Genomic DNA, 72,089 nt, shown 5'->3' on the forward strand with positions numbered 1-72,089 from the left:
TACAGGTGCGTTCCAGGAACCGCAGAGACTGATTGTTCCAATTCTGTTTATTTTGCCTTTGAATTGGTAGGGCGGAGGTTCTCGAGAAGCCGCAAGCAGCTCCGCGCCAGAGCTGGGAACCTCGCTCTCTTTGTAGGCAGCGGCGGGCACTACAATGTGGCCTTTCTTGTCCCAGGCGCGCTCCCGCGCAGCAGCCTCGCGCCCCCTTTGATGTCCGGGCGGCCCCTGCCTGTGGTTCATAAACTACTTCCTGCCGGCGTATGGGAAGGTGAAAGGCTTGGTTTGAGAACCCTGTGCGCCGGTCTACCCAGGCCACCACCGCTTATGACCATGCAGGCCATGCCTAGAGCAAAAGACATGGCCGACTAGCAGTGCTTAATTTGTGCTAGCTGTTTCCGGTGCAGAGCACCGGCACTTATTTTTGAGGGCCGGCACTAATTTTTCTGCCTTAAGAATTTTATGCGAGCAAAAGACACACATGGGAAAGACAGAGGAAGAGAAAAACGAAAAAGCGTCACAATGGGAGAAAGCAGAAAGCTGTAAGAGTGAGATGAAGGGGCAGGGAGTTGCTGTAAATAGATAGAAGAGGACCCAGGCGCTTCCGGATTAATAGTCCATGCTCGAACATTGAATTGCAGCAGCCACTTGTTTAAAAGGAGGGCTATGGGCACCAGCACGGTTTTATTTACAAATTAAGCACTGCCGACTAGGGTACCCAATAATCATGGCACGTAACCGTGTTGGAGCGTCGTGGTGGGCCTTGCGTTTTATCGTGGTGATTACGGAGAGATCTATACATGTAAAGCAGATGTTTTATGGTTGGTATTTTCTGCTTCCCCAAGGTGTTTATGTATACCTTTGCTCAAGAAAAAGGTATATATGGTTCCGGAGGTATTTCAAGGGAGCAGCATAATTACACTTTGGCCCCTATTACAAGTTGTGTGGGGCAAGCCTCCTGCGTGCACTTTTGCTCTGCACAATTATCAGTTGGCTGGTACACCTGATTCTGGATTTACTGCTGAACAGCTGACCTGATTTTACAGACTGGAAAGGCACTTTGCCCTGGCCAACGCCTGACCCTCTGCCAAAGTGCATTGGGACTATATAATGCTCACCCTTTCATGGGAACCTTCCCCCCATCCTCTGCACTCCCATCACCTCTATGTCAGCGATGGGGCAGCAGTGCTTAACTTGTAAATAACAGCATGCCGGTGCCCAAAGCCCTCCTCTGAAGCACACAGCTGCTGTATTTAAATGTGCGAGCACGAAATACTGAGGCAGTGTAATCCTGAAGCCATCTCGGGCCTCTTCAATCCATTTACAGCCACTCCATGCCCCTTCAGCTCACTCTTGCAGCTTTCTACTTTCTCCCATTGTGACACTTTTTCGTTTTTGTCTTCCTCCGTCTTTCCCATGTGTGTCTTTTGCTCGCAGTGAATGCTTGAGGCAGAAGAATAAGCGCCGGCCCTCGAAAACAAGTACCGGTGCTCAGCACCGGAAACAACAAGCACAAATTAGGCACTGTGGGGCAGGAACCTTCACATACATTTACTACCTGCTCAGAAAAGGACGTAAACGTGTGTTACAACTCATCCAGAGACACCTCATTCATGCACTTACATGCACAATTCCGCCCAGTAAATCTGAAGTTGAAAAGTTATTCCCCATTCCGAGAGGTGTAATTGCAGAATCTGTATGCACAGGTTCTGGCGAATATTGGATGTTCCTGTCGCCCGGACTCTCCGCACAGAATTCTGCATACACCTTCATTCCTCTGTCTACAACTCCAGTGTGGACTTGCATATAGCTGTAACCTGCAAACGAATGGGTATTCTATTGAATGGGGTATATTATTACATAAAGAGTCTGTGGGTGAGACGAACTCGGCGGCTATGTATGTCTGTGAAAATCCGCGTTACTGCTGGTAGCAAGAATAATGCCGCTCATTGCTAATGACCTCATAATTCCAACGCCGAGACTAAAAAATGACTGATAATGAAGTGGAGAATAACAAAGGTACTAGTGTTCGTAATGGATATTCAAGGACACGGGTGACACAGATAGTGGCATCAGTAATGGACGCATCAGGTACTCCAATAGCAGCACTGGTGATGATGTCAACATAGATGCTAACTTTTGTGCTAATAATGAAGCAAATAATCACATCAATGATGACTCCAATAACGTTGGGGACATTTATACCAACAATGAGATCACAAATGATTAACCAACAGTCACAGTACCAATAATGCCGAAAATCATGCCAGAAGAAATGGCGAAATCAATTCAAGTTTGGAGCAGTGACTCCAAAAATGATCATGTCAATAATGGTCTTCCTGGTGCCTGTAAAACCAACATTAATGGTGACAGCAACAACCGTAATAACCATGCCAGAAATGTTTCAGTATATGACGTCAATAACTATACCGATAACAATTACATTTTTATGGTCAGTGACAAATAGAAATCCAAAATCTTGACGTTGTTTATTTACAATGAGAACATTTACTAACTTGTTAAAAAATAGATCTTCTTTTTAGGATATTAGAAAGGATACTTGTTAAAATCTGAGTGGGAGCGGACCCCCTTTGTGTACGAACGCATTGTGACTAATAAGACGTGCCTTTTTATTCATCTACTCTCAATATTTTGTCATGGCTCACACAAATATTGTACAAGATGTTGTCCACTCCCTTTGGACTAAACATTGCATCCAAAATTTAGTGTAGATGTAGAACATTTAAAGGCAGTGTAACCCAAGCAGCAAAATTCATGTGTCCAGTAATAAGCCCTGGAGAAACAGGGTGCACTAAAATGAGAAACTGTGTGATGGGAAGGAGTGGAGGGAAATATAACAGGGTTGCAGTTGAAGCCCTAAGATCCAGCGTTCTTTATAGTGGCATGGTTCTCTACATTGGGAAAGGAGGAGCGAAAGCCGATCATGGTGTGCACAGGTCTGTGGGAAACTGTTAAGTTTATGCGAGTGGACGTCTCGGTCCTTTCTTGGTGTTTCCATAAGTCACTAAGGAAGTACACTGATTTATGCCTTCTGGGTAAATGGGTGTTTGTCTTCCACATTTGTTGTCTCTACCGTTCCATCTGGATGGCTCTGATGAGGTTTGTTGTCTAAGACGGGGGTTTTATCATACAAGAGGATCCCTTGAGTCAGACATAATGGTAGGGTCTGACTTTTCCGGATGAGAAGGTAAGGAGAGGTGAGCAGTGGCAATGTAGTGTGTCGTCTCAGACCTGACTAGAGACAACCTCAGTTTCCCTCACCCTGAGTATTCCATGCGGCCCACCCGATAGTCACTATCACCACCCAGGGTCCTGTCATGCCTGGAGCATGTTGAATTGTTGCCCTCACTGGGGGTCTGGATTTTCTCTTCTATGACTAACGGGGAATTATCCTTCATCTAACGTCTCCTTTCTACCCCTCCGATAGTGCATGCACTATTGACCCACTTAATGGATGTAAGATCCTATGGTGTTGTGGTGTCCAGAGAATCGGGCAGATTTGATGGCATTGGTGGTCTTTATCTGATGTCCCTATGTTAAGATCTGTCCCTTCTCTTCCACAGTGTGACATGAAAGTTCTATCCTGAGCATCCATCCCAACCCTTCATATAACTTTATCAGGCAATGGAGTCCTCTCTGCCCTCCGATGCATGTCAAGATTAAGCAACATTGAAAAGTACCTATAGTAGGCCTCTTGTCTGGCCCATAAAATCCAAGAGTGGGATCTGTCGGCTTCTCTCTGATCCACCCCTGGGTTTGAAGATCACTTAAATACTATTCACTCTACAAAATAAAGCTCTTTTTTTTGCAGTTTTTCCCCAATCCCACCCTCAAGTAACGGCCAGGGTATAGTTTGCAGAAACATTGCCCAGGCTTCCCTTGGCTAGGGTTGGGCATTACTTCATTGTCGGACAGGTGCCACTGAGAGCCAGGATTCTCGCTCAGTCTCATCCTGCTCTCCATTGGTCATGTGTTGGAGCACAAAGTGGTTCATTGGTCCCCACTTCCACTGTCGCCACCTTCCCCAAAGAGGGCCGGGTTCTCAGCCAGTGTGGCCCGGACCTTCTTCTTCTCCTTGAAACGTCCTGAGTTTGACACCTTGACGTGCTTCCCTTTGGTGTTTTTGTCCACAATTTTCTCCAGCCGGGCGTTGAACTCGCTGTCGCTAGGACCTTCTGGCCGTGTAGCCCCTGCAGTCTGTGCCGTCTCCTGCCTGTCGTTGCTAGAGTAGTCGGCTGGGATCTCGTACAGCACTTTGGGTGTGGATTTCTTTTTGCGCATGAAGGTCAGCTTCCACCAGCTGTAAGAGTTGTCTGCCATGACAATTTCAGCCAAGCAAGGGTATGGGGAAAAGGAGGAATGTCCAACCGCTCTAAGGAAAGAAAGAGAAAAATTGTCAAACTCTTTGATGATACACAAACAAAAAGATTAACCAAAGAAGCAGTTGTTAGCAGAGCAGACACCTGGCTTCCAGAGATAGGCATCACCATGCCCATCAAATCTTCTGATTTCCATACTGTTTGCAGCTCATATAGCCCCTACTTAGTCACTGATTGACATTACCCTTCCCCAACTCTCTTTGCCTTCTGTGTGGTAGATTTTGTTTTTAAATTGTTTTTGCTTATACCTACCTACACCTCAATATATATATTTTTTATTTTACACTTTCTAGCTAAATGTAGCAATTTCTCAAAGTAAAGCTCTCCTTTTACTGGAAATAGATCCTAATTTGCCACCAAGAGCACCATTTATGCCTGACTAATGCAGACCGAGACTACATAACTCTATAGAGGGTGCGGAACCCTCCTAATGAATGTAGTGGGTAATGCAGGCTGCCTCTTTCGGGCAACCAGTGTCTCTTCTCAGAAAAATTGGGAATCTGTGGATTTTAAAAATCGTTTTTATGTGTTACCAATTAACTTTTTTTTTTTTATAAAACTCACAATAAAAACAATAAAACCTTACAAGAAAGAAATAAAACGCTGTAACAGGTTTCAAGATCAATAAAAAACTCTGTGAATTTGTTTTAAAACTATCTCAATATACACGAATTCACAGGACCCATTCGTGGTTTATGGGAATGGAGGTGTCTCTGCCAAATCACTAGAAATTCCATAAATGTGTTAGGTCATCTTTTGTTTTGCAGTGGAAACTTGCTATTACTTAAAAGAGGCTACAAGGTACAGTATTTATAGAGGTAAAGTCTTTAGGAAAATGTTTCTGTTCATGGTTTCAATCGTGAACTAGAGATGAAATGCACCAACGCATTACATACATAGACATATCTCCCCTCAGTGTACAAGGCGCCAAGATGGCTCAGTGCTTTCAGTGCTCTCTGCTGACATCTTGTCTGACCTGCAGCTCTCAGATCCTGGCTGGATCCCGAACTGGCCAGCAGTCTTGCATATTTACAACATTTCCAACTGGTGAAACTGTGGGAATAAGCCGTCAACTAAAGCAATTTCTTAATAATGCCGTAGATTACTAACTGCAGACAACTGAAAACAGCTCTACACCTTTGTAGAGAAAAACAAATTGACATGTTTCGGTTGCTATAATGGAAATGATGATATAAGTCGGTATGTTGTCTGCCAGACAGAGAACAAGCACGCTTCAAGGTTTCTGATAATCCGTCTGAAGTGGCCATGGCAACTCCATTGAAGAGGCTGCAGTGAAACCAGAGTTATACATAGTAGGATGTCACTTTCTTGTGACTCGGTGGATTTTCCAGTTACCTAACACAATGTAGAACAATATAAATACACAGTTGGTATGTATCTTGACATGGAGCCATTATCACCAATAAACCTGTTTGCCATGACTGACATTTGTCAACCTTCTTTCTTTCAGTCCTTTAAATACATAGCAAGCTACACCGCCTTTGATTGCCAGAAGAAGGCCACTTTCTTAACAGTATACCAAATGAAACATACCAATTACTTTTGTCTACAAATGTGGTGTGTACTACATTCTGTACAAGTTTTGCCAAGATGAAGGTATTTTTCCAAATTTATATGTATGAAGATAGTATTTTTAATTCTATATTTTTAGGACATCTTATATTTAGAGATACATGATTTATTCTCTAATTTTGAATTAATCATTTAACAAAACAAATCTGTATGTAAATGCATGCTTTTGTGTCCTTTCTTTGCTTTTAAATGCTTTTAAATACATTGTGAAATAATTGCCCGATTGGAAAATGAAAATGAGGAGAGACTTTTCTCTAACACTAGGTTTAATCCTTGCTAAGTCGCCAAATGGTGTTCTTGAGTTAGGAATTTAAAGTCATTTAAATGAGGAGTCAAATCTTAACGATCATGAGTACAACTAGTTAAGATGATGATTTTATTGTATATTGTTTACATGTATTTTGTTTTTATTTGTTTTTATTTGTACAGTTTGTACTGGCCAGAAAGTAAACTGAAACTTCTCTCTGTTCCGCTGACCCTTTTCGACCCTCTCTTCCAGAGCAGCATGCAGAGGCATACTCTCCTCTCTTGCTTGAGATCATAAATGCCTCCCTAAAATAATGCATTTTCCTGGTGCAGTAACTAGCTTGTGACAAATTTGAATACATCTGTTCCTTTGTTACTTCCCTGTCTACCATTGGTGCCTGGGTGGACCAAATATAACTCAAACTCAGTCGTCAAAAACCTGAATTTCTCCTCCTCTCAACGAACAAATTTAAAGATATCTCTCAAAAGTGAACAGGGAAACTCGAAGACCCACACTTCTTCTTAAGATCGGGATATCGGCCCAATTCATTTGTTTCACTCTTTAAAAATCTGTAAATCTCAATATACATGTCAGAGAAAAAAACAGAAGCATGCCAGTTACCAACTGAACTTATAGAAAAATATTAAACCGTTCCTCCTCTTACAGATGTGAAAACATCTATGATTTTCCCTATATCATAATGAGTGGATGCATACAATCTGTTTTCACGTTGCCGCCATGAGTATATTAATAATTGCTCTGAAACTATTCATATAAAAATTTACTATTTTTATGTTTTGCCACATTAATCTGTCGGCAATGTGATCTTTATCATGAAAATGATTAGCTGATAACGTGTTCCAGGTTAGGCTTCTACTTATAAAGCGGTATAACTAACACCCTTTGTGGTTAATTGCCCTCTATCAAAAACTATAAATAAATGGGTTAGCTTTAACCAAAGGAAATCTTTATAGATACAATAAAAATGGTTGTCCTGAAGCAGACGTTGATTGAAATTATAATTGTTTGAACCTTATGAAGAACCCGACCATTCATTGACTCAGGGAATGGAGATAGTTAATTCAAGTAGATTGTATTGAGTGTTTCATAAACAAATTGCTTGAGATTACAAATTCACTCTCCTGTATAATTTTGCAACATTGAGAGCCAAATTGTTTTCTAATGCACAAAAGTGGTTAAGATAGCTAGCTAGATAGACAGATAACTTTATTGTATGATTCTTTAAAATAGTTACAATTCATATAAAATCAAGATTTATTAAAAGTAGAGCTCATAAGAACAGTTAATATTAACAATTTAAAAACAGGATGGGCCGCAGTGAAAGAATGGGCTAGTTAAACACAAATGTTCAGGCATTGATTGATTCCGCACTGGCAAAAACGTTATCAGAGTGCCAATGGCTGCTGTCTTTCCAAGAGGGGCTCAAAATGCCCGCCAGGCCAGGCCCAAGTTGTGAGTAAAAGAAGTCATGCTTCCCTCTCACATCACTGAGGTCAAATAGATTTTTAGTGTGGTCATGCCATTGACTGCTTCCTTACCAGGGCGGAAAACTAAAGTGCTGTACGCAAGCCGTGATTGGTGGGGGAGAAGTTTGATTCAGAGGTTCTGTTAAAGACATGTACATAATGATTTTAAAAGGTGTGTGTTGGAAGTTGTCTCTGCATATACTATCTCAAAGTGAGAGATAGCTTGCACAGAGTCCAAGGGTTCTCCTGAGAGGATGATAGTGGCAAAAGTAGATAATACTAATGCTCTATTTTGTGCTAGTGTGGTCGAGCACTAGGCTTATCAGAGGGTAGTGTTAAGCAGTTGTTGTATACACACACAGGCAATAAATGACAACACACACTCAAAGACTTAACTCCAGGCCAATAGCCCAAACTGTGTGGGGCGCCCCTGGCTAGTTTTGATGGCGCACCGGGGAGCCGTGGCTCCCAGTTTGGGAACCACTGCCTTAGGGGCTGTCCTGACAGGAGGGTGACTCCTCCTTGTTTTTCTCATTATCTCCTCCGGACTTGCTGCCAAAAGTGGGGGCTGTGGCCGGGGGACGGGAATCTCCCCTAGCTGGAGTGCCCTGGGGCATTTTAACACTAAGCATGAGCCTTTGAGGCGCACTGCTAGGTGTTACAGTTCCTGCAGGGGGAGGTGTGAAGCACCTCCACCCAGTGCAAGCTTTGTTTCTGGCCCCAGAGAGCACAAAGGCTCTCACCACAGGGGGCCAGAAACTTGTCTCAGTAGCAGGCTGGCACAGGCCAGTCAGTCCTGCACTGAAGGATTGGGTAAAATACAGGGGGCATCTCTAAGATGCTCTCTGTGTGCATTTTTTAATAAATCCAGCACTGGCATCAGTGTGGGTTTATTATTCTAAGAAGTTTGATACCAAACTTCCCAGTGTTCAGTGTAGCCATTATGGAACTGTGGAGTTCGTTTTGACAAACTCCCAGACCATATACTTGATATGACCACACTGTACTTGCAATCTCTAAGAATAGACTTAGACACTGTATGGGAAAATTGCTCATGCAGCTATGCCCTCACCTGTGGTATAGTGCTCCCTGCCTTAGGGCTTTAAGGCCTCCTAGAGGGGGGACTTACCTATGCCACAGGCAGTATTTTGTGTGCATGGCATCCTGAGGGGGATGCCATGTCAACTTAGCCTTTTTCTCCGCACCAACACACGCAATCTGCAATGGCAGTGTGCATGTGTTAGGTGAGGGGTCCCTTAGGGTGGCACAACACATGGTACAGCCCTTAGGGACCTTCCCTGGTCATAGGGCCCTTGGTACCACTGGTACCTTTTACAAGGGACTTATCTGTGTGCTAGGGGTGTGCCAATTGTGGAAACAATGGTTCATTTTTAGTGAAAAAACACTGGTGCTGGGGCCTGATTAGCAGGGTCCCAGCACACTTCTTAGTCAACTCAGCATCAATATCAGGCAAAAAGTGGTAGGTAATTGCAGCAGGGAGCCATTTTCTTACAGTGTGTGCATAACATTTTAAGAAAATGTGCCAATATCAACTCACAGGATAAAATCTGGTCGGTAGTCAGACCAACCAAGACATTCACTTTTTTCTTATTTCTTGTTGTCTGGTTAACATGATATTTGTATGCTCTGTGAATGAATTTTTGTTTTTTTCTGTTTGCGATGAAATAATCCACTGATTAATAAAAATAAGATACAGCACAGCATCAACCAGCAGCCCTCACTACACAGTATTTAAAATGTATCAACACACTTTTGTTTCATTTTCTTTTTTAAATTCTATAATAAGTTTAAGAGCTGAAACGAATATAAGCCCGGAAAGACCAAAAGTGACAACCCTAAGTGCATCAGCATTGCAAGTAAAGTGTATAAAAGTTGAAGTGCCAACGTGTAAATAGTATAATTATGGGCAGTATGGTTTCTCAGGGTACCAGAACTTACACTGCTAAATATCAACGCTTATACGCCTCGGTAGAAAGGCGCAAGTAGAGTTTAATTGACAATAACTCTGCAATGATCTAGAACAATGAGTTCCATTTAGTTTCATTGCGTGAAATTTTGCCTTATGTGGATAGCTTGAAAATCTGGCATGGATTTTTTTCCTTTGTGGCCTGCAATGGACATCTGGATCCCAATTATAGGTCTTCCCTGCTACTGACCTTTCATCTCACTGATTGTTCTGGCAACAGAAGTTGAGACAACCTCAGGCACAAAAACTTTAGTTGGGCCTTATGATTGACTCTACTTGTCTACTAGCTCTATTGTGTCGACCCTCCATGTTAGTTAACATCAAGATGGCCCTTCTTCAGTTTAGTTACTGCTTTTTTTGTCACAACTAAGACAGCAGAGAGGTTTTTATTTTGCTTACATATTTGTTTGCCTCTCGCCCAATGTTCTGGGCTTTAAGTCATTCAAGGCATCTAGAAAAAACACTTTATGCAAATTGTTCAACTTTCTCAAAACCTATTAAGAAAGTTAGCTTGTTTTCTCACTAGCTTCAGAGTCGTGGATTGTACGTATGACTGTTGTATTGTGTAGTACAAACACAGCCAACAGGCAGAATAGTTGCTTAAAGGGGGCAAAGTCAAGGATACAGTCAACAACTGATTGGAGAAGTAGTTGGTTTGTGGACTGTTACTGCATCATGATGCTCTGATGTTTATAATGAAGGTAAATCCGGAAGATACCATCCAGTCTGTGACCTACTTAAATCAGACCAAGCTGCAGTCAGAGAATACATTAGGGAGTATATTGCCTGACGCACAACAATTTACACACTGCGTTCACCAAAGGTGTGTCTAAGTGAGCATTTATTCTCACCATTCAGACAATATAGACGTCAATTCGGGCTTGTCGGGGATTTCAGCTGCTGCTCTTGGATTACCCTGTAATTTCCCTGATGCTAAACCACAAAAGAAATGCATTAGGTCTATGATGATATATAGATATATCCTTGAAATACCCTTGAAATATCGATGTAATGAATATGACATACTCTCCTCTCATGCTTGAGCATGGCTGGCTTGGGCACCATTTGGCCGGGGTACACATCTGGCTGCTTTTGTGATGGAAATGAGTTTGCAAACTAATTTCCATGTCTTTCTTTTGAATCTTGAGCTCTTCCCCAGATGGCAACAAAGGTGATTAGGCCCACATTCATTGTGACACACTGGTTCTGCCATTTACGTTTTTATTATCACTTTTAATAGTCACTGACTTCTGTTGCAGAGTGACAAATGAACAGGTTTTGCTCCTGAAGAATACCACACATCTTACAATAGCAGGTTTTTAGACTGACAGAAACATGTTGACTCTTTCATCAACACTGGTTTGAAGTAATATCACCCTCATATTTTAATAGACCGTTGTGCACATATAATAACGTTTTTGTTTTCCAACAAAAGGTATTTTTAACCTTTGCACCGTCTACACCACACTGCCAAAACGTATTGAACTGCGTTCAATACCCGCCTGCTACCGCTACTCACCAACTGCTACTGGTACTGCCAGGTCACCACACTTTGTGCTTCGGAACCCACCCCCCCCCCCCTCCTGGTGCTGCTGCGACCCTGCCTGCAGGTGGCCTATCCCTCCTGTGCGACCCTGCCTGCAGGTGGCCTATCCCTCCTGTGCGACCCTGCCTTCAGGTGGCCTATCCGTCCTAGTGCTTGTAGGCAGGTGCTTAAGGACCACCCCTCCTGGTGCTGCTGTGCGACCCTGCCTGCAGGTGGCCTATCCCTCCTAGTGCTTGCAGGCAGGTGCTGAAGGACCACCCCCCGACCCTGCCTGCAGGTGGCCTATTCCTCCTAGTGCTTGTAGGCAGGTGCTGAAGGACCACCCCTCCTGGAGCTGCCACGACCCTGCCTGCAGGTGGCCTATCCCTCCTGTGCGACCCTGCCTTCAGGTGGCCTATCCCTCCTGTGCGACCCTGCCTGCAGGTGGCCTATCCCTCCTGTGCGACCCTGCCTTCAGGTGGCCTATCCGTCCTAGTGCATGTAGGCAGGTGCTGAAGGACCACCCCCCGACCCTGCCTGCAGGTGGCCTATCCCTCCTAGTGCTTGTAGGCAGGTGCTTCTAGACCACCCCTCCTGGTGCTGCTGTGCGCCCCTGCCTGCAGGGGGCCTATTCCTCCTAGCGCTTGTAGGCAGGTGCTGAACGACCATCCCTCCTGGTGCTGCTGTGCGACCCTGCCTGCAGGTGGCCTATCCGTCCTAGCGCTTGTAGGCAGGTGCTGAACGACCATCCCTCCTGGTGCTGCTGTGCGACCCTGCCTGCAGGGGGCCTATCCTAGTGCTTGTAGGCAGGTGCTGGAGGGCCACCCCTCCTGGTGCTGCTGTGCGACCCTGCCTGCAGGGGGCCTATCCTCCTAGTGTTTGTAGGCAGGTGCTGAACGACCATCCCTCCTGGTGCTGCTGTGCGACCCTTCCTGCAGGGGGCCTATCCTCCTAGTGCTTGTAGGCAGGTGCTGAACGACCATCCCTCCTGGTGCTGCTGTGCGACCCTGCCTGCAGGGGGCCTATCCTCCTAGTGCTTGTAGGCAGGTGCTGGAGGGCCACCCCTCCTGGTGCTGCTGTGCGACCCTGCCTGCAGGGGGCCTATCCTCCTAGTGCTTGTAGGCAGGTGCTGAAGGACCACCCCTCCTGGTGCTGCTGTGCGACCCTGCCTGCAGGGGGCCTATCCTCCTAGTGCTTGTAGGCAGGTGCTGGAGGGCCACCCCTCCTGGTGCTGCTGTGCGACCCTGCCTGCAGGGGGCCTATCCTCCTAGTGCTTGTAGGCAGGTGCTGAACGACCATCCCTCCTGGTGCTGCTGTGCGACCCTGCCTGCAGGGGGCCTATCCGTCCTAGTGCTTGTAGGCAGGTGCTGAAGGACCACCCCTCCTGGTGCTTCTGTGCGACCCTGCCTGCAGGTGGCCTATCCTCCTAGTGCTTGTAGGCAGGTGCTGAAGGACCACCCCTCCTGGTGCTGCTGGATCATTCCTGGTGCTGTTGGGCTACCCCTGCTGGTGCTGCTGGATCATCCCTGGTGCTGTTGGGCTACCCCTACTGGTGACGCTACATCACTCCGAGCACTGCTGGGCCGCACATTCTGGTGCCAGTTGGTGCTGCCACATGATCCCCGTGGCGCTGCGGTACCTCCGCACCCTTTGCTAGTGGGCTTCCTCTCCTGAGGACCTGTTCCTGGTGCTGCTCGCCCATCATTCCTGGTGTTAGTGTACCACCCATCCTTGTTGTCCAGGACCACCCCTACTGGGGCTGGTGCTGTGGGGCCACCACCCTGCTGCTGGGACAGCTAATGCCTGGGCCCCCCCTCCCAGTGCTGCCAGGTTACCACCTGGCAGCACCAGGTCCTGGAGGCCTGAACCTTTTCATATCCATGTCTAAATGTCTTCCTGAGCCTGTGTGAGCTTTGGGTGTCTGGATTTTATTAAATACGTGGTAATAATCCTGGAAGGTGTATGGTTAGGGATCCGCGGCACAGTTTGAACACACGTGTGTACAGTTTGATGACGTACAACTAAGTAGCTGTTGGCTGGACACCCCGACCTTTACTAATTGGGTTAACCTTTATTCTTAATCCTTAGATTGCAATATGGGTACAGTCTGCGTGAAGTCACGCAGAGCTGTCCCCCCGCAGCTTTGGAGGTTCTGGTGGCACTTAAAGAGGCAGCTGTGCTTAATGTGTTGCAAAAGTGCCAAGGCCGAAGATATTTCTCAGGAGGCGACTGCACCTTGCATCACCCATTGTCACTGCCAAGTGCCAGTACCAGGGGTGCCTACGTGGACTGTTCCAGGCCACGCAGAGCAGTAAGAATGACATAGGTTGCCCTGGACGTGCTGTTATTCTTATTTCGTTTAATGTAAATAACTTGTTAAACCCACTATGGACGTCCTCTATTGAAAAAAAATAATATCTGCAAGTGTTAGGAAATAAGCGCCGGTGGTAAGCACCGGAAAACTCCGGCACAAATTAAGCGCTGGTAGGTTGAGAAGAATGCAAGCAGCCATCAATGTAGTCCTACAGATGATGCAAATTTCTTCAGCTACCCTGGTGCTGCGCCATATCAGTCGACAGTGACTGAAGGGGTTGGAACCTACTTAACCCCATCCCCACTGAGGGCACTCTGGGGATATATTTGTGACATCCTGGAAGCAAAGGGAAGAAAAACGATGAAGGGGGATCTTAGCGCTATGATCAGGGAATGCATACATGATCCCATATACTATAAGGGTAACGCAGATCTCAGACCAATGAGGGAAGGGTAAATGGGCTTCATCACACTCCTTTTTACTTAACGGGGACCTAGTGCAAGCCCCTGTCACTGGGCCAGTGACAGTCTGTGGCGAAGCAGAAACTTCTAACATATGGAATTTAGATTCCAAAATATATTCCTTGCTTCCTGCTCGATTATATTGTGGCAGATTGTCTACCAGAGTTGTAAAATTGAGTTGCATGGATGGTTGCGGAGAGACCTGTTATAATTATTCACTTTTTATTATAATTGCTGGATGACTTGTACTATTGCATATGGTTCTTTCAATGTAAAGTTACCAAGACTCAGCGCTGGGCTGGACTTTCACACAGTCTGCCTCTCCCAGATAGGCCAGTTTGCAAGGGAAAGTGTGTGTCCTGCTTTCTAGGCCCCCGTCATGGCCTCACCAAGAGAATGGCCCTTTAAAGCTGGTCCACATGCCAGTGCCAGGCTGCCCAAAAGGGACTTGAATGGAAAAAGAGGCTGACACAGTATTAAACACTCGCTACTGAAATATGTGGTGATCTGCAGACTACCATTTTAATGCTGGCTGAGCTAGCTTTCCATTCTTCCGAGGCTTACAAATCGAGAACTATAAAATGGAGTAAAGGCAAAGTATCGTACAACGAGTAGAAATGGAAGACGTGGTATGAAGTGCTACATAAAAAGAAGCACTGGCCAAGCCAATAGATCTGGCCTTTGAAACTATTGTTTATGGTGCACATCCTCAGCAAAAACGCCTATGTTGTACAACCGGAACAACAACTGGAAGCGTTAACCATCACCGGAAGCACACTGGCTCTCACTTCACTTCTAAGTGCTATATGTGCAGCATGCGCAGCGACACGCTGTCTGAGTGGCTTGTGGCAAAGTGCAATGCTGGAGGGCAGAGCCATGACTTTGTTTGCACTACTTTTACTGTCCTGAAAATGCAATAAAAGTAGTTTCTCATGAACACTGGCACAATCACCTTCCTTTAGGGTCTGGCTATATTTTCTTTTATTTAAACAACACCAGAGTGAGGGGCTTGGGAGCCATCAGGAGGGGGGGAAGTGAAGAGCAATGAACGCAAGAGTGGGCAGCAGCCAGGGAGGAAGGGGCGGGACAGCAAAAAGGGATTGTCAAGAGCATGGAGATGAGGCTTGATGGAGAGAAGTGGGAGAAGCATCACGCAATAAGTAATTTTGATGGCAAACAGACCACCAGCACATAAGTGTCAGTCTGCTCCCCAATGTCTTATGAACCAGTTTACAGCACATTTCTGGGAACAATAATTATACCCTTTCACTATGAATTTCATTTTTATGAAAGCATGCCATAAGCTATCCAAGAGTCGGTTTAAAAAGAGTGTACGTCAAATGATGTGGGACCCTGCAGATACCAGGATTACACTTCACAAGCATGCATTAGCCTGTGGTCTTTAGTCATGCATTTACGGTGAGGGGCTACCAAACTGCATATACAAAAGAAAAAAATAATTACCTAAAAGTGAGAAGTGGAAGGACACAACTAAGGAGGCTATGCTCCAGGGGCAAGACAGACTCAAGATGGACAAGGCAAGCCATCAAATAAGAGGCAAGCAAATTAGAGTGACAATAAAACTAACCAATGGTAAGTAGTGGACGGGCTTCAAGCCCCTCTATGTTCTTGGTAACCGCACATTATGTCTCTGGCAACCAGGCAACTTACAGTGTCTGGTAAACTCAACCTAACAAAGTTACTCTATCTGGTAACCCCAATCTAACTGTCTATTATGAATTTGTAGGCAGGTTGTTTGCACCAGGGAAGGAAATGACATTACTCAAATTCCAAGATCTCTCTATATCTTTCTCATATGTACACATTTATAGAGCTGTGTTATATGCGGTGTGATTTGTCTTTATAATTATCAGGAGCCATAATGTTGTATGGAGGCTTTCTTTTCTCAGAACTTATTTTAGTAAAATATTTTTATATTTAAAATTGAGGGACAGTATGAAGAGATATCAGAGGGGAGGTGTGTAGGCTTCTTTTCTGGGAGACCGTGACTTCAAAATGACCCTTATCGAGAACAGCCTTTTTTGGCAGCTAGTGCCTTTAGACTTGAGGTATCCAAAAATGTGTATTTTTTCTATGTGAAATACAGTTAATTTTTGGTAAAATGACACTAAATACGCTAGAGCGGTTGTCTATATGAAAAGTGTATACTAGATATTTCCTCACGTGCAAAGGTCACTCGAGATACCTGCTCAAGGTACATTCTGTACAGCTTGTAAAGTCACACAGGCAGTTTTGCTAGTACAGCACAAGTGGCCGCATTGTACTGCAGATTCACAGTTCCCACAAGACATTTTCTGCTTGAACCAGTCTCTTGTGGGCAAAACTGACACGAAAAAGCAAAAGATAAACACAAATTACATAAAATACTCAGGATTTATGCAACACTGGTATACAGATCACGGGGGCCTACAATAGGCCAACACGCATAACAAAGTGAAACTATAATTCTATATGGTTGTTTACTCAAAAGGAAAAGCTACAGAAGTGATCAGATGGTATCCCTGCAGAGGGTAGGCGGACCCATTTTAACTCGAATATTTTTCATAGTACTAAAACAAGGGGCGGCTCCTCCATATGGGCAGAGGAGCATCCACCCGCCAGCAGCAACCGCGGGGCCACAGGGGTGAGGAGCAGAGGGGAGTATACTGTGCACTCCCCTCACTGCGCATGTATGTTTGGCCGTCCGTCTCCGGCCGGCCAAACATACATGCGCATTAGACTATCTCCAGCCCGGCAAAGCTGTTGCCAGGCTGGAGAGAGCCTGCACAGGTTCCCAGTCTGCCTGGGAGCGCTCAGCCAGGGTGCTCCCAGCCAATCCTGACGCTGCTGTGAGCAGCATCTGGATTGGCCGCAGGGCAGGCTGGGAGCCTGTGCCTGCAGCCTTCAGAGTAGTGAGGAGCAGCGCGGCGCAGGAGCCAAGGTAAGTTTTTTAAAATGTTATTTCATTTTCAATTATTATGCGACCCCGTCCCCCACATATAACCCCTCCCTCCCACCCTGTGCGTCGCCCCACCCCCAGGAATCCCCGTGAGCCACGACTGCCTAAAACAGTGTTACAAAGCACTTTGTGCAGCTTAGGTGTGGTTTTGAGGGCCGCTGAAAGATGACCTCACAAGGGTTATCCGCTTAAATTCCTCTGGGACACGCTTTGTGTTGAATAAAAACACCAGGCCAGATTCACAAAGCCTTCTTTTATAAGTAGGGTTAACTTACTCGTATTAAGTCATAAGCAAGTCAACAAAAGTCAAACCTGGTCACAGAAACGTCTTTGTGAGTTTGGCCAGGTGTACTGTACTTGTTTTACCTTTGAGTGAAACACACCATCTAGATTCACTGCTGATTGTTACTTGAGCACATTTTTCCTGCAAAGTACCAAGACGTATGTGCGTGAAACGTGGGGCCCGTCAGTGAAAGTACATAACTCAAATACAATAAGCTGGTAGTATCGGGCAGCGCCTTCCCAGGCTGACAAAAGAGCTTTTCATATCAACCAAATCGATCAGGAAAACAAACTTTAAGACATGACATTAAACACAGCCCTTGCCAAGATAGAACAAAGCATCAGAAGCGGTGTGTGCTCACCTGTGCCACCGGGCCACTGTCACTTTACTCGAGGGATATCTACAACCTATGTTTAAGATTACTGTAGTTATATTCCCGTATTCTGTACAACTTAGTAATAATTATATCAGCATGGTCTATGTTTTAACTTTATTATCTGTCTCTCTGCACAGTCAAAGTTTAACTTTATTGTAGTTATATATCCATACTCTTAAGTTTAACTGAATTGCAGTTATAGCCATGTTTAACCATGTTGTACATATAGATATCTAGTCAGCATTCCACTATGTTGTATTTCTATTCTAACACAGTGGTTCCCAACCTTTTGACTTCTGTGGATCCCCACTTTATCATTACTGGAGCCGGAGACCCCCACTGAATCTTTATTAGAATCCATACACCCCCCACTGAGTCATTACTGAAAGTTGGGGACCTAATCTGTTAATATTATTTAATTTTCTAAGCAGTCGCGGACCCCCTGAGGAGGCTTCGCGGACCACCAGGAGTCCCCTGACCACAGGTTGGTAACCACTGTTCTAACAGTTGAGGTATCACTTTGATTACAGTTATAGCTTCATAGTTCAAGTTTAATCTAATTTGAGTGATATCTACATAGTCTAAATTTAACAGTATTTAATCTATGTAGTCCGAGTGTGACCATATTGTAGTTATATCAATGTAGCCGAAGTGTAATTATATGATAGTTAGATTTATGTTATCTAAGATAAATCTATTGTAGTTCTATCAATGTAGTTTAAATGTTACTTTATTGTCATTCTTTCCACACACTCTAAGTTTACACCTATTGTATTTGTGTCTATTTGGTCTAAGAATAACTTTATCGTCATCAGTACCTACATAGTCATATGTTTAACTGCATTGTAGTTATAATTACACGGCCAAACCTATTGTATGTATACCTACATAGTCTGTGTTTATCTTTATTGTTGGCATATCTTCTGTGTCTTCTATCTCCATAGACTCTTTAACCTTACTGTAGTGCTATAGTTCTATACATAGTCTATATTTCAATGTATTGTAGTTATATTTACAGTCTACAGTCTTAAGTTTAACCATACTTTAGATATGTCTGCATAGTGTATTATTAATTTTAGCAACATATACCTATGTAGTCTACACCTATTAGGTCTGGCACTAGCCAAGAGCTATTGATAAAATTCAAAAATAAAATTGGTGACATTATGTATGTAATATACTTATAGGGGTTTTCAGCCAGTCTTCTTCATCCATTGGTCTGTTGTTGTGTCATTCACATTTCTGTGTGCCCACTAAAGCATACAGCCTGGGGCAATGGGGCAGTCACTTCAGCCATTGGCTATCTTTACTGTGAGCGGCGGCATTCTGCTCTTTCCCCACTGTGTCACTCCCTACAGTTCCAAGGAATTCTAGGTGTACTATATGAGAACAAAAATATTTTTCCTTCTTAACCAATTTGTTTTTATTTTGCTGAGGCACCAGCAGGCCCCAACAACAAGAAAACAAGCCTTGACAAAGCCAAAAGGCTAGCAACTAATACCAGATGTTTTGGCTTTGCCAATGCTTGTTTTTATTGCAGTTATACTTGTATAGTATTACGTTTAGCATCACTCTCCTATCTCTATATCACAGGTTTTAGTTTATTGTAGTAATATAGCTGTATAGTCTAAGCTTATCTTTATTGTAATTGCATCTACATAGATTTAGTTTATCTCTAATAGCGTTATCTTTCTGTCTTACAATTAAACCCTACAGATCATGAGTAGTATAGCTAAAAAACAAATTCACACTGAACATCCCAAAAAACAACAAATGAAACACAATTCAAAACAACACTGAGAATAAATAAGTTTATATAGACTCTTGGGTCAATGTTGACTTCACACACATCAGTATGAGACAAGGAAATCAAGACTTCAGAGTAGGCCGGAGACTTTGTGAAGCCAGTGACACCGAGTCACCTGTCAAACACTAGTTTGACTTTTAACTAAATCTGCCACAGAAGTGCAGTCTTTCGGAGGCACTGGTCTTTCTGGAAACTCCAAATTCACTAGTATTCTATTTCACAATCAAACTCAGCTGAGACCTGAAACATTGAAAATTTTATGCAGGTGAAATTTGAATTTCGAGCAAAAATTTACAGATTATGCCTTGAAAGCAGTAAGTAGCAGCCATCTTAGGGTACCAACCATTTTTTTCGGTTATTAATCAAATTCCCCTCAAAGTTCCCAGCATCCATCTCAAGAGGAAGCCATATCCACATTTTACCGCATCCATTTCTATAGGAAGTGACATCACTTTATTTCCCACCACCCATTTCTGTTAGAAGTGACATCACTGATTTTCTCCCAACACTAAAAACCCATCTTTAAAAGACGTTGACATGCAAGCAGACATCATTTCCCAACATTCATCTCTACAGAACGTCACATCACTGCACTTCCCTGAATCCATTACTGCAGCTTTTCATTTCTCATTTCCTGCTTTCTTCCCTATTTTAGTCAATTGAGCAGGTCATCTCACTTCCCGGGTGTCCCCATCTAAGGGCAGACACAGACAAGGGCACCATCTGCTCAGACCCATGGCCAGAATCCCTCCTGTAGATAAACTAGCTTCTTCACATGCCTTGCAAATGTCACATTTCACACCATTCCTACACTCACATCCAGACCACACAAACACGTTCACCCCATTTGTTCTTCTTCATCCACATGCCCTTCAATAGAGCACAAACCCATTCTAAAACACATGTAATGCAGACACTGCTCTCATACATGCTCCATTACACTCCCTGTGAAAATGGAGAGGGGGCCCTGGACCCCATCCCGAGGACCCCAATGAAACAGAGCAGGGGGATGCCACTGCGCCACCCGTGAAGATAAAAAGAAGGGCCCTGGACCCCATCGCTGTGCCCAGTGAAGAGCCAGAAGGAGAGCGCACAGTAGGCAAAACTCCACAAACTCTGCTGGAGGAGCAGGGTTTACACCCCACGTCTAATTGTTATCACTTCTGCAGCACTGTCACTTCCAGTCATTCACTATTGCCTCACCACCAAAGTGCCCTTGTTCAATTCAGTCTTTCCAATATCCTGAAATCCCTCTAGGCAATCTCTTATGAAGACAATATCCTCCCATTCATCATCAAATTCCTCCAAGGAGAGGCTCTCTCAACTGTTCTCCACATTGACAATGGTTTCCTAAGCCAAGGAAAATTTCTAGACACCCTTAACATTCTGATCCTTCCCCCAGCTAAAGAAACCATCGTTAGACCCAGCCATCTTCACCAACTTTGCCCTATTAAGTACCTTCTGTTTATTGAGGAAAAAATCGAGAAAGCGGTTGCAACATATCTACAGGAGCACATCAGGAAGACTAAACTTCTACAGGACTACCAATCAGGCATCAGCCCATGCTGTAGAAATGAGACAACCATGTTTCAAGTAGTTGTTCCCACCCTCCTCCACAACAATAGAAGTAACTCTTGCCTCCTGTTCTTTCTTGATCTCTCTGCATCCTTTGACACAGTCGACCTGATCAACACCCTGAAAATTTGCATCAGATTCACCATTTGGTGAAAATCCTAGTTCACCAAATGTTGCCGCCTCGTGCATATAGGTTCCACAAGATCACAGGCTCTACCCCTCTCCAGTGTAGCTCCCCAGGGCTTCATCCTAGTTTTGGCTAAAACTCGCAACAGTCAGCGACAACTAGAGACTCAAATCCTGCTTCAAAACTCATCCAATCTTCGCAATGAAGTACCGTCCTGAGGCTAATTACACAAAAAACGGAGGGCTTCATTTACAAGAATCTGACACATCGGCCCGATGCATCAGATTTCTTGGGCTGCCCTATGATCCCTTAACGTCGCCATGGATGCATTGTATTTACAATACAGAGCTCCATGACTAACTTTTTCATAGATGGGTCAGAAATTCTGATGCATCTGTTGGTGCTAAACCCACGCATTGATGGACTAGCTTAAAAAAATGACGCAACTCCAGCAATGCGAGGAGGCACCCTTCTAGAAAAGCCCTGCAACAATTTTACACCTCCTCTGAGCAGACAATAACATTCTGATGCAGTAAAGTCTCAGAATGACGCAGCGAAATGTTAATTTCACTGCATCAGTTCTGCATGTCTTTTCCCATGGGAATGCCTACCCTGCCTACATCATACCTGGCGCAGGTATAATGTGACACAAGGGTTTACAAACTGACGCATAGGGCTCAATGTGTTAGTTTGTAAATCTGGAGCAGGGTAAAGCACTGCTAGCGCCACCGCTGCATCAAAAATAAATGACGCAGCGACGGTGCAAAGGCCTTGTAAATGAGGCCCTGAATTCCTCCTGTGTTCCAGCAGCCACAAACAACTCCGAATCTACCAGTCTTCACCCTTCAGTTGACAGACCAGGCAAAATCTCGGGAATTCATCCTCAACACAGACAACTCATTCAAGGAATACATCACCTGGAAGACTAACACAGCTTGGTTCCAACTTCCCCCCTTAAAGAAAGTTAATCAAGTGGAAGATCGAGGGAAAGGGTTCCTTAGAAAGATCTTTCACAAGGCCAATAGCTGTTGCATACTTCTTCGATTGAAAGTTGTAATTCCCACCACAACTCTGGAATTACAGTTGAAGAAGAAAGATTTCAGCCTTTTTAATGCCACCTTATTAATACCTTGATCTTAGGATAGTCTAGGGTGTCAAATGCCGCAGAGAGATCCAGCTGCATCAAAAGTGACTGAACATCAATTAAGGTGATCTCATTCACTCTATTGGGAAAAACCTGACGACCTTTCCCCAAGAATGTTCATTCCTCGACATATGCAGCCCAAGGAGCCTGTGGGATGTTAGAAATTGGACAATTTGCCAGGTTAGCATAGCTAAAGATTTCTTTAGCCTTGAGAGACTACACCCTCTGTAAAAGAGCTATTAATGATTCACAGATGAATGAAATCTTTGTGACTTTTTTCAATCACTTTTGATTGCCAGGGACGCCCTGGACAGGAAGTTGGCTTCACTGTTTTTATGATATATTTTTTTTTTACAATGTGATGTTTAGTGTAGTTAAGTTTTGACATTTCTCTGAACTGGGAACTAACATGTCTGCACTAATCTCCTAAAGTTGTGTAATTCTGATTGTTAACCCAAAGAGAAGGGAAGAGAATTCCATTTGGATGCAGCCGCATTAGAGAATGACCCATGTCCCATGGTCTTCAACCATGCACTGAAAGGAGAAGAGCGATGGAGTAGGCGCTAACACATAGGTTGTAGAAGAGGGTTATGGCTGACTTCGTTTGCAGGTCTTTCTGCTGTAATTCAATCAGTCTTGTCTTGAAGATGCTCTGAAATAGTGGTGCACCACTTTAGGGTTTCAGCAGATGTTACTACCATACGGGGGTTAGCAGGTTTTATTCTTTGTAATGCTTACTCCCTTTTGGAAGGTGACGCCTTTTATTGAGTAAGGAACTTCAGTAACCATTTAGCTCACAATTTAAGTTGTTTTTAAGTTACTAATTAATTTGCGACATTTATGCAAGTATTCAGATTATTTGGGAGTGTTTTTAACTCACCTTTCATAGAAGTAAAAAATATTCGTGTTCCCATGCTTTTTTGAATCACAAAGTTTTCAGTCAAGTGATGGGGCTACACCTGGAGCACGTGGCCCCAAAGATATTGCTGCAAATGTACCTCAGACATAACTCATCGTGCCGCAGCCTGCTCCAGTACTGAGACCCGTACATAACAGTACCTATGCACGTTGATCCTAGGCACCTGTGACCTGTAGACCGCTCTGCCAGTACACCTCAGTCCTGCCTTGGGGATCCCTACTACTACAGGTCTGAGCCACAGACAAGAAGCTCACTCATAATATGCGCATGATTCTTCTAAGCACCTCAATCCTGTCCAGTCGGAGCCTCACTACTGGGACCCACGCCCTGTACTGCAAGTGTCCCCCTTCTACACTCCCCAAGGTCTTGGCCAACAGCGCTTCTGTTTGAGTACTCGGACCACTCGCAGCCAGCCCTGCCAGTATTCATCGCCCCCCCTTGCAGCATGACTCACGGGTCCAGTACTTTCATCCACACACAGATCTGTCAATCCCCCTCAGCTCCGCCTTACAGCGCCCTTTGATATTCCAGTATTTACACCCAAACACAGCTGTAGAAATCTACCTTTGGCATCATATCTTCTGTTCCAGTACAGGGCCCGCGTAATGCGCTGCCAATGCACCTCAGTCCTGAGAGATAGTATTTTTATATCCCAGCCCTTGGACGCACTTTACCTCCGCTCTGGGACTCACACAGGCAGAGCACTGCTGTTCTAGTAGTAAGAACCACTCACAGCTCTGCCATTGCACCTCAGTCCTGAGCCACAGTACCTTTTCATTCCCCCCCAGGGGCGCCCTCTACCAATGCACCTCAGTCCTGAGCCTCGGTACCTTTACATTCCTCTCCTGGGGTGCACTTTACCAATGCACCTCAGTCCTGAGCCACGTTACCTTTCCATTCCCGCCCAGGTGAGCACTTCACCAATGCACCTCAGTCCTGAACCACAGTACCTTTTCATTCCCATCCAGGGGTTCACTTTACCAATGCACCTAAGTTCTGAGCCACAGTACTTTTACATTCCCGTCCTGAGCTGCACTTTACCAATGCACCTCAGTCCTGAGCCACGGTACCTTTACATTCCCATCCAGGGGTTCACTTTACCAATGCACCTCAGTCCTGAGCCACGTTACCTTTCCATTCCCGTCCTGAGCTGCACTTTACCAATGCACCTCAGTCCTGAACCACAGTACCTTTTCATTCCCATCCAGGGGTTCACTTTACCAATGCACCTCAGTCCTGAGCCACGTTACCTTTCCATTCCCGTCCTGAGCTGCACTTTACCAATGCACCTCAGTCCTGAGCCACGTTACCTTTCCATTCCCGTCCTGAGCTGCACTTTACCAATGCACCTCAGTCCTGAGCCACGGTACCTTTACATTCCCGTCCTGGGGCGCACTTTACCAATGCACCTCAGTCGTGAGCCACGGTACCTTTACATTCCCGTCCTGGGGCACACTTTCCCAATGTACCTCACTCCTGAGCTATAGTACCATTTCATTCTAATCCAGGGGCGCACTTTACCAATGCACCTCACTCCTGAGCTATAGTACCATTTCATTCTAATCCAGGGGCGCACTTTACCAATGCACCTCACTCCTGAGCTATAGTACCATTTCATTCTAATCCAGGGGCGCACTTTACCAATGCACCTCAGTCCTGAGCCACGGTACCTTTACATTCCCGCCCAGGAGCGCACTTTACCAATGCGCCTCAGACCTGAGCCACAGTACCTTTACATTCCTATCCTGGGCCGAGACACAGTGCCTTTACATTTACGTCCTGGGGTGCACTTTATCAATGCACCTTAGTCCTGTGCCACTGTACCTTCACATTCTGGTCCTGGGACCCACTTTACTAATGCACCTGAGTCCTGAGCCACAGTACCTTTACATCCCCGTCGTGGCACGCACTTTACCAATGCACCTCAGTCCTGAGCCGTGGTGCTTTTATATTCCTGTCCTGGGGTGCACTTTACCAATGCACCTCAGTCCTGAGCCTTGGTACCTTTTAATTCCAGCCCAGGGGCGCCCTTTACCAATGCACCTCAGTCCTGAGCCACAGTACCTTTACATTCCCGCCCAGGGGCGCACTTTACCAATGCACCTCAGTCCAGAGCCATAGTACCTTTACATTCCCGCCCAGGGGCGCACTTTACCAATGCACCTCAGTCCTGACCCTTGGTACCTTTTAATTCCCGCCCAGGGGCGCACTTTACCAATGCACCTCAGTCCAGAGCCATAGTACCTTTACATTCCCGCCCAGGGGCGCACTTTACCAATGCACCTCAGTCCTGACCCTTGGTACCTTTTAATTCCCGCCCAGGGGCGCACTTTACCAATGCACCTCAGTCCTGAGCCTTGGTACCTTTTAATTCCCGCCCAGGGGCGCACTTTACCAATGCACCTCAGTCCAGAGCCACAGTACCTTTCCATTTCCCTCTTTGGTCACACTTCACCAATGCACCTCAGTCCTGAGCCTTGGTACCTTTTAATTCCCGCCCAGGGGCGCACTTTACCAATGCACCTCAGTCCTGAGCCTTGGTACCTTTTAATTCCCGCCCAGGTGCGCACTTCACCAATGCACCTAAGTCCTGGGACTCACACAGGCAGAGCACTGCTGTTCTAGTAGCACGAACCACTCACGGTTCTGCCAACGCACCCCAATCCTGACAGACTACAACCCTGCTGCTCCAGCCCCACGCCCAGCACCCCACACCTAGCTCTGCCAGGGCCCCCACATTTGACCTAATGCACACAAAAGGGCTCTGGAGACGTGGCTAGAGGCGACAATCACATCCAAAAGCAAATAAAACTGAAAAGAGCCAGTAGCCGGCGGGAGGGGGAGTTGTTCGTCCGGTGATAAGCAGACTAACAGCAGCGCACCCAGACTGCACTTTGTACCCCTGCGCAACTAACACTTACCTGGCCACCGACGATGCCAGCGCCCTTGTGCATAGAGAGGGCACCTTGGCTGGCACCCTCCAGGCAACCACCGGATGGGGGACCTGGGCAGGGAGAAGCAAACAATGGCCTCTCGACGGGATCTTTAAATAAAATCAGCAGAGGAGACGAGGCGTTTACTGACCTGGCGTGCCACTGTCAAAAACACAGATGGAGAATTCGCCACCATGTGAGCAGGTTCAGCGCATGGGGGGGGAGGGGGGGGGACACACGTACTACAAACTAATTGTAGGGAAGGAGAACAGACAGAACATCTTTACTGTTATAACAGGTTGGGGAACCTAAAGGAACCCCTTCTCAAAGCATCTAAGACTTAAACCTGACCTCCATAGCTGCTGAAAGTAGGGGTGCAGGTGGTGCTGCAGCCACCAAAAATAACCACAGTTCTTAAGGTGAATGGGCAATAAAGATGCCTTTACATTTTGTTTTTATGTAGTCACATTTGCTGTGCTTTCAGAGGCAGAGGTCAAATGTCAGGCTGTGTCTTCTGACATATTATTGCTTATTGTTTTTAACATTGAAATTGGTATTTATTTTTCGTTCTCTGACAGCAAAGTGAGAAGAGTTTGTAAAATGACAATCTTGCTGGTGTGAAAGGAAAGGCCGCAGGTGTCATTTTTTCTAACAAACACCAACATTAAACCATCTATAAATTAACTGTACAAATATTTAAAAATATATGGCAGTAGCTAAGAAACCACAAAGGAAGCGCGTTTTGTAATTCTAAAGTGTGAGGAGAACACATATTTGTATAGGATCAAAACAGATCAACCTACTTGAATTTAAATAAAACATATTTGCTGACACCCACACATTATCATTTGTGCGCTCTATAGGTTAATCAGTACAAACGTATGTCTTTTCACATTTAGTGGCTATTTCAATGGGAAATGTGACAAATGTGCTGGTTCTACCACACCATACTTTAGTAATGTATTTGAGACAATGTGCTCCAAAATGCACCACCATCTATATATTACACCCTTCCCACTCTCCCGCCGAATGGGCCTGCCCTATGTGATATACTAGTTCTTTGTTTGATGCTTGTATTCATCAAAATCCCTATGAATTCGGTGATGGCAACACCACTACCAGTGCTTAATTTGTGCTTGTTGTTTCCGGTGCGGAGCACCAGCACTTATTTCTGAGGGCCGGGGCTTCGTTTTCTGTCTCAAGCATTTGCTGCGAGCAAAAGACACAAATGGGAAAGACGGAGGAAGAGAAAAAAAAAAGCATTAGAAAGGGGAAAAGCAGGAGTGAGCTGAAAGGGTAAGGGGTGGCTGTAAATGGATTGAAGAGGACCGAGGTGGCTTTAGGATTAGGCTGCCCCAGTATTGTGTGCAGCAGCAGACGCTTGTTTAAGAGGAGAGCTTTGAGCACCAGCACCTTTTTATTTACAAATTAAGCACTGACCAGTACTCTGAAGAGAGTTCTCTCACCATTGCTGACTTCAGCAGATTCAGAAAACAACTCACCTATTTAAACGTCATATGGCAAACCCCCTCTGCTTACAGCAAATGCATCTGACCCAGAATGTTTAAATGGCTAAAACCAGTCCCACCACTTTACTGGGTCACCTACTGACTTCCCCCTTTTCCCCTTCTAAAGCTTTAAAATCCTCTTACAATTCTTTAGTTGAGGCAACAGTTATGTTTCCTTCCTAACAGAAGGCTGTTCTATATTCGTATAACACCTCAGAATTTAAACACAAGAAGAATCGAAGAACTATTACGTTTAATATCTCAAAACTGGGCTAGTTAAGCTAATTATTAAAAGACATGACCTCTAAACACGTTCGTGGGAGGTGTCCACTAAACGCATAGCCAGTCTATTTTGACCACACACACAGCAGTGTAGTAAAGAGTTGCAGTGCATTGCTGCCCAGGTACACCCTGACAAAGATCACAGTAGCTTGCTGACGTGGATTGTACTATGTCATCCTGTGTGGTGAGTCTGTCTCTAACTTTGCATAACTGGATCAGCTGTCTTGGTACATTCCCAGTATCCTGGAGCTGAAACCCTTCATCCTACATTAAACATGATGGATAAAACGTGCCATGTAATAGCAACAGGGCCACTTCTTCATTAATTGTAGCCTGCTGCCTTGGCACATTACCACAAGAGGGTTCCAGATTGCAACAGATAGCATCAAAAATACCTTTGTTGCTAGGAGAAAGGAAGTAAATGGCAAAGTATTATTTTGCCTGCCGCTGTGCAAATCCTTGCACAGGGGATGTCCACTGCTCGTCCGTGACTCCACGCACCTGCTTTTGAGCCGCCTTTAGCTAATTATCAAATGCTGACATTGGAATTTGAATTTCCAGATGGTGGGTATCTGACTTCACAAAACCACCTGTCACAATTGCTACTGTCTTACGAACAAAAGTGTAAAAGTGTGATTTAATTTTATCTTTAAATAAAGCTTAAGCGTATTATTGATTTCTAAATAATAAAAAAAAATATATATATATTCACTAAAAAATAAAGGTTACAGGGACGTTATAGTTAGACTCTGATTTTATATGCCAAATCCATAGAAATTCAACTACAATAGAGTTATTTATAAGGGAACTGTAACTCGTGGCCTCGCCACGCACAGTTTTCTCATCAATAATTTTACTGCAAATGTTACAGTGATATTACCAATGATGTCACAGAAGATGTCATGAATGATGTAATGTTTGGGGTAATTGGCAGAGCATGGCGAGGGTGCGAGTTAACTTAGGGCACGAGTTATAACTACTTGAAATAACTCTAACTATAATAGATACATTTCTATGGCTTTATGCATGTAGAATCTGAACCTAACTATCATATCCCTACAACCTTTCGTTTTTTAGTGAATTTCAAATTTTTGTAAATTCTATTTCCTAACTATAACGTCCCTGTAACCTTTGTTATTTTCAGTTAATTTCTACGTTTTTTTTAACGTTAAATAAGATGCTCATCACAATGGCCTGTTTGGGGCGTTGTACACAGGGCCTGGCCTGCCATTGTGCTGTCCCCACTCAAGCTTGCTGCTTCTGCCCTTCATCTCCTTGTCATCCCTTCTTCACGTCCATGGCCCTGGTCCTTTATTACAGCCCTCTGTGGCCGTTGTTCTGCCACTGCCTTTCCCACCTGTCCTGAACAGTTAGCTTGCTGCCTCATCCACCTCCTCCTTACCCTTTGTTGTCCGAATCAATGCGCCAGCCCCCTCCCTTCTGCCCTGCATGGTCCGAAGTGCTGTCACTGCCCTCCATTTAGCTTGATATCCCTGCCCACTCTCTTGTCCTCTGTTGCCCAATTCTATGCCCCATCAATGCCCTCCTGCTTAGCCTCTATGCTTAGCTTGCTGCCCCTACACTCCTTCCCCCCTGTCCTCTGATGTCTGTGTGCATCCCCCTGCTCCTTCCTTTTTGCTCACTATGTTTCATGGGCCTGCCACTGCCCCCCTATCTACTCTGAGTGTTCAGCTGAGCTGCCATTGCCCCTCCAACCTGCCTAGCATGACAGATTGCTGCTGCCTATCCCTGCCACCTTTTCCTTGACTGTCTGAGTTCCATGACCCTATTCCTTACCTCTTGTCTTCAATGTTCCATTTGGCTGCCACTTCCTTGTACCCTCTATGCTTAGTTATACTCCCACTGTTCCTCCTGCCTGCCATGCGTAGTATGTTGTGAAGCCCCTTCCCCTGCTCTCTCTTGCCTGTGTCCAGCCCCTATCCCTCCCTTCTGTCCTCCTTGGTCCTTTGTGCATTTCTCACCCACTCCCTCTTGCCAACCATGCCCGGTGTGCTGCCACTAACCCTCCCGTTTGGCATGCATGGTCTTTTGTGCCACCATAGGCCCTCCCACTAGCCCCGTGTGGTCAGCTTGCTGCCACGACCCCCTCCCACCTTCCTTCCTTTGTCTGTGGGTACACCATTATAGTCTCACTGTTGCCCTCCATGGTGTGTTGTGCTTCCAGTGCCATTCCCGCCTACTCTCCATAGTCAGCTTGCTGCTCCTGCCCTGCTCTCTTGCCCACTGTCCTCCGTTCTCCATGTGCAGGTCCTGATCCCCTCCCTCCTGCCTTGTCTGGTCCGTAGTTGTGTCACTGCCCCCTCCCTCCTTTCATGGACGTTATGCTGCTACTGTCCCTCATGTCTGTCCAGTATGGTCATCTTGCTGCCCTGGCCTCTTTCCCCTCTGCTCTCTGTTGTCCATGTGCATGGCCCTGTCTTCCCCCTATTGCTTTCCATGGTCTGTTTTTCTGCACTGTTGTTCCCCTTTGCCCCGTGTGGTGTATTGTGCTGATGCATCTTCTGATGCGTGCCCTGTAAAGTGAGTCTAGTGCCCCTGCCCATCTCCCTACTACCGTCTGTTATCCGAGTCCATGTCCCTACCCCACTTCTCATGCTCTCCATGATCCCATGTACTATACTTGCCAACATTTTCAACCTGGTAAAGGGAGATTTTCCCCATAGACTTACATTGAAAAAGAGGAGATTTTAAGCAGGAGACAGATAAAATAAAGTCCTGTGTTTAAAACACCCGGAGTCTTCTGCCTGAATCCAGTTTGTTGGCATGAATGGTTGTACTGCCACTGCTTCTTCCTTCTGCCCTCAGTGGTCTGTTATATTGCCACAGCCTCTCTTGCCTGTCCTGCATGGTTGTTTGTTGTCCCTGCCCCCTGGTCCGCTGCCCTTTATAGTCCCTTGTGCTGCCACTGCCTCTCCCTCCTACCTAGCATGTTCAACTTGTTGCCTCTGCACCCTCCTCCATACCCTCAATTATCTGGGTTCATGACCCTGACGTCTGCCTCCCCACAGCATTTTAATGAACAACTATATTGCTAACATTCTATATTTATAACAAAAGTGTGGCACGTCTGATTGTAATCAAAACTATAATACCTAGAGCATTTCCTTTAGAAATTATAAAATGAGAGGGTCTTATTCCCATTATGGTTAATGCTATAATAAACTAAAAAGAGGACAAATTTTCTGAGATCTCAAATAACGACAAAGCACTTTTAAATTATTTGTTATCTTTATGATTTTTATCCAGTTGATCACTTTATTATTTGTTAAACCTATGGGAAAGGATGTGGTGTTACGGCCAGAGCTACAGACTTTACCATTGGGAATCAGGTTTGAGTTTTGGTGTCAGCTGGACATCCTGTTATTCTGGGCAAATCACTTAATCACCCCATTCCTAAAACCAAAATGAATGTGTCCTTGTGTAATGTAACTGATACTCACATAAAGCACTTCAATACCTTCAGGTCAAGTCTGCGCTACATAAAACTGCAAAAAAACAAAGAAATTAAGGGGGTCATTCTTACCCCGGTGGTAGGTGGTAAGGTGGCGGTAGTACCTCCAACAGGCTGGCGGTACAAATGCCACATAATAACATTAGCGGGTTGTCTGCAGCCAACCTGCCAATTTACCATTCATACCGCCATGGCGGTAGCAGGCGCTGGGCCAGAAATAACAATCTGCAGCCCGGCTGCAGCTATACCGCCGCATTTTGAGCTAGCCTACCGCCATGTTTTTTTGTGGCCTTAGTAACGCCACGAAAGCCATGGTGGTAGGCCCTACCAGTGACAGGGAACTCCTTCCCTGTCACTGGTAGGAGACTCACCCACCCCCCTAAACACTCCCCAGATGCCCTCTACCCCACTTCCATCCACGCTCCCCCCTTCCAATCTCCCACTCCCCCATACACACACACACTCGCAGACACGCACCACGCATACACCCACTCACTCACACTGGCATACATCCATTCATTCACACATACATCCATTCATGCTCGCACACATCCGTACACACATTCACACTGACATGCAGACATGCATTCACATTTCCATTCTTACATGCATTCGCACACATTCATACACCCATGCAAACAACACTACACACAGACGCATTCACACACTCACACATTCATGCACACAACCCCACACACACACACAACACCCCCACCCCTCTCCCATGTCGGAAGCCCAGTTTACCTGCATACAGGTGGTCTTCCTTCAGGGAACGGTACGGGGAGCTGCTACCGCCAGTAGCGCCTGCCAGCAGAACACCGCCAGGCTGTCTCATATGTCATGATTCGGCTGGCAGCGGTCTACTGGCGTGGCGGTGCTGGTGGTAGCAGCACCACCTTACCACCATCTGCCAGTATGACCACAGCCGGATTTCCGCCCTTCTTGGGGCGGAAGTCTGGCTGTGGTCATAATCTGGCGAATGGATGGTAGCCACGGCGACGGTCTTTTGGTGGCCATTACCGCGGCGGTAGACGATTTATACCGCCAATGTCATAATGTGGCCCTAAGTGTTTTGCACACTTCTGTCATTGGCATATACTTAGGCTACATGTGGGTGATATTTGTGCAAAATTTGAGCTCTTCTTTCAACATTGGCCATCTTGGGAGACTTATTTGTTAAGAAGCTCCCTAATTTCCTAATTTCCTGCAGTATCCTAAGTACAAAATGCTTTCAGTTTTCCACTTCGATTCAGACAGTTTTGGCATAAATTTAGAAAGTTAGCACTCTGGTTGCTCCTTCGAACATTGTAGTAAAGCTGCTGATTACCAGGTAGTTAACTGGCAGTCTGCCTCTGGTGTTGAAAGTGCATTTTTCAATCTGCACGTCAGAATGTTTTAATGAAACAGAAGAGGAAGATATTTGAGAACTCACTTAAAACGTGCCCTTATTTTTCTTTCTGCAGCACTAACCATAATTCCTATGACAAAATGGACCCCAGCATTTTTTTTTTTCTAAATTAAATGTTTTATGTTTTACGTTTTACCAGTTTGATTCAATCAAGATGGCTTCAGGTGTGCCACACTTTTGTCATAAGTAAGACTGGTAGCACTCTAGTTGTTCCTTAGAACACTCTGGGAGGCTGCAGTAGAACATAAGGGAATCATCTGACAGGCTGCTCCTGTTGGAAGTTCATGTTTTACTGAGAATGTCAATCTTCATTCTCATATGGCTGAGAAAGGTAGTGTGAGTCTACAGAAAATATGCTCTCATTTTAGCTTCTGGAACACCTTCCATAGCCTCTATGTGAAAATCACGGAAAACAGTTTTCTCTCAAACATGATTCATGTAATCTCAGCAGGGTAAAATCGACTTAGAACATGCCACGATTCCTAAAATTAGTATGGTACCATCAACAAATGATTTATATTGTAACTAAAATTGGTTATCACTCTTTATATGTGCTCCTTTTTGTGACCCTCAAAACCTGCTATCACTACAGTGCATTTCAATCGGGTGCTATCATGATTATTGGTTCCAAGATGGCTGTCAGCAATTCCTGGTTGAAGTGCTGACATCCAATCAGATTTCACCATGAGATCTGTGCTTAGGCTCCGCCCAGGTATACAAATGTCTTTTTCCTTTAATATCTCAAAAACTACTGATTGGATTTACACCAAATAACAAAAAGTGTGCTTTCTGGACCAAGAGCTACTTTTTTTGCCAGATTTGATGTAATTCCACCCAGCGGTTTGGACTGTAGCCGTGTTCAAAATCCCTAAGGGAATTAACATAGCAAACACACTGTTTTTTGACCCCCCCATTATTCTTGGCCCCCGCTTGACGGATCACCCTGAAATGTCCCATGCACAAGACCCTTTTTTGGAAAATTTCATGAAGATTCTTCAAACGGTGCCAAAGATATAGCCAAGTCAAAAAAACACTTTTCTAGGGAAAAAAGGTCCTACCTATAACTACCTATTCTGAAACCAATTTTTCGCATATTTGCGTGCAGGGAAACAGATGAAAACTTAACTTTCTGCAAGTGAGAGCTGTTTGACAACTCTCACTTGCAGAAAGCGAAGTGTTTCCTCTGACTTGGCGGGAGCTGTCAATGGGGGTAGGCACCCTGGGGCATAGCAAGAGCTGGCCCAGGGGTTGGCGGTCCGTAGGGCCATCTATGGCTTCTTTAGGGGGCCACGTGGCCTCCCTCTAATGTTTATTCCCCCCCCCCAGGGCGGCAGGGGTCTGAAACAGATCCCCCCTCACTATTTTATTAATACCCTTGGGAGGTGATAGTCCCCAGGGCTCTGGGGTGCCATGTGGCCCCCGCTCTTTATTTAATTAAAGCCCCAGGGATGTGGTGATCCCCGGGGCCTGCACAGGGGCTGTGCAGCTCTCCCAGCACTCCATGGAGGTGGCCTCCCGAGCTGCGGGGGTCCAAAACGGACCCCTTCATTAGTTTCAATAGTTCATTAGTTTATTAATGCCCGGGGAGGTGGCGGTCCCCAGGTTTGCGGGGGGCGTGCAGCTCCCCCGCACCGTATTTAATTAAAGCCACGAGGAGGTGGTGATCCCAGGGGCTGTGGGGGTCCGAAACTGACCCCTCTCATTATTTTATTAATGCCCCAGACAGGTGGTGGTCCCTGGGGCTGGGGGGGTGGGGCCAGTGGCTCTTCTGCATCTTTTTTGTAAATTGCCCCAGAAAAGTGGCAGTCCCCCTGGCTATAGGGGGCTGGTGGCCCTACCGCATCCATTTTGTAAATTGCCCCGAGGACGTGGTGGTCCCCAGGGCTGCAGGGGGATGCCCATGCGCCCCCCGCATCCATTTTGTAAATTACCTTGGGGTGTTGTGGCGGTCCCCAAGACTGCGGGGTGGGGGGTGTGCACCTCCCTCTGCACTGTATTTAATGCCTTGGGAAGGTGGTGGTCCTAGGGGCTGTGTGGGTCCTAAACGGAATCCTCTCATTATTTTATTAATGCACCGGACAGGTGGTTGTCCCCAGGGTTGCGGGGTGAGCAGTGGCCCTCCCGCATCCATTTTGTAAATCGCCCCGGAGAGGTGGCGGTCCCTGGGGCTGCGGGGGCCCAGGCAGCCCCCTGTATCCATATTGTAAATCACCCCAGGGAAGCAGCAGTTCCCAGGGCTGCGTGGGGGGGTGTAGGCACCCCTACCTCATCCATTTTGTAAATCGCTTCGAGGAGGTGGCATTCCTTGGGGCTGCAGGGTGAGCCCCCTGCACCTCCCCGCATCCATTTTGTAAATCACCCAGGGAGGTGGCAGTCCCTGGGGCTGCAGGGGGGCCAGGCAGCACCCCACATCCAAAATATGAATGCCGTCAGAACATGGCCCACCCTGGGGCTTTGTAAAAAACAAGCGCAAGAGCCTGTGCTTGTTTTTTTTAAATAACATTTCTGCAAATTGCAACATCGTCACAGTGTTGCGGCAATTTTTTTTTTTTAAGTGTTTTTTTGCCCTGGGGGGTCCCTCTGGGTCCCCAGCACCAGAGCTAAGGGGTAAGGGTGCCTCTACCCTGGCCCCTTGTCTTTTTATTTATTTTAACTTTTTTTTGTAGGACTCTGCTGAAGCTAAATCCCAAGATGGCTGCCACACTTCCTGATTGAATTGTTGCTAGCCAATCAGAGCTGTGCATTCCCCTGCATGAGCTCATCATTATTCACAAAGTTGTCTCGAAGGTGAGATATCCAAATTTGTTTCACCTTCAATATCTCCAAAACTACTGGGCGGATTTACACCAAATAAGTGAAAGCGTAATCAGTGTAGCAAAAGCTAGCTTTCTGCCATATTTGGTGTAAATTCGACCAGCAATTAAGGCTGTAGTTGTGTCTACAGGTCCTATGGGATTTAACATAGGAAACGCAACTTTTTTGACCCTCCCCCTTTTTCTCAGTCCCCACTTGACGGATCACTCCGAAACTTTCTGTGTGCAACAAGAATCACCAGGGCACGTTTTAAAGAAAATTTGTGAAGATTCATATCTATATATATATATATATTTTTTTTCTTTTTAATAATTGTATTTCTGTGCTATACACTCGCCCCAGCAAGGAACTGAATGGAATGCCAGGGATTTTATGGTACAGTAAGCGATGACTGATGGCATAAACACCTTTTAGGGGTCACAGTGGCTGCACCTATCAAAACTTTATGATGTCACCATTGACTTATATGGCTGCTTACCATGAACACCGCTTGTAAATGGTGTAGCTCAAGCCCGGCCCTTTCACCCAAATGACAGTGTAGTGACTGTGGGTACAGATCTGGGCCTCCAACCTGCTGAACATCGGTCTCTGGGGTCCCCAAAACCTAACCAATTTGCTTTATAAACATTTACTTCTAAATACGAGCTATGGGTGCTCTCTAATGTGTACTCTGCGTGTAGGTTGGTCACCTGATCCGAGAAAAATACCTGCATTTATTCACATTTTTTATAGATATTGAAAGACCAGGAACTGGAGCTTGATCGTGAATTTTTCTAAAACTTACTTGCAATTGTGCCTCTTTTTGTTTTACAAATGAAGAATCGTTTACAAATCTTTAGTATATTTCAACGGTGACATTTTTCATATGTTGTAACCGTCCTCAGCATGAAAATAAGACCATGATAATTCGTTACTGGCCAGGTGAAAACCATGAATCGGTGTGTGCAAATTTGACTGATGTAATTAATTAAATTGCAAAGTTTGTTGCCTTCACAAAACTTCACCTCTGGCCAGATTTTCCTCTGGGAATTGCAAGAGAGTTGTGCATATAAGTAGATGTCCTGTTTTCTGTCACAAAACTTACTTTCAGCACAATTTTTCAATGTTGTGACTATGCCTTCACGAATATGGCTAAACCTGCCCTTAAATGTTACCCAACTCCTAACATCTGAGAAGCACTCATGCTTCAAGGCATATGCTTTACTCGTTGACTGTGAGTCTAACAATACCCAGCACAAGGTCACCTTGGCAGTCTCTGTGCCTCAAATGGCTTGGATATTCAGGCAAAAGATTAACTTTTAGTCCACATCCCCCAACACGCTTTTTTGGGGCGAGTGGGCCTTGAGATTCCGGAAAATAGTTTACAAATCCCAAACAGAGGGACACCTTTGTGCTATTAGCGGATCTTTGCAAAACTGCTCACTCCTACCTTTTCATGCACCCATCTCATTCCAACCCTTAGGCAGCAGAGATATCTCCCAGCATACACACATTTTATACCAATCCAGCATGGCTATTACACAACATGCACACATCTTATTCCATGCCTGAGACAGCAAAGATATCTCCCAGCAAACACGCCTTGTCTCAAGCTCTAGGCAGCAGCGATATTCCTCAGCATGTACGCATCTCATTGCAAGCCTTAGACAGCAGAGCTATCTCCCAGCAAACACTCCTTGTCTCAAGCTTTAGACAGCAGCGATATCCCTCCGCACACACACATTTTATTCCAAGCCTGAGACAGAAGATCTAGCCCACACCAAGTATGAACCTTGGTTACCTAAACATTGATTAACTGACATTAACATTTTCTTGGTCGAATCCTAAGCCTGCAACAGTATCTGTAGGCAGGCAAACACATTATTCCAAGCGTTAGACAGCAGAGATATCTCTCAGCACGCACCCATCGTATTCCAAGCCGTGGACAGCAGAGATCTCTCTCAGCATACACATTTTTTGGTCCGAGCCTTAAACAGCAGCAACATCTCTCTGCATGCACATGTCTTATTTCAAGCCTTAAACAGCAGAGCTATCCCTCAGCATGCACTTGTTTTAGTCCAAGTCTTGGACACCAGCGATCGGTCTCACGCTATCCGTACAAGCCTCAGACAGTAGAGATGTCCCACACCATGCATATACCTCGTGTTCCAAGCCTGAGAAAGAAGAGCTATGCACGTCTTGTTTCAAGCCTTAGGCAACAGAGGTTTTTCTCAGTATGCACACATCTTATTTCAAGCTCTAGGTAGCAGAGCTATCTCTTGGCATGGCCATTACTTGGTCCGTGCCTTAGCAAGCAGTTATATTTGTCAGCTTGCGTAGTTTAGTATCGGGCAATAGAGAGAAGAGCATCCCTCGGCAGTCGCACACCTTATACCAAGCCTTAAACAGCAGAGCTATCTCTCAGTATGCACACCTTTTATACCAGGCCGTAAACAGAAGAGGTATCTGTCAAAATGCCAACATCTTGGACCATGCCTTAGCCTGCAGATATATTTGTCAGCATGCATATTTTAGTGTCAGTCTGTAGACAGCAGAGCTACCCCTAGCCTTCACAGATCACGCACCTGCAGACTTGAAAGCAGGAGAGATGTTGATCAGTAGGCTCAAGCCCCATACAGCAGATAATGATCTGGTCAGTGCAGACCTTGACCAGCAGAGCTATCCCTGAGGTACACCTATCTTTAACAGTAGCGTGGCCAGTGTATCATGGGCCCTCCTGCAGGTAAGGAAATGCCCTCGACTGTTGTTTGAATTGTAAAATAAAGCAATGATCAGGGTGCATTTGGGCCCACAGGCCACTGGACACAAGTGCCACTGCACCTGCTGCACCAATGGAAGCTATGCCCCTGATCTTTGCACTTTACAGATTCAGAAAGCAAAGATACCCCCAGAGTTACACAATTCTTAAAGGAAAAGACAGCAGACCTATCTCTTATGTTACAAAAACTATAAGTCAAACTATCAGACAGCAGAGTTGTCTCTCTGCGTATACTTAGCTAAAGTACTGCTGCGTGTCGGGTCAGTGTGAAAGGAGTCTTCTGTGAGAGGCTCTGATGTTCTCTGGAGGAGCCCTGTGGCAAAGGAAGGTGGTCCCTAGCAGAAGGCCTCCGTTTCTGTGGCTAATCCTGGCATGGGGCATGGCTTCAGTGGCCAATCCTGACTTCGGCCCCTTTGCTTCTGAGCAGATCTTGACACACAGTTCACAGCTCGGTTTCAGTGGTTGCTCCAGACTTTAGGACACAATGTCCACAGGTGACCCTCGGTTCAAGACTGACCTCCTGTAGATGATCCTTGCTTCAGGTTTAAGCTCCTGTAGATGACGCTGCATCCTGTAGACCATTGTTGCCTCACTCTGAAGCTCCTGTAGACAAGCTCTTCAAAATGCTCCAACCTCTGTAGACAATGTTGACCCCTGTAGGTTCTATACTTGAGGCTTTGGCACCTGTAGACGACCGCTGCTTCCACCCAAAGCTCTTGAGGTTTGTTCTTGTAGAAAATCATCGCTTCATACCTACGCACCTGTAGACAATATTGGATCCTGTAGAAGTTCTGCAGCAGGCCTGGACTCCTGTAGAGGTGAGCCTCAGTGCATACCTAAGTTTCTGTAGACAATGTATGATCTTGTAGTCTCTTCAGTTCAGGCGCTGGCTCCTGTAGACAGTTCTCCCTGTAACCATGCTTTCTTTCAGGCTATGTTAGCTACTGTACATGCAGTCCTCACTTTAGGCCTAATCTGTAGACAGTGTAGGATCCTGTAGAAGGTCTTCACTTTAGACTTGTTGACATTGTTGGCTTCTGTACATGGTCTTTGCTTTGGGTGTTTGCTCTTGCACATGATCCACATCTAAACTCTTGTAGATACTGTTGGCTCCTATAGGAGAGGCTTGTGTCATACCTGAGCTCCTCTACCAAATCCTTGCTTCAGGCCTAAACTTCTGTAGACTATGATGGCTCCTCAAGGTGGTCTTCAGTTGAAGCTTTAATTCCTTTAGACAATGTTGGCTCACTGTAGATGGAGTTCTTTTCAGGCGGTGGCTCCTGTAGACAATCCTCCCTTCTGATCCAAGATCAGACAATGTAGACAACATTGACTCCTGTAGAAGAGCCTGTAGACAGTACTCACTTCAGTCCTAAACTCTGGTGGATGCTTGCTTCTGGAGAAGGTCGTTGTTTCAGGCTTTTCCTAGGTAATCCTGGTAATCCTGACTTCATACAAAGGGCCTGATTTAGAACTTGACGTACAGGTTACTCTGTCACAACGGTGATGAATATCCCATCCGCCGAAATCCAAATCCCATTGAATATAATGGGATTTAGGTTTTGGTGGACGGAATATCCATCACTGTTGTGACGGAGTAACCCATCTGCAGAGTGAGTTCTAAATCAGGCTCTGAGTTTCCAGAGGTAATCCTGGCTAGGGGGATCCACCTCTGTGTCTATCATGGTCTAAGGGTTCAGTTTGAGTGGACATTTGCGGCTTCAGGCCTCATCTGTAGTAGCCGATTCTGGCTTCAGTCCTGATATGCATTAGCCAATGCTGAGCAGCTTGAGTTTCAGTACTTGATCCTAGCTACATGTCTCAGTTTCAGTAAAGCATTGTGGCTTTGGTCTGGTTTCATCACTAATCCTGGCTTCGGCTCTCAGTATTAGAAGTCAAACATTTATAGCTGAAATTTGTTACAGGCCTCCATTTTAGTAGACAATCACAGCATCAGCCTTTTAGCTGATCTAGCCAGTTTTGAGCCAGTCCCTGTATTAGGCTGTTAACTCCTGTAGTCAAGCATGACTTTAGATCTGTTTTGTAGCAAATACTAGCTTCAGGCTTCAATTTCAGTAGCATGTCCTGACCTGTGGTCTCAGCTTTTGTGGCCAGTATTGGCCTCAGACCCAGTGGCCGATCATGCCTTTAAAACCCAGTTTTTGTAGCTGATCCTAGCTTTAAAATTGTATTTGCTTTGTCAAGTTCTTACTTAAAGCCTGGGTTTTTGTAGCTGACCTGGCCTTCTACAGCCAATATTAACTGGTAATCTGTTTCTCTGGCCTGCTTTAGTTTCAGACTTCAGTTTTATCAGACAGTCCTGCCTTCACTTCAATCCTCAGATTCTGCGGCTGATCTTAATACTGGCCCCAGTAGTCGATTTTGCCTTGATGGCTCAATTTTTGCAGCAATACTGGCTTCAGGACTCCATTTCTATAGCCATTCTGACATCATTTCTTAGTTTCCTTGGCAGGCTTTGCCCTTGAGCCTTCATTTCAGTTCCTTCAGGCTTTCCTAAGTTTCTGTAGTCAATCTTGGCTTTAGGCATCAATTTCAGTAGTCATTCTCGGAATCAGTCTCAGTAGCCTATCCTGCTTACAGGCTTCTGTTTCAGTAGCAAATCTTGGCATCTGGTCTCAGTTTCTGTAGCCAGTGTGGGCTTGACATCTCACTCTCCATTGCTTCTTCTGACCTCTGGAGGAAGTTTCCGTCACTGAACTTGTCTTCAGATCTCATTTTTAGCCATGTTTAGTCTCTGCTGCAGGCCCTGTTCTAACGTCATTAATTAGTTTCTATGGCCGGTTGTGGTCAGAGGCCTCAGTTTCTATCGATGAGCTTCACTTCGGGTTAGTTTTAGTTGCTGATTTTGAGTTTGGGCCTCAGTTCCCAAAAATGGTCTTAAATGAAGCCAATTCTAACTTCTGCCTCAGTTTCTTTGGTGGGTTTTGGCCTCAGTATATGTGGGTGACCTTGGATTCAGGCATTAGCTTTAGTAGAATATCCCGGTCTCAGACCCCAGTTTGTATAGCTGGCCTTGACTTGGCCCTCATTTGAGTTTCACTTAGTCTGGTCTCTGGCTTCACTTTCTGTCCCCGAACTTGGCATGAGGTGTCAGGTCCAGTAGTCGATTCTAGCCTCTTGCATCATACCATCTATCAATTTCTGGCATTAGTCTCGGCTTAGAGGCTGAATTTCTATAGTAAATAGTCCATCTTGACTTTAACTACAATTTGTGTTGAAGGTCCTGGCTCACCACCAGTAGTTTAGCCTGTTTGTCATGGGCCCCACTGCAAAAAAGAAACTGGTTCTCCCTGCTACCGTCTGAACTGTGGAATACAGCAAAAATGAAGGTTCGGTGGGGCCCTCGGGAGCCTGGGAACCGGTGCCACTGCACCTAGTGCACCAATGGAAGCCCCACTCCTACTTTTTGCGTCAATCTTGGCCTCGGGCTTCCGTTTTAGTAGTCCTTGAATTAGAAAAGCAGTTTATGTTGTCGGTCGTGACACCGGCCACAGTTTCTGGCACTGGTTGTAGGGCCTGTGCCCCAGTTTCAGTTGCCAGTCGTGCCCAGATTCTCTCACCAGTTTTGGACTTCGCACCAGTTTCTATCCCTGATGTTGGCCCCAGGTCCCAGCTTTTGTCACTTGTCTTGACCTAGGCCCCATTTATTGTTGCCTTTGGTGGCACCGGGCTGCAGTTTCTGTCACGGTTGTGGGACCTTTGCCCCAGTTTCTGTGGATGGTTGTGGCCCTTGGCTTCAATTTCTGTCACCTGCTTAGGCTCTCGCCCCATTTTCTATCACAAGTCTTGGCCCCGCGCCCCAGTTTCTGTCCTTTGGCTTGGACGTCAAGTTCTGTGTCTGGCTCGAGGCCTCAGTTTCTATTGCAGCAAGGCTGCGTCCCACGGGCTGTACACACCTAGTCAGGGAGCCCTGCCTGGTTAACCATTAATCGCTCCTGAGCACCGGGCCATGCCTTGTCCAGTCAAACACTTTCCCACTTGGAGAATTAAAGAAGCGCTTGTTAAATCTTTAACTCCTGCGGCCTGGTGCCCCAAACACCGATAAACCGGCCGGGAATGTCTCTATCTGGCAGGAAGTCAAAGTCTTCTGGGTGTATGGAAACACCCCCTGATGCTAAAGGTCTCTAAAGTGCATCTCAGAAGCCAATGTCCAGAGCTTGGGTTCAGTGGCTACGTTTAGGGCACGGAGCTGTATATCAGTCTGTACCCGCCCTTGGAGCTCAGGGCAGCCACGTTTAGGCCTCTGGTGTGTATCCTACTCATCTCCATATGTGGGCCAAGTGCACCCCTAAACCGGGCACTCTGTGGCTGTCTCTGCTTGGACCCTGGGTGTCTAAATCGTTTTATGACCAGTTTTGGGATTCTGTTTCCCTGTTTTTGGTCGGTAGACCCAACTCTAGTACTGGTCCCTGCGCCCCAGTGTTTATTGCCCTCCTGTGCATTTTGCTTTACTTCTAGAGTTAGATTTCGGGTTCAGTGCCCCATGTTTCGTTGAACTGTTTTACAGTGGCTTAACGCAAAATGGAGGGGCTCCTCTGGAGAAAGCGATGAGGGGCCCTTGAGTCTTCCTATCTCACAGATATATTCGTTGTCCTTTAGCTGAATGCCTCCCCCACTCTTCCAAGGGCAGGGGCGCTCCTGTAAGTGTGGTGTGTTAAAGGCCCGGGGTGTGCGTTGGCTCCTGTAAGGCTGGTGTGTGTGTGTGTGTGTAAGGGGGGGCGGGGTTTGAAGGCCCGGGGTGTGCATTACGCTCCTGTTAGTGTATCACGCTTAATGAGAGTACAGCATTTCCGTGGCCTTCTGTGGTGAGCACCTCGTTTTATCGCCAATAGTCGGGGTCTGTAAGCCCTTGTGCTTCTCTCGAGTAGGTTCGGTTGGCCTGTCTGTATCATTCTCCAGTATTTAGGGCTCCGTGGCACTCTGACCCGCGCCTCCTTGTTAGATACCCCGGTGTGTAGCTCATGCTGTTTGGGGGGAGGGGGTTGGGGTGTTGGGCTCACCTGTGATTGGCTGGTTCTTGGTGTGTTGCCTGGTCTGACCCCGGTGTGAGAGCTCGTGTTTCTCACCCCCGGGCCTATCCTTCGGCCCACACTAGTAGGGCCCTGTGTGGGTTCGGGTGTGCATCCAGTACTGATTGCTCAGTGCCCCCATGTTTAGTGAGCTGCCTAGCGCCTCCAAATGGGGCCTGGGTGCCTGTATCTAGTACTCTGGTAGTGCAAACCTAAATCTATCTCTCTTATTGACACTGGGCCGTGTGACCCTGTTGGGTTAGGTCACCGCGTGCAGTCAGTTTTGAGGCAATGTGCCTGATGTTTGTTGTCAGCCTGTCCTAGGGCTCTGTTCCCCTGCATTTGGTTAGGACCCTGAAGTCAGTCAGTATTAGAACCCTGCACCATTATGGTTAAGCCTCTGGTGAGTCAGTAGTAAAGCTCCATGCTCCTATGCTTAATTATGTCTCCAATGTCAGTCAGTGTTATGGCTTTGTGATTCTATGTTTGGTTAAGCTCCTGGTATCAGTCTTAAGGCTCTATGCCCATATGTTGGGTTAGACCCCTGCTATCAGTCAGCAGTAGGTCTCTGCCTAGCTGTGTTTGGTTAGAACCTGCTATTAGTCCGCAGAAGGGATCTGCGCACCTACGTTTGATGATGCTTGGTCTCTGTGCCCCTTACCTTTAGCTGAGCAACTAGTGTCAGTCAGTATTAGGGGCTCTGTGTCCCTGTTTTTGGTTCGGCCCCTGGTCCAGCCTGTATTGGGGTTCTAGGCCCCTGTGTTTGGTTGAGCCCCTGGAGTCAGTCAGCATCCGTGTTCGGCCACCTGTTGCTCCAGATCACCCTTTCATCCACACACACCTCACTCCTCATGCCTAGAAGCTCTCCCTGCACCCGCAATGGCACCTAGGGTGACCCGGGGAGTCAGAGCTCAGGAATGCGGGATAGCGTCGGGACACCGTGTTAACTGGGCCAGCGCATTCCCTCATCCCGAGTCACCCGCCAGCCCGGTCCTGTGCGCATTCCTGAGCCGGCGCCCTGAAGATGCAGCCAGTCACCTGAAACTGCGGCCATGAAACATTCATGCCGCCTGTAAGGAACCCGGCCCGTGGCCCTGGCAACGGGGCCCGCTGCCCCTGGGACCCCCGCTTTCCCCAGACCTACCTGTCACGGCGCTGCCCTCAGGTCCTGGCTACCCTGCTTTTCTGGTTACTTCAACTTCTGCACACCTGTCGCACCCCACCGACCAGGGCCCTCAGGTAGAGGGGCCCTCAGAGAGGGACGCGCCTGTCCCCGGCGTGCCGGGCTGCCTCTCCTGCTGGTCCTGGCAGGGCACAGGGTCCGTCAGTCCTGCTACCTGTGCGGGAGAAGCCGCCGGCCGGTGTGTGTGCCTCGGAGCAGGTGTATGAGTGTTGTGTACCTGTGTTGCCTCCGCCCCCTGGCACTCGCTCAAGGTTAACCCGAAGCGGGGCCACTCCTGGCTGAGTAAACACCAGCGGAAGTGGTGAATATCCCGAACCGGAGAAACCTGATCTCAGCGCTACTGGCCTGCTCCGCTTACCGAGCTCAGCTCCCAGCTGCTACCTCAGCGCACCGTGTGTTCGTGCGCCCACGACAGGTCCGAGGAGGAACTTCAGGGCTGCTGAAATTCGGAGCCCCTCCTCTTCTAGGGTAGAAAGAAAAGCGTTCGAAACGACGAGACAATTCTGTGTTAGAGGCATTTAGGGTTCCGTTTGGAAGGGCACAATACCACCATCATTGACAAGAAAAGTCCAATGAAACAGCAACCCTCATCTACCTGGACCTGTCAGCTGCCTTCAACAGTATCTCCCCCCACATCTTCACCAACAAACTCCACCATATTGGTATACAGAGAAACACCCTCAGATGGATCACCTCATACCTCATCGGAAGAACCCAGAGAATTTGTCTCTCACCGTTCACCTCAGAACCCAAGGAGATCATCTGCAGCGCCCCCCCTCCCAAGGATTGTCCCTCAGCCCCACCCTCTTCAATCCGTATTTGACCCTCAGGCCAACGCCGTCAGATCACACGGATTCAACATCATCTCTTACGGCAACAACACCCAGCTCATACTCTCGCTGTCAGAAGACCCCTCTACCACCAGAGCCAACTTCCACAGTTGTATGAGGAACGTCGCCGGCTGGATGAAGGAGAACTGTCTCAAGCTCATGGACAAAAAGGAAGTCCTCATCTTTGGGTAACATACCTCACCATGGAGCAACACATGGTGGTCTGCTGAATTCGGCCCATGCCCTGCTCGACAGGCCATGCCCTCAACCTCAGCATCATCTTGGGCAGCAAGTTATTTAGGAAGAAACAGATACACACAGTCTCTTCTGCCTGCTTCAGCACCCTACAAGATCTTCAGGCGGCTCCCAGACAACACCAGAAGAACCGTCACACAGGCCCTGGTCACCAGCAGGCTGGACTACGGGAACACACTCTATGTAGGAATCACCATACACCTCATGAAGAGTCTACAGACAATACAAAATTCAGCAGCCAGACTTATCCTCAACCTCCCCAAACGGACCCACATCCCACCGCACCCCAAGAAGCTACACTGGCTCCTGATCCAAAAGAGATGCCAGTTCAAGATGTTGACCCACTCATACAAAGCCCTGCACATTGAAGGACCATCATACATCATCAAACAAATGGCCTTCCACCAACTGACCAGACACCTGGGATCCGTCTCCCTCTTCCTTGCAGACTCAACACCTGGATTCACTGAGGTTACAGCAGAGAATGCACCTTTCACATGGCAAGCAAAGTGTGGAACGACCTTCCCCTGCACCTTTTGACTGCATCATCGCTCCAGGAATTCAGGAAAGGACTTAAGACCTAGTTGTTCGAATGAACAGAGCACCGCGAAGCAACTAGCAACTCCAGCGTCTTGAGACCCTAAATCCTGATTGACTGACTGATTGAGTCATTGAAAATTAAACAACCAGTGAGACGAGCCCTATGCTTCTGCACTCAGTCTGCAGGGGTACTGAATAGTGAGCGGAACCTTGGTGTCTGTGGCTGGCCCAGTTTTGCCCTGATACTGTGGGTGCCAGGGCAGGAGGAAGGCCTAGATGGGATGGGATGAGCATTGCCAAGGACTGCCAGGTTTCTTGCTGAGTGGATTTAGACTTTAGGGGCAGCAGCGTAGCTTCCATAGGTGCAGTGGCACCAGAGGCATGAGGGGCCCTGGTTATTGCTGTATTACATAATTTAAACAGCAACCAAGCGGCTCATTTCCTTCCTTGCATTAGGGCCCATGAGAAACTGGCTACTCTACTGCCTGAGGGCCCTGGTCTCTGCAATCTGAATTTTTTTGATAAGGAACCTAGGCCAGAGCATAAGGCGGTCGAAGGACCGAGTCGGAGCAAGTAGGTTGCACCACACTTTCAGCCCACAAGATGAATTTGGGCATCTTTGCCAGTCTCCAGCAGAAAACCTGTTGAGGAGCATTGCTTAATTTAAGATGTTGGTTCCCGGTGGGGGACACCAACACTTATTTGTTGAGGGCTGCCAGTTATTTTTCTGCATCAGGCATTTACTGCGAGCAAAAGACACATATGGGAAAGAAGGAGCAAGATAAAAATGAAAAGGCGTCAGAAAAAGAGAAAGCAGAAAGCTGCAAGAGTGAGCTGAAGGGGTAGAGAGTGGCTGTAAATGGATTAGGGAGGCCCAAAATGATATTAGGATTACGCTGCCTCAGTATTCTGTGGACGCACATTTAAATGAAGCAGCCGCATGTTTCAGAGGAGAGCTTTGGGCACCAGCATGTTTTTATTTGCAAATCAAGCACTGGGAAGGAGTGATGAGTAGGGTAGAAGAAGGGTGGGTGGGGTGAACTTGGCAGAGGTCATCTATAAAAATCTGTAATCTGGAAAGCAAAGCCATGTAGAAGATCACATATTGCCGAGTGAGCGCTAAGACTTCCATTTCGAGATCCTATTTCCAAACTTGATGCCCTAACTACCTGTAAGATGTTCTGCACATCCTTAAAGTTGTAAGGCCGGCAGAGCAATATCAGTGTGAAGTGGACTTGTTCCTACGGACCAGGATGCTGGACATTAGGACTGCAATAGAAAGATTCATCTCCAAAGCCTCCCGGACTCTCCAGGGAAGCTCAGTCGAGCAGTCATGGGAGGTGATATCACACAATCACACATACAATAAATAGGAATGTTCAGTCATGTCAATGACTAATATACAAATAAAATTGTAATAAGTACCTTTAAATTGTAGACCAGTGAAGACTAAAAAGAACGTTTATGTTTGTACTCCTAGCCATTGGAATGTTATAGTCAATATATTTTTATTGAGAAACTTTGTTCCACCTCTTGGTTCTCTTCCAGGGTGTTGCCAGTTTCGCTTCCGCGGAACACTTCTCTTAGAAAGCAGTGGTTCGGGGTGAGTACATGGAGATTCAGGACCCACCCTGGATAGCCCCTCGGCTGGGGTACAGGAGATGTTCCTTGGTAGTGCCTCGGGATGGGAGTGGGATGTAGGGGAGGGAGAGTGACTTATGACCTATCCTCCACTCAGAGTTTTGACTCATTTGTGGGATAGTTTTTACAAAAAGGACCCAGTCCAATTACAAGCCTTTACCTGTTACAAAGCGAATACAAGTCCAGGTAGCTTGATTTCGTGACTTTTCTGTTGAATTTCTAGGGCGCCTCCTGACTACAATATTTTGAAGTCTCCGAATTGTGGTCAATCTAAGATTTCAGTGTCTACTGGTATACAAGGCTAGCCAACCGACTAGGTCCAGTAGCCATCCACACATTAAAAGCTTATATTTACTTCCCCCTTTCACCCCGGTCACAGCCAAAGGTTCCACTGAGGGTGGACACAGGAGGAATTGAGCGGCCTCTCTGTTATCTCTGGTACAGATGGAGATCCTTTGAGACTTTGCATGGCTGCTTCTTTGGTCCAGTTTCCAATGGTGACTCAAGGTGAATGATTTTTATTCCTGGCCTCTTGTGGGTTCGACAGCCAGTGGGACGAGCCCTATGCTTCTGCGTCCAGTCTGTAGGGCCAGTGAATAGTGAGAGGAACCTGGGTGTCAGTGACTGGTGCAGTTTAGCCTGATGCTGTGGGTACCAGGGCAGGTGGGAGGCCTAGATGGGATGAAATGAGCTTAGCAGAGGACTTAGTTGCCAGGCCTCCTGCCAGCTGGATTTAGACCTGAGGGCAGCAGCATAGCTCGCATTGGTGCAGCAGGTGCAGTGGCACCAGAAGCGCAAGGTGTCCACTGAATCTTGATTATTGTTGTATTAATCTAGGCACCAGCCAGGCGGCTCATTTTCTGCCTCGCACTAGGGCCCTTGACACACTGGCCAGGCTACAACCTGAAGGCCCCGGTCTCTGCGGTTTGACGGGTTTTGAAAAGGAGCCTAGGCCAGAGCATAAGAAGATACTCATTCCGATGCCGTGCTGCTCATAAAATGTGCCAAAGCTGCTAGGTTCGAGGGCGTCATATTGGTGTAAAAACAAGACATGCCAACCGCGTGCTTGTGTATCTACATGCTAAACGATTGTGGCTGGAGCAGTCAAGGGACCCGATATCCTGAAAGTGTAAGCGAAGGAGGAGCTCAGTGTTAGGCGACTGTGCACGTGAGAGCCGCGCGCTCTCAGTAGTGCATCATGCATGTAACATGCACCCTGATTGCACCAATGCTGGTTAATCTAAAACAAGGAATAGTCGAAGGTGCCTTAGCGCCTGAAACTCCCCATCAGTGGGCAATAGGCGCTCTACAGTGAACGCATCTGCCTCTCCAGTCAAGACACCCGCGCTTCCACGGTGATCCCTTACACACTTTCACCAGGTCAAACAGCATGAACAGTAAGTGCCATCTCAAGACTTTTATCACTTTACCATCCGAAGTACACAGACAAATTGCTCTTTGCTGACGCACACATATGATGTTAATTACAGAGTTCTTCGTTGCCTTCTGACTAGGAGGCAATAAAGACAACTCGAGGAAAGCCAAACTTCCAAACCACAGTTGAACGCCAGAGACCAACGTGACAAAAGATGAGTGTGGCACAGTGCTTAATTTGTAAATAAAATGGTGCCGGTGCCCAAAGCCCTCCTCTTAAACACGCGGCTGCTGCAATTGAATGTGTGAACACGGAATACTGAGGCAGCGTAATCCTGAAGCCATCTCGGGCTTCTTCAATCCATATAAAGCCACTCCCTGCCCCTTCAGCTCACTCTTACAGCTTTCTACTGTCTCCCTTTGTGACGCTTTTTCGTTTTTCCCTTCATTCGTCTTTCCCATTTGTGTCTTTTGCTCGCAGCAAATGCTTGAGGCAGAAGAATAAACCCCGGCCCTCAAAAATAAGTGCCGGTGCTCAGCACCGGAAACAACAAGCACAAATTAAGCAGTGGCTGTGGCACCCGAAGCACACAGCTGCAGTGTTCGGTCGAAGCACAACTGTTAGCACAAGTTCAGTGGGACTGGAGCACTTCTCAGAGTGCACCACTGAACTCACAGGGATTGTGAAAATCCAAGCGTCACACAAAGAATAAACATAGGACATGAGCAACACACATTGATCAGGAGGGTGGTAAGGGTGTGGTACATAGCATCACAAGTATTACTAAAGCGTGGAGTGCACGGTCCTTTACAGACAGCACATTTCCATCAACAAGGATACTTTATTTACATAAACATGCAGATTTATGGATACAACTACACAGTGCTCATGCTTGTGGAATCAGGTTTCAGGAAATATTTATCATTTGTGCATCACCAATTAAAGTTTCTTCATTTTTTGGGATCCTATCAAAAGTTTTGTTTCCATTGCACTTCAGAAGTACAAAAATAATGTGCGTTATTTGTGCTTTCCTAACCGCTGCTATATTTTGAAATATTGGTATTGTTCATCTACAGGTGTTTAAATGTTGTGTGTTACAATTTACTACCCTACAATACCTCCCTACGCCTAGCTCACTTTGGGGATCCCTAAGGCTGTCACTTGCTTTTCGAACTTCCTGGGATACCTTGACTAAGTTACACCTTCTTTTTTAGGGATGCCCTTTACCTTAGTTTGATCTGCTTTATTGTCGACCTATATTGCAAAGCCGCACCCTTAAACCACTGCTACTTCTGACACACTTTGAATGATTAACTTTTCAATTACACACTTTTAAATGCACATGAGCTCAGCAAACTCCAGCCCTCTTAAAAAACAACCATGCTAACCATCCTTTTCCACTTTTCTTGGCCACGTCTTGCCACAGATGTGCCTTCCATGTATGAGCCTTTGCTGTATGCCACTCTCACTAAGGACATGGCATGTACAGCACACATTAATTCAAGTGACAACACTTTGTGGACACAACACTTCCAAATCACGCTCCTGTATTTATCTACATTTTTACTGAAGGCCACAACCATGCTAACCATCCTCTTCCACTTTTTTTGGCCACGTCTTGCCACAGAAGTGCCTTCCATGTTTGAGCCTTTGCTGTATGCCACTCTCACTAAGGACATGCCATGTACAGCACACATTAATTCAAGTGACAACACTTTGTGGACACAACACTTCCAAATTACGCTCCTGTATTTATCTACATTTTTACTGAAGGCCACAACTTTGATAACATGCTGTCAAGTCGTTTCCACATTTGACTTGTATGGTGCTTGCTCCATTCATGGCTAAAATAGTGTGTTTTATATTTACATTATAGGGCATTGGGTCAGCTTCTTTCATTTTTTTGTCAAAGCTCACACCTGAGTGTTGCTCGAATGCTCGCCAGCTGATTATAAACATCTTGGTCATTTTCACTTGGCATTCTGCATGCTATAATATTGTTTTGCTGTTCCAAGATGGCTGGCATATTTAGTCACAGTAGCACTGAGTAGCACATACTGACAAATGCATCAAAAAGCAGTAGTCTCCAGTGGCTGCAGGTACCAGTTATGGTGGCCGAACTAGTATCCATTGTACACCAAGTCGGTGTAGGAAATCCCTGATATCATCTCATATGGACCACAGTCATGTAATATGTTGTGGCCATCCCCACAATCTGTTGGTCTCAGACAACCCCCATGGACTTCAATTTACCAAAATGCTAGAAGTAGCAGAAGTGACATCACACACGCTTTTATCTAAGAAAATGTCAAAAGATCGACTTCATATTCCACAATATTCCCTCAGCAGCCTCCTGGTTCCTATGAAGAAGCCAAAGGAGGTAAGAAATAGAAAGCAAATGGGGCTCATACCATCCCACTTGTTTTTTTGTTCCTTTCATGACACCTAATACCAGTATGGTAGGAGAGTGCCAGGGTCACTCTACAGCAAAGCAGCCACTACTCAAGGATACCTCTAATTGGCAGTCTAGGCCACCCTGTAATCTAAGCCACCTCATTTATATCTCCCCTCACTCCCTCCTCACTCTCCAGCTCCCTCCTCGTAGTGTGGTATACCATACACCCATGGCCTGTAAATTAACGCAGTGTCACACTGCCATGTCGACTTGCCATTTAAATCCCCTTGTAAAGCCTTAAACTCCTGTTTTACTACATATGCACCTTAGGTAGCAGGGTGCCGTGTAGTTGAAAGGTAGGGCATGTATTTCTATGTTTTACATGTCATAGTAGTGAAAAACTCCCAAATGTGTTTTTCACTACTGTGAGGCTTACCCTTCCCATAGGATAACATTGTGAATTCCTTATTACATCTAATAAGCTATAATTCCTAAATGAGAGGAGGTAGATATGCCATGTTTGGTACCCATGAAATTGTAATGATAAACCCTCTCTAATGGGAAAGTCAGATTTATTATTACAGTCTTGAAACTGCCACTTTTAGAAAGTTCACATGTTTCTGTCCTTTGTGCCTGCAGCCTGTCTTGGGTTAGATGACTAGGTGTAACTGACAGTAAACTCTGTGAATTCCTCCCAGACAGTCACACAATAGTGGGATTAGCTGAGCCTCAATGGCCATCAACTGGCAGGGTGGTGGGGTGGAGCTGAGCACAGCCCCACTTGCATATGAATAAGATGTGTCCTGTCTCATCATAACAGGTCTAACAATCCTGTATTGTCAGTGCAACCCACTTGGAGCCAGAGCAGGGGAGGCAGGAAACTCATAGAACTTCAAAGAAGCTTTGCAGAAACGTCTCCCATCATCTAGACGCAGGGTACCAGAGTAGAAAAATAGAACTGTCAGACCCACACTTCAGTTCACTGCTGGACCTGTGGAAGGACTCTCAGAGGACTGACTGTTGCTGTGATCTATTATGAACTCTGCCAGACTGCTGATGTGCTTGAAAGGAGTGCTTTGCTGCCTGGAGCCTGCCTTGATCCCTCAGAGGCCAGCCCCGCTGTTAAGTCCCGCATCTTCACCTGGACCCTTGGTTGTGGTGCTTAAGCTGCCCAGATGGCCATTTCCAAAACTGAGGACTTAAAAGTGCTCTGAGAACCAGGAGGAGACTGGGACCAACCTGCTTGCCTATCCGTCTGAGGTGCATTGGCAGTCGGATGAACTTTGTGGTTTCTCCCGCCATGTTCTTCTATGCAGCAGCAAATCAGTTTCAGCAGTCCTTCACAAAGGGGTATCCATCCTTGTGCTATTGTTTCAGCTACAGACTTTTGCTTAGTCCCGCTGGAGAGTTTTGACTTCCATTTCGGCGACTAAGTCCAAAGGTAAAAGTCTGCTCCTTGGCTATCCAATGACGACGCTTCCTCCTTGGACACTCCTGCAGCCTTGCCCCTCTGAACTTCTCAGACATTTTCTCCTCAAAATTGTTTTAAGTCTGAAGGTAAGTGCTGACTGAACTCAATGGACTTCTTATATTTGAACCTTGCTCCATTGCGGTTGTCCGTAACTTTTGACTTTGCCCCGGATTAGCGCAACAAGATGTCCGCAGCTGGTGCTTTTCTCTTTTAGGTGCTATTTTGCACATTAAACTTAAAACTTCATAACTCCGGTTCTACTGGTTGGATGTTTGTCATTTTGGTGTCAAATAATTCATTACAATTTACTCAATTTTTAAAAATTGGGTTAGGATTTTTCTTGTGTTGTGTTTTCACTTTACTACTGTTTGCGTGCTGCATAAGTGCTTTACACTTTGCCTCTATGTTAAGCCTGACTGCGTTTTGTGTCGAGCTAACTATGGTTAAGAACAGGTTAATTTAGTCACTTTTGTGGTTCACCCTGCATGGAACTGTGGCTCTGTCTTGACCAGGGCTCACACCCCAGTCAACCAACAACCCAGTTTTCTCACATAAGGTCTAGTCAGTCTCTCAAACTGAAGTCCTTTACCTTCATGGTGTCTAGGGCATACATGAAGGGCGTGTATACCAAGTGCCATAAAAGCAAGAGAAAGAATGTATTTGTGTGTTTCACTCTGAGTCCAGATTACAATTTGTGTGAATTAAATAGCACACAAGCTTTTCTGATTCCAAGAGCTGGAAGCATACAATTGCATTTTTTCCAAATCCTATGGAACTGGAAATTTCCTGGGGCTGATATTTACTGAGTGTGAAAGAAATTGCATGTGTTAAAAATCAAAAATCATTTATAATGCATGTGCTGAGAAAAATACCCATTAAAAGTCGAAAACATCATTGGGCATTCACTTCAATGTTAGGGGACAATCCATGCTAGTGTCTATTTTATCACACGTAAGTATGCATATTCTGGTAAATTCTGGGCATTTTCCCCAGGTAAATACAAACCTGCAGAAACCAATCACACAGCTCCTTGGCTCTCATTACAAGAAGCCCAGTTAATTGTGAGTGGTAACTGATGTTAGAGAAAAGACAGAGGCTCCTCTGGTTTGTCGGATGGCTCCAAACAGGTGGAAATAGAGTCCCAGTCAGAGAGATGTATTTTGTCGAAGTGAAGAGGAGGAGGGAACCTGAGGCACAATCCCAGGACAGCTTGCAGAGGAGAGAAAAAGAGGGTCAGCGAGTTGCATTATTTCCCACCTGCTAGAAAGGTAGAAATCTGACGGGAAGCCAGAATAACAAAGCTCCCACAGGGAAAATGCAGGAAACTCTGTAACTCCATTGTGAGGGGAAAGGGTGGGTCATGGGTTTTGTAGGGGGTAGGGCCTAAGGTTGCAGGAACCAATAGAAACAGGAGGGAGGAGACAAGGTGGGAAAGAGGGGAGGTGGCCACGTATGGATACTTTAGGCCGTCCAAACACACATGCGCACTTAGTGCACACAAGTCCTCATCCCCCCTCACACCTCCCGTGGGCCAGCCCCACCCCTCCCTGCACTACTGGCTGAGCCAGCAGCAGAAAGATAAAACGATAAACAAATATTGTTTTATCTTTCAGCTCCTGGCTTAGCCAGGGGAGCGAGGCTCCTCCGCCATTGCCAAGGAGCTGCCGCTGGTAAAGGCTGGGTCTAATTGAACTGCTGGAAGAGAAATCGGAGGCTGAAATGGGGAATATGAATCTTTGAAGACTGATGATGTAACCCTTAAAGACTGGAGTGACGTTTGAGACAGGAATCTATTTTCAATACATAGACATTCATAGTGAATACTTTTACGAGTGTTAGGTTATTTCGAGAAGAGATTTGGATAAATTCTTACTATTGAAGAAAAAAACCTGTTCAGCTGGAAAGACACTGTGGGGGTGATTCTGATTCTGGCGGGCGGCGGAGGCCGCCCGCCAGAATTCCGCCCCCTTTATACCGCTCCGCGGTCAGAAGACCGCGGAGGGTATTATGAGTTTTTCCCTGGGCTGGCGGGCGGTCTCCAAAAGACCGCCCGCCAGCCCAGGGAAAAACTCCCTTCCCACGAGGATGCCGGCTCGTAATCGAGCCGGCGGAGTGGGAAGGTGCGACGGGTGCAGTGGCACCCGTCGCGTATTTCAGTGTCTGCAAGGCAGACACTGAAATACTTTGCGGGGCCCTCTTACGGGGGCCCCTGCCGTGCCCATGCCATTGGCATGGGCACGGCAGGGGCCCCCAGGGGCCCCGCGACCCCCCCTACCGCCATCCTGTTCATGGCGGCTTTCCCGCCATGAACAGGATGGCGGTAGGGGGGGTCAGAATCCTCATGGCTGCGGAGCGCGCTCCGCAGCCATGGAGGATTCAAACGAGCAGCGGAAAGTCAGCGGGAGACCGCTGACTTTCCGCTTCTGACCGCGGCTGAACCGCCGCGGTCAGAATGCTCGTTGGAGCACCGCCAGCCTGTTGGCGGTGCTCCCGTGGTCGGTGGCCGCCAGGGTCAGAATGACCCCCTTTGTGTATAAGACGTTTCTCCAAAACGAAATTCAGGTGCTTCAAGTCAAACAAATTCAGGTACTTAGCATCTAACACACGCAGGTCCTTACACACAAGGTTGTTAGCTCTATAAACAAACATACTGCTGGTTCTTCAAGAAAAAATAATATAGACCTTTCAACTACAAAGGTTTATGGGCCAGATGTAGGTAGGCTTTTGCACCTCGCAAACGGCGAAAAACGCTGTTTGCGAGGTGCAAAAGCCCTCAAGCGATGCAGAAACACATTTTGCGAGTCGGAACCGACTCGCAAAATGTGTTTCCGACTCGCAAATAGGAAGGGGTGTTCCCTTCCTATTTACGACTCGCACCGCGATTTAAGTTGATTTGTGACCGCGAAAGCGGTCGCAAATCAACTCGCAGTTACCATCCACTTGAAGTGGATGGTAACTCATTTGCAAAGGGGAAGGGGTCCCCACGGGACCCCTTCCCCTTTGTGAATGCTCACAAAATTATTTTTTCAGAGCAGGCAGTGGTCCTATGGACCACTGCCTACTCTGAAAAAAACCGAAACAAAAGGTTTCGGTATTTTTTTCTATTTGCAGCTCGTTTTCCTTTAAGGAAAACGGGCTGCAAAGAGAAGAAAAAAAAACTGCTTTATTTAAAAGCAGTCACGGAGATGGTGGTCGGCTGTCTCCAGCAGGCCACCATCCACGTGAGTGCCTAGACTCGCTATGGGGTCGCAAACTGCGACCCACCTCATAAATATTTATGAGGTGGGTCTTTGCGACCCCATAGCGACTCGCAGAAGGTGTCTGAGACACCTTTCTGCATTCCAAATTGCGACTTGCAATTTGCGAGTCGCAGGGACTCGCAAATTGCAAATCGCAATTTGGAATCTTTCTACATCTGGCCCCTAGGTACTTTAATAAGGGTGGTCCTGTACCCACTTGTCCAGCAGAAAATGTAATCCAAAATTTTAATAAATGGCATCTATAAAAATGTTGAAAATGAGCACATCAATTAATTACAGAGCCAAACATCATTTTCATACATACAACGTACCTACAATTATAGAAAACTCACAAAACAGCAATTCCGTCAACGTACAATCATCAGAAAACGAGTGACTCTTTCATTTCAAAATATAGGTGACATACATGGACCTTCTCTTCATTCACAGCAGGCGGAAGATGATTGGTGCCCACAACACATCTCGTGTCAGGAAGACTTTGCTGAAACATCAGATGGTAACAGAGAAAAAGAAATCACAGTAAGCACATACTTCAGAAGCTAGGATGCGGCCAATGAGCTCCAATACAGAAATATACAGAAGATTCACAAGCATTATTCTCTCGCACTCTCAATCTAACACTTGAACAATTACATTTCCTTAAAGAAGACGAAGCCAAATGTGCCAACCAGATGGATGAGATTAATGTGAAAGGCAAGGAACAAACACTGACAATAAAACAACGCACTCCATCAGAGACTGGCCGAGGGCCCCACCATTTTAGGAAGGCCCTTGATAGAGGCCGCTCTGTTCTGCAGACAGTTCTTCTCTGATGACCTTGAAGGATTTTTAAATATATTGCTTTAAACCCTGTTTTTTTAAATTTATTTTGGATGTGGATGATCTGTGGGCCTCTATTGCAGAGAAATGTTATGGTTATGTTTTTCAACACCATGCAACATCCATAAAACACGAGAAATGGGAGGGGGTTAGGGATTATTTGCAATAATATTAATGATCTGCTGCTTTATTACAATGTTGAGAGCACATGTCTCTATCCTTGAGTAACAGATTTAAACACATTTAGAAGTTGGATCAGTGTGCCTCTGCACTGTCAATAACCCTGCCAAAAGGGAATGAAAGATCTGAAATTGGATCATAAATGCAAAGCTGTTCCGAACAGGGGCCCCAAAACTACTTTTGGCCTAGGGCTCCCAAAATTGCTAAGATGTCCCTGTACTCCATCAGTCTACCTGTTGACTGATCAAAATCTTGAGGGACAAAGGGCAATTGTTTTTTTAAGTATCTTTCTATTGTTATTTTCTTTCTCAAACTTGTTTTTATTGGGTTAATTTCTGTGCAAACTTTACATTAGACGACAATTCTGGTGTGAACCTTCTGAACATGGATGCTATTGAAACTCTCATCATATTACGAGACAGTATCCACGCCAGCCCCCCCTTAATAAAGATTTCAACCAGTTTTGTTAATTAAGGAAAAGAAACAGAAAGAAAGAAAACTTATCAATCATATTACTGTATATAAACATAACTTGAAGCTGGGAAAGCCCCACATTATATCACAATGATATATCTGTATCGAAGGTAAAAGTCTTTTACGTCTTCTTCAAAAGGATGTGGGTTATAGCGGGTAACAGTTCAACATCTCTTTTTTAAGCCTAGAGAAAGAGTATCTCCCAAGGAAAGGGACATTATTCTATTCTAAGTTTGAAATAGGTGCAGTGATCTGATTCTAGGTGGGCACATCGTCAGTGGGAGGCCTTTGGACAGATAGGACACCAATGGTCCCCATTTATATTAAAAGTTTTTAAATTCATCCGCAAAGATGTTTGCCATCCTTTCCATAGTCAATGCTCTCCAAAGGCGAGCCTGCCATTGGGTGAGTGCTGGGGCCTCTTTCTTTTTCGAGGCCACTGTTATCGCCATTTTAGCAGCTCCCAGACAAAGCCACATTATGGCCCTATCTGCTCCTGTCTGATATTGGAGGGTGTCGTCTCTCAATCCTAGGAGTATGCAATGGTTTGTGAGCGATATTGGGTATCTCAGTATATCCTTGATGTGGGCCAGGATTTCGTTCCAAAAAGGGCGGATCGTGGAGCAGTCCCACCATATATGTTTGAAATCACCTTGTGTTCCGCACCCTCTCCAGCATAAATCTGATGTGGTCGGGAATCTTGTCTTCAGTTTGGTAGGATAAAGATACCAGCCGTACATAATCTTGTAGTGAGCTTCTCCTAGGAACATAGAGCCAATATCTCAATATAATTTATTCCATTGTGTATCAAGAATTTCTTCCCCCAACACCTGCTCCCATTTGGTGGTGGCGGGGCTTTGTCAGTTGGCCTGTGGTTGTTAATAGAGCATAAAGATGGGAGATAGTCCCTCTCGGGGAGCCTGCTCTGCGAATGAATTGTTCAAATGTTGTGAATTCTCTCGTAGCTGCTCGTTGATTTTCAGGTTTCAACGCCCAGTAGCGTAGTTGAGTGTAGTGGTAAAATTCAGTCTGAGGAAGATTGAATTCTCTCTTACAATTTTCAAATGTCAGTATGTCAGTATTGTTGAACAGATCCGCTAATACCAAACATCCTCCCTCAAGCCATTTATCAAATGGTCCTGTCTGTACGGCAGGTAGAAAGGATGGGTTAAAGTGCAGTGGCATGTGTGGGGAGGGGAATGTCGTCCAGCCTTTTGTGTTGGTTACCTCATCTCGGATCTTAAGCGTAGTTTATATTGGTGTGCTAAGGTATGCATTGCGTGGGCGGTCTGTCTTGGGTTTCCACAACACATCCCAAATTACTCTCCCCACCACAGCCTGGTCTATATGGAGCCAGTGTTTATCGGATTCTCTAAGGGACCATTCTGTAACTACCCCTAGTTGGGCAGCCTTCTATTATAACTGAAAGTCTGGCAAACTCAGGCCACCCCTCTCCTTAGGATAGTCTGGCGATATTTCCCTGCTGTATAAATTGTACCAGAAGTGTTGAAAAAAAAACACGGCCCACCTCCAGTGGGATGCTCTGAAATATATAAAGTATCTTAGGTAACAAAGTCATTTTAATGGCATTGATTCTCCCCAACCATGTGAGATAAGATGGTGCCCAACGTTTCAGGGTGTCCTTTATGTTTGTCAGTAACGGGGAGTAGTTGGCCTTGTAGAGGCCTGCAATATGTGGTGTGATTTTGATACCCAGGTATCTTATTTCCCTTTTCGCCCATTGGTATGGTGTGGAAGCTGCCAATTGTTCCATCTCCAGAGGGGACATGGTCAGGTTCATCATATAGGATTTGGAGAGATTTATTTTGAATCCCCCTACCTCTTCGAAGTGACCCAGTCCTCCTGTAGAGCAGATGATGAGGCGGTTGGATGTGTCAGGAGAACATCATCGGCAAATAGCGAAATTTTATGTTCTGTCAGCCCAAAGGTAATCCCATGTATGGTGGGTGAAGCTCGGATGCGAGCAGCTAAGGGCTCTATACTAAGAGCACACAGTAAGGGGAAAAGAGGGCATCCCTGTCTTGTCCCTCTCGTCAATGGGAATGGAGCTGAGCTAGTGCCATTTATTAAATAGGGGGCTGCATAATTGGCTCTTATCATTTTTATAAATATTTCGCAGAATCCGTATGCCCTTAGAGCTTGGGTCATGAAGGCCCAATCTACTTGATCAAATACTTTTTCGGCATCTAAACTTAAGAGGATGTCTGGGACCTTTTTCTTATGTGTTTTTTCTAGTAAGTGTATCACCCTACGAATGTCATCATACATTTTGAAACCCTTTACAAACCCTGATTGGTCTGGGTGTATCAGATCAGGAAGTAGCTCTTCGAGTTGGTAGGTTAATAGCCTGGTGTAGAGTTTTGCATCTAGGTTCAGTAGAGCTATGAGTCGATATGAGCTACAAGTTTGGGAGTCCTTCCCTGGTTTGGGAATAACCAAGATGTTAGCTTCACCCATTGTCTGTGTGGTGCGCCCTGATGTTCCTATATAGTTAAATAGTTTGATCAGGTAGGGCGTCAATTCTGAACTATAGGCTTTATAGAATTGAGCAGTCAGACCGTCTGGCCCCGGTGACCTATTTTGTTTAAGGCGGTTTATTGCAGTTTGTACTTCAGTCTCTTCAATGGGAACTCCCAGTTGCTCGTTGTGTGCTGTTGTGACTTTGGGCAGGTGGATACTTTCTAAGTAGGCCAATTGGGCAGAGTCCGAAGTGGGCGTCGCCTTGTATAGTTCGCGATAGAACTTGCTGAAGATATTGGCCTTCTCTGCATCTGAGTCAGTCAGACCATTATTGGGGTGCCATATCTCTCCTATGTGTTCTTTTTCCCTTTTCATCCGTAATTGTCTAGCTAGGTGTGAACCCACCTTATTCCCTTGTTCATACATCGTTCTCTGCAGGTGTAGGAGTGTGAGTTCTGCTCTATTTGTATATACAACATCCAGTTTGCACCTCAAGGCTGTCATTGTGCGTTGGAGAGATAAAGTCGGGTGGGTTTTGTGGGCTTCCTCGGTGGCTCATAGTTCTTTCTCCAATGCTAGTCGCTCTTGTCTCTTTTGTTTGTTTAGAGCCACTGTTAGTGAGATACATTGCCCCCGAAGTACTGCTTGTTGTGCTTAGATTGGTATCTCCAGTCGATGAGTATGAAGTATTCCCTAATGGCGGTGCGTATGTTATCTCTAGAGGGTTTATCTCTGAGTAGGGAGGGTGGGAAATACCACTGTGTGGTTTTTGATCTATTCTCCCTCCAAGGTATTGTTAGTTCCATTGGAGCATGGGCTGAAAGCGAGATAGAGTGTATCGTTGCTTTAAGCAGTTCCTGAATCAACCCCTGGCTAGTGAATACATAGTCAATTCTTGAGTAGGCTCATTGAGTGTGGGGAAAAAAGGTGTAGTCTCTGTCGTTGGGGTGAAGCTTCCTCCAGGTGCAATCGAGGCCAGTCTCCCTTATCACCTTTTTCAATGAGTGCTAAAAGTTCCCTGTTGGTGAGCAATGGGGAAGCGTACTATCTTGGTCTGCTAGCCACGTAATGTTAAAGTCTCCCAGTAGAAATATATCTCCTTCCGCAAAGGTTCCCAGTGCCTCTAGGCATCTGCCCAGGAATTGGTCTTGATTTGTGTTGGGTGTGTATATGGATGCGAAAGTGACTGGACGGCCTCTCAATACTCCTTTTACCATGACATAGCATCCTTCCTTATCTGTGTGATGGCCTGTAGGGCCGAATTGTAGAGTTTGATGGAACAGAAGTGCTACTCCGTTATGTGTCGTTGAGGCTGAGGATTTGAAGGTTTGTGGGTATAGTTTATGTTTGAGCCTGTGGTCCTCTCTCGTTTTAGGTTGTGTCTCTTGTAGCGCTATTATGTCATAGTGGTGAGCTATTAGGTATTTTCAAATTTTTTGGTGTTTCACTGGTGTGTTTAGTCCTTTTACATTCCAGGAGAAATGTCACTACCATCTAGTCAGCATTGGGTACGGTTCTCCTTCTGAGGCTAACATAAAGATGGATCGGCGTCTATTATGCCCATTCCCCAGAGCCATCTCTAGCTTTTTCCAGAGTGTCTGTACAGGATATCTTCTCTCCGTCCATCCGTTATTGAAATCTGTTGCTTGGTTCTTGTCAAGTATATGTGGTCTCCCAGCTCCTAAAACAAATAGTTTGGGTCTGGTTGTTTTTTTTCGACTTGTATCGGAAGGGTCGTCCCTACCATTTTCTCTAGAGTGGGGAATTCCAAGTATTGTCAATGCCTTTGTGAGGTCTGTTACATGATAGGATCTATTGTTCAATTCAAAGGCCAGACCAAAGGGAAAGGTCCAGAGGTACCTTATAGGTCTTCCCTTAGTATATCTGTGGCAGGTTTGAATTGTTGCCTCCGTGTAGGCGTGGCTGGCGCTATGGCCCTCATTCTGATTCTGGCGGGCGGCGGAGGCCGCCCGCCAGAATTCCGCCCTCCAAAATACCGCGCCGCGGTCAAAAGACCGCAGCGGGTATTTCAAGTTTTCCCCTGGGCTGGCGGGCGGCCGCCAAAAGGCCGCCCGCCAGCCCAGGGGAAAACGACCTTCCCACGAGGATGCCGGCTCGTAATCGAGCCGGCGGAGTGGGAAGGTGCGACGGGTGCATTTGCACCCGTCGCGTATTTCACTGTCTGCCAAGCAGACAGTGAAATACTTGTAGGGGCCCTCTTACGGGGGCCCCTGCAGTGCTCATGCCATTGGCATGGGCACTGCAGGGGCCCCCAGGGGCCCCACGACTCCCCCTCCCGCCATCCGGTTCCCGGCGGGAGAACCGCCAGGAACTGGATGGCGGGAGGGGGAGTCGGAATCCTCAAGCCGGCGCAGCAAGCTGCGCCGGCTTGGAGGATTCCTGGGGGCAGCGGGAAACCGGCGGGAGACCGCCGGTTTCCCTTTACTGACCGCGGCTAAGCCGCCGCGGTCAGAATGCCCCGCGGGGCACCGCCGGCCTGTCGGCGGTGCCACCGCGTCCCGCGGCCCTGGCGGTTCTATACCGCCAGGGTCGTAATGAGGGCCTATGTCTTGGAACAGGGAACACGTTTCCCCCTGGAACATTATCTTGTCCACTTTCGTGAGGCTTGGAGGATTGCTTCTTTAAGCTTAAAGGAATGTAGCTTGACAAGAATGTCTCTTAGTCGTCTCTCATCAGTGAGGGTGCTGCTGCCCACCCTTTGGATTCTGTCTATCTTTATTTTAAGCTGTGTGTTGTGCACTATTTCCTGGAACAGGCCCATTACAAATGCCTCAAGGTCTGGCCCCTCTGCTCCTTCTGCAAGTTTCCTGATTCTGATGTTATCTCGTCGGGCTCTGTTTTCCATATCTTCTTGTTTGAATGTCACTGTTTGAAGTTCCATCTGGATTGTCTGCGTTAGAGTATCTAGCTGATTGAGATGGGTCTCAATTTCTTCAGTTTTCGTCTCTGCATCTAAAATTTGTGAGCCTACGGAGTCTACATCTTGCTGTAGTGCAGATAGTTTATCATTGAGATGGGTCTGGAGTTTTTCGAGCGAGAAGGCCACATCTATCTTTTTTAGAGTCTCTCAAGGAGGCCATGAGGTCATCTCGTGGAAGGGCCATCTCAGTGCAATCTTGCCATGTTGTTCCCCCTTCCAGGGGCGTGAAGTAGTTAGAGACTCTGTTGGAGTTTTGTTTTTTGGGGGGCATGTGCAAGAAGTTCTCTCAGCACCTCCTGCGTCTGGCCTCCGCAGTTTGTTCCCTCACTATCGTGTTGCTCTTGATCTGTCACAGCTTCTAACTATTGCTCCATACTTCTCCCTTCTGCCTCCTGTCAGTATGGTTTCTCCCCTCCGCTAAGTCTGTTGTTTCGCTCCATAAACCAGGCCGCTTTCTCGCAATGTCACAGAGTCTGGGGATATAAAGTCTTTTAGCCACTTTTTCCCTGCTTCCAGGCGACTGCTCTGCAGTTCCGCTCTAGAAGCGGTCTCAGCGTTAAATTGCAGGTCAATAAAGCTGTTCTGTAGCGGGAGATGGTTAGTCTCAGAGTCCTTTCTACCCATTTGGGAATCTCTGGGCCCTCATTGCACGCGTTTGCGCTTGTTTATGCCTCTACAAGGACGCCATTTTAGGGTCAGGTGTCATCGTGTCATTCCTTGCTCCTGGGGACCCCGTTAATGCCAGTCTGAATCTCGTCTGCCTCAAGCACTGCTCATTCTCCTATTACGGGAGTCCTCCAGAGGGGGCCCACGCTGATGGCAGCTCTTCACGGTTCCCCCCGATAAAAGAGTCTCTGTTGCTTTCGGCAGAGTGCCTGTTTTGCTCAATGCCTTCTCACATCTCTTTTAGGCTCGTTCCCGCCTCGATTGTCGACGATTGGCGCCCATCTTTGTAGCAAGCGACAGCAGAGCCAAGCGGAATCACGTCCAGGCGGCCATCTTTGCAAGCCCCGCCTGTATTGTTATTTTCTTATTCATACATTTAGTAAAGCTCAACTTTTAACACATCAAATCAAATCAAATCAAATCATTAACATTTATAAAGCGCGCTACTCACCCGTGCGGGTCTCAAGGCGCTAGGGGAAAAAAGGGGGGGTTATCGCTGCTCGAACAGCCAGGTCTTTAGGAGTCTCCGGAAAGCGGAGTGGTCCTGGGTGGTCCTGAGGCTGGTGGGGAGGGAGTTCCAGGTCTTGGCCGCCAGGAAGGAGAAAGATCTCCCACCCGCCGTGGAGCGGCGGATGCGAGGGACAGCAGCGAGTGCGAGGCCAGAGGAGCGGAGGAGGCGGGTGGGGACGTAGAAGCTGAGGCGTCTGTTGAGGTATTCCGGTCCCTTGTCGTGGAGGGCTTTGTGTGCGTGGGTGAGAAGTCGGAAGGTGATCCTTTTGCTGACTGGGAGCCAGTGCAGGTGTCTCAGGTGTGCGGAGATGTGGCTGCTGCGGGGTATGTCGAGGATGAGGCGGGCTGATGCGTTTTGAATGCGTTGCAGGCGATTTTGGAGTTTGGCTGTGGTCCCGGCGTAGAGGGTGTTGCCGTAGTCCAGGCGGCTCGTGACGAGGGCGTGGGACACATATCAACAACATTAAAACAGTTAAGATCACCGCTATGCTCAATCATTTGGCACGTGATTTACATTTAGAGCCACACATTTGGACCATTTATCTTTTGTAATTATCATGTACATGAATATTGGGATTTACCCCCTCCTATCTTTGTAGAGGTACCAGTTTACCTCTTGTCCACCCTCATTCCTTCTCGTCCATTGAGTCCCCCAGTGATTGGCTTTCCCCTCTCTCAAATGTGTTTAATAGTGTTCCCCAGATCTGCAGGTCTTCTTCAACTTTATCGTCTCTCCAAATTCATCTAAGGCGAACAACCTCCACTACCGCTCATTCCATCACATTCCTCTTCCCTTGTTCCACACTTGGTCCTGTTTGACCCATCCAAGTGATAGCCACCCTATGTTTTGCTAACAGAAGAGTCAACTGAGTAAATTTAAACACCATCTTTCTTCCTTTATGTGGTTTTATTTCACCCAGTAGGCCAACTGCAGGATCCTGCTCTATATATATTCCACAAGCGGCCCCTAGGTTTTGTACCACAGTCTCCCAGAATGTATTAACTGGTGGGCAATACCAAGCCAGGTATATGAAGGCTGCTGTACATTCCTGGCAGCAGTGGCAACCCTTCTACTTCGGGGGGTTCATCCTATGGAGTAGTACTGATGTACTATAGGTACAATGCAGATAATTAAAGTGGGTTAATTTAAATATTGCATTACAAGACACTGTACTCACCAGTGAGCACACCCTAAACCAATGTGACTCTTCAAGCTGCACCCCCCAAGTCTTCTTAAATGCAGTTCTAGCCATGGAATAGATTTTTGGTCTGTCAGCGAGCATTGCCTTGTATATACGTGAGATCAAATGTCTTGCCCCTCTGAGTTCTAGCAGCCCTCAAAATAGAAGTGAGGAAGGAGGAGCAGCCAGGTAGCAAGGCCACAGTTTCTTAGCTATGTTAGCTATACTAGCATGTAATAAAAACAGACCCTCCCCCAGAGCAAATGTGTCCTGTGCAACCTCAAAGGAAATAAAGTCATCAGTACGGTAAAGGTCTCCCGATATGTCACATCCATCCTCCTTTCCACCATGCTGCTGTGTCTACTGCTTCAGCCAGAGTATGAAAAGCAGGCAAGTCCCAGAAATGAAACTCTCTGGTGAATGGAGCCCTCGTCAACATCCCCTTTACAGAGTGCTTCCATAGGGTTGCCTTGTGGTTAATGAGATATGGCACTGTTTCTGTGGCCCGGCCGCTAGAGTGTAACAGTTGTGGCAGTGCATATCCCTCCCACAGTCGGCTAATAATGTCTTTTCCCAGTTCTCCCCTTCTGTAAGCCAGTGTGTGGCATGCTGAAGATGGGATACAAGATAATACATCTCCATATTTGGTACTGCAAGACCTCCCTCCCGTGTTGCCAAATGCAAGTGTTTCTGAGCCACTTTGCATTGCCCTACCTTCCAAATAAGTATAGTGAGCAGTGAGTGCAAACATTGAAAAGTCACCCGGGGGAGAATGTCAAAGGAGTGTTGTAGTGTGCAGAGGCAGTGGGGTAGAAAAGACATCTTCGCCACACTACACAACCAATCATTGATAGAGGAAGAGTATTCCAGAATGGTTTTGAAGCTCTGAGACCCTCTATCACTTTATCTATATTGTATTGTGTTACTTTCTGCTGAGTAAATGTGATCGCTACACCCAGGTAATGAAACCTATCTGTCTCCCATTGCAATTGAAGGGGTGGCAGCATTGTAGGGTCCACTTTCGCCAGTCTCCACAGCGGGAACACCAGGGATTTATCCTGATTGATTCAGAGTCCTTTAATGTCCCCAAAGGTATATAGGTACTGCAGTAGTATGGGTAACGACTCCCTAGGAGATTTAAGGTAAAAACGTGTGTGTCGTCCGCACATAGGGGCACTAGGTGAGTGATATCTCCCACCTGGACCCCCTATCTCATCAGTTCCTGTCTGATTTGGATCGCCAGGGATTCCAACGCCAGTGTGAAGAGCAATGGCAACAGAGGGCAACCCTGTCATGGCCCTCTGCCCATTGTCCAAGGCATCAAACACAGACGGCCCACCCTGACCCTGGCAGTAGGTTCAGTGTATAACAGTGGTATCCATGATCAGAACTGAGTTCCAAACCACAAAACTTTCAATACAGTAATGAGATACTGCCAGTCCATAGAGTCAAATGCCTCAGCTATAGCTATGGACACTACCACCACATCCTCTCAAGCGTCTACCGTTTGATGCAGTATGTACATTAACCGCCTCAAATTCATGCGTGTGTTCCTGCTAGGTATGAACCCACACTGGTCTACATGTACCAACCTCAAAATCCTTGGTCGTAGGGAGAGTGCCAGCAATTTACAAAGATCTTTGTGTCTGGGTTGATAATTGTAAGTGGTTAGTATGAGGATGAGTCTGAGGGATTCAAGGCCGGTTTCAATATCATTGTGATACATCCTTCTCTCATGGATAGGGGAGGATTTTGCTCTCCCTAGCCTCTAGATATACCTCCAGTAAATGCTGAATAATATCCGCCGCATAGACAAGATTGAACTCTGCCGGGAAACCATCACTGCCTGGGAACTTCCCCCACGCAGCGTTGTCAGGGCCAATTTGATCTCTATTCTAAGTGCCACTCCTAGTTCCCCTGTTGCTAGTTTCCCCTCTTGTGGTAAGGTGAGACTCGCTAGAAACTCTGTCACCCTTTCCAGGTCTTGTCCGTGTGGCCTGGAGAACACCCGTTTCAACCGGTCTCTAAGTGTGTGTTGTATGGCAGTTTGTGTACATACATCACTCCCTGTAGAGGTCCTAAGGTGCATGATAGGGGAGCGCAGCATCCCCTGATGGAATATCCAAGCAAGTAGATGCTAAGAGCTGTCCCCCTCTCTATGTAGTAATTGCTGGTATGACTTTAGTGATTAATGCTCAAGTCGATCCCTCACCGATATCACCTGCCACTGTAGATTGGCCTCCTCACTCCTCCCCTCCTTCTTCTTCAGTGGCAATCTTGAACAGCCACCAGGGTTTCCTCCTTATGTAGGAGTTCAGCCTGAACGGCTTTGTGCACCCCGCACGAAAGGCCCACACATTTACCACTGAGGTCTACCTTAATTGCCTCCTAATCTGTAGCGGGGCTCTGTGCCCAACCAATTTTCTGCAAAGCAATTTTTCAGCGCTTCTACCAGCGTTTCCCACCCATATGCTCCCTTTAGTATGTCAGTAGGGAATCGTCATATGTTGGGTGACCTAGGCCCTCACTACAACATTGGCGGTAAAAGCCGCTTACCGCCGTGCAGAAGACCGCCAACACACCGCCGCGGCCGCGGAATTCCGCCACAGCTATTATGACCCACAGCACGGAATCCACCAAAATTCAGACACCCACACAAGTCCGCCACACCAAAGGTCAGTGATAAACTGGCAAAAACAAAACCTCCACCGTCACGCCAACAGAAATACACCCACACTATCACGACACACGAATCCACGCGGCGGTCTTTCAACCGCAGTATTTCATTGGCGGTACACACCGCCGCGCTCCAAATACACACACTCCTACAAAACACAGCCACATTGGACAATTCGAAACACACACACCTGATACACATACACACACCACACCCACACAACCAATACAATATAAAACACACACCCACAAACCCCTACGACCAAAATCCCGAACGAAGGCCAGAGAGAGACACCACAAACAACTACCAAGCATCCACAGGCACACAATACCATCACCCACAGAACTTCCACGCACCTCACACAACACACCACTAAATATCACCCCACTTATCACTGCACACACCACCCCACACATCACCCCACACATCACCCACACCACCCCATGGCACGGCAAAGACACCTCAGGTTCTCTGAGGAGGAGCACAGGATCATGGTGGAGGAAATCGTCCGGGTAGAGCCACAGCTATTCGGATCACAGGTGCAGCACACCTCTATACCTAGGAAGATGGAGCTATGGCGCAGAATAGTGGACAGGGTCAACGCAGTGGGACAGCACCCAAGAAATCGGGATGACATCAGGAAGAAGTGGAACGACCTACGGGGGAAGGTGCGTCCTGTGGTCTCAAGACACCACCTTGCGGTTCAGCGGACTGGCGGCGGACCCCCACCTCCTCCCCCACAACTAACAACATGGGAGGAGCAGGTCTTGGCGATTCTGCATCCTGAGGGCCTCACAGGAGTAGAATGAGGAATGGACTCTGATAGGTCAAATCTTAACTATTACATCCCCCACCCTACCTGCATGCCATAACATACCCCCACCCTCACCCTCACCCCCATCACTCCTACTCCTCACAAATGTCCCACTATCACAACCCACCCATCCCAACACCAAGCCCTGCATGCAATAACAATGCATGGACACCCATCACCAAAGCATGCCCACTGCACATACCCATACAACCCCCTAAACCACCATCACACAAGGTCCCACACAGGAATGCAAGCACTGGGGTACACAGACACCCACCCATTGCATACCATGCCACACACAGATGTAATAAACATCCTTTTATACCCCTGCATGACCCCTACCCAACGTCACCGGACAGGAGGGTCCACACATGTCCACACCACCAACAGAAGAGGCCCACAGTGATGACAGCAGCTCTGTCCAACTGGATCTAGATGACCAGCCCGGCCCATCGGGGACCTCGGGACAGTCGGTTCCCCTCACACAGTCACAGGCCACTACAGAAATTCCCCCCTCTGGAAACACCAGCACAGCACCCACCCAGCGGGCCCATACGTCTGTTCCCAGGACACGTCAGTCAGCAGTGTGTCCACCACTACAGGGAACCCAGGCTAACCCACCACCCCAACAACAACAGGGAGCTGGGGGCAGTGGTAGTGGGCACACGGTCCAGGGGACGGAGGCCCAGGAACACAGGGTAACTGGGAGGGCTGCTGTGCGGCAGGTGGAGGACAGGCCCAGGGAACCCACTCACCACGAGGTCCTCTCCTCCATCATGGGAGCCTACCACCACTCCCAGGAGACGATGGCAACGGTACTGGCCAAGTTTCAGGAGACCCAGCGCCTGCAGGAGGAACAGTATTTGGGCTTCAGGGAGGAACTCAGAGCCATCAATTCCACCCTGGGCACCATCGTAGGGGTGCTAAAGGAAGTACTCAACACCAGGAGGTACACTGTGGCACAAGAAGGGGCCCCTGACACTAGCATGGACGATGAACTGCCCACCACCTCCACCGGCGCTAGTGGACAGGAGGCACCGCCACAGGACCACCACACCAGCACCCCACCCCCTGCAGAGGGAGAACCACACCGCAAACGGTCCCTGAGATCCAGGACAAAGACAGAGAACGATGCCAAGACCCCTGCCAAGAAATGAGACCACCCTGAATGTCATCCTTCTGTCCCACTTTGTCACCCTGTCCATCCTCAAACTGCCCCAGCTCCACTTCCTATGCCCATTTGGGCAATGCACCTGTGAGACTAATAGACTAGACTCTGCCATGGACAATCCTCCACCATCACCCCTCACCATTGTACAACCCCCTCCAATATTGAGCACTTAAATAAACACCCTTGAAGCACAAAACAATCTGGAGTCAGTCTGTGATTTCGGAATAGTGTATTAGCAATTACTGTGGCAAAATGCTCTTTCAATTGTAATGTCAACATACCTATGTCACACAGCTCTAGTCCATGAGGAAATAAAGCAGATGTCTCACTGTGGGACCCACATCTGTGAAATTGTAAGGGAAAGTGACAACTCAGTGACCATACACTGGGTGAAAACGACAGACAGTAGAGAGGTAGTAGTGTTAAGGTACATGTAGTAGGCAGGTTTGTATTCTTACCTGTGTCTCACTGGAAATGTTGCAGGATCACTGAGTTCCTGTTATCCATGTCCTCTTCTTCTGCTTCCTCGTCTTCACTGTCCACAGGCTCCACAGTGTAGTGAATCCTAGTTCATTTTAATGGGATAACAGGAGTTAGCTTAGCTTCTGTCTTGCAGACTCGTGCCCCCGTCACCTAGTGACTTTTAACCTACTTAGCTTGCTCTGTCTTAGCCCATTTAATCATTTATTTCTTCTAAGATAGCTGCCTTGTTTATAGATAGGCCACTTGTTCTGGGTAACATTATCAGTGTCACCGCGCCAAGGCGTCAAGATCAAGCATCAAAGACAAACAAACAGTAGGTGTTCACACTTAGGGATTTTCCCTCTCTATACTTTCGAGTGGATTGTTTATATTAATTGCTGTCCCAAGCATGTCTGTTATCTATTGTTTAGGAACACACCTACGTTCGGGGTCCTTGTAGATCTGTATAAATATATCACACTTTAGACAGATAATCAGAGGGATTCCGACCAGAGGGCATCGACACCATCGGTGATATCGATGCTGCAGTCGTCTTGAAGCTGACCCAGTCTTCGTGTCTGAGATAGAGACCTCATTCCAAGGGAACAAGGGTTGGGGGCTCCTCTCATGGGCATGGTCTTGGCAGATTAGGATTAACAAACCCAGCTCTCCTTTAGGTAGGAGGTTAGGTCTTTCACATTAGGGTATTAGGGCATATTACATCTCATATATCTTTTCTACGTATTGCAAGATGGTGGGGGTCTTTGTAATAATGACTCTCGTCTTCACAATTCTGTTTCTTGCATTATTCATTATCCTAATCATTGCAGCCCATGCAATTTATCGCAAATTGCAGTCATGTTAAATAAAAACTATTGAAACTCTACTGCATCTTTGTCATTGCCTGTGTTTGTATGAGACATGATATATCTGTGAGAAAAGGGTAATCTCCGTTTAACCACGCCACTCCCTGAGATATCTTATTCTCGAGTCCATGCGTAACGGCTGCCATAAATCACCTTTTACTATTGTGTTTCTGGTGAGGTGCTGCTAGTGAGCCGGTAAGGTTGGGATAACAGTTGCGACTTGTTGTAGGAAAGGCGTAGTCGCCTACAAACAAAAGTACTGCCATCCTTAAACCAGCAGTCTTGCTCAGAGCAAGAGTCCAAACTACGACAACAGCTGCAACAACACCACCATCTGGACCATCCTCCTGCAGAAAAGGCACCTGTCGTCGCAAAGCTAAGTTGTGAAGCATACAGCAGGCCACGATGATCTGGCACACCTTCTTTGGTGAGTAGAATAGGGATCCACCTGTCATATGGAGGCACCTGAACCTGGCCTTCAGGAGGCCGAA

General features: G+C 46.7%; 1 protein-coding gene across 1 annotated transcript; it reads right to left on the bottom strand.

The window, feature by feature from the left end:
- Positions 1-2,471: 2,471 nt before the first annotated feature.
- On the bottom strand, positions 2,472-44,858 carry PRR15L (proline rich 15 like). The gene is made up of 2 exons (XM_069237523.1): positions 44,551-44,858; positions 2,472-4,390 (listed from the first exon to the last, which is right to left on the bottom strand). Exon 2 carries the CDS (start codon positions 4,336-4,338, stop codon positions 4,009-4,011), a length of 330 nt encoding a protein of 109 aa, XP_069093624.1. The 5' UTR covers positions 4,339-4,390; positions 44,551-44,858; the 3' UTR covers positions 2,472-4,008.
- Positions 44,859-72,089: the final 27,231 nt, after the last annotated feature.

This window comes from Pleurodeles waltl, chromosome 6 (genome assembly GCF_031143425.1).
Source record: "Pleurodeles waltl isolate 20211129_DDA chromosome 6, aPleWal1.hap1.20221129, whole genome shotgun sequence".
Classification (NCBI taxonomy): Eukaryota; Metazoa; Chordata; class Amphibia; order Caudata; family Salamandridae; genus Pleurodeles; species Pleurodeles waltl.

What these genes read in the sequence shown, in the direction of transcription:
- PRR15L (XM_069237523.1), bottom strand. Translation starts at nt 4,338, where the DNA reads ATGGCAGACAACTCTTACAGCTGGTGGAAGCTGACCTTCATGCGCAAA.